Source organism: Macrobrachium nipponense, chromosome 6, assembly GCF_015104395.2.
Source record: "Macrobrachium nipponense isolate FS-2020 chromosome 6, ASM1510439v2, whole genome shotgun sequence".
Lineage (NCBI taxonomy): Eukaryota > Metazoa > Arthropoda > Malacostraca > Decapoda > Palaemonidae > Macrobrachium > Macrobrachium nipponense.
Genome location: NC_061108.1, coordinates 41630817 through 41702599, shown reverse-complemented (window position 1 = coordinate 41702599; position 71783 = coordinate 41630817). Strand labels below are relative to the sequence as shown.

The 71783-nt window shown below is 39.9% G+C and overlaps 2 protein-coding genes across 2 annotated transcripts; both read right to left on the bottom strand.

The window, feature by feature from the left end:
* Positions 1 to 11356: 11356 nt before the first annotated feature.
* LOC135216506 (transmembrane protease serine 9-like) lies at positions 11357 to 49181 on the bottom strand. The gene is made up of 10 exons (XM_064251878.1): positions 49011 to 49181; positions 48658 to 48786; positions 47484 to 47778; positions 22827 to 23116; positions 22345 to 22477; positions 18035 to 18227; positions 16569 to 16686; positions 15819 to 15963; positions 12678 to 12814; positions 11357 to 11946 (listed from the first exon to the last, which is right to left on the bottom strand). The coding sequence occupies exons 1-10, from the start codon at positions 49179 to 49181 to the stop codon at positions 11773 to 11775; spliced, it is 1785 nt and encodes a 594-aa protein (XP_064107948.1). The 3' UTR covers positions 11357 to 11772.
* A 3021-nt stretch (positions 49182 to 52202) lies between these two features.
* Positions 52203 to 53231, bottom strand: LOC135216505 (uncharacterized). Its single transcript, XM_064251877.1, has one exon. It carries the CDS (start codon positions 53229 to 53231, stop codon positions 52203 to 52205), a length of 1029 nt encoding a protein of 342 aa, XP_064107947.1.
* Positions 53232 to 71783: the final 18552 nt, after the last annotated feature.

Genomic DNA, 71783 nt, shown 5'->3' with positions numbered 1-71783 from the left:
CCATGTTTAATCAAAATTTGACAATTCGTCAGGGTTAGACAGCAATCTCACTCGCTAAGCCTCTCAACTGCCTACCTTAATCTGTGTTATGACTTTACTGCCGAAAAACTCCTCTTCCCAGAGAGAATCCATATTTCTACGGGCTGCTCTATGAGCAAGAGCCCTTGCTGGCATAAGGCCAGCTTAATCTTCAACAACGACAGAATCCTTCCTTCCTGGGCGACCACTTGAATTGCCTGCGGGAGATTGGACAGGATAAAAGATGAGTTTAACCAGACCTCTGAGCCTACAAAAGGCTCTTCTCAGGCTGGTTCCCAGGAGTTAACCTGAGAGAGAGAGAAAGAAAACTATACTTTATTTAAAAAATCGACTTTGCTTAGGAAAATGATAATTTTGTTAAGTGAGGAATCGCTGCCTTCAGCGAGAATTCCTGACATTGTTGGATCTCGAAAATAAATGCGTCTCTGCTGAATCAAATTAAGGTATTCAACGAGCAAGTGCTGGAAAGTCATGGGAACTTGGCATCCATTACATTTCACTGGGTCAGAATTTGGGGTTGTCAATAGATGACCATGAGAAAATCTAGTATGACCTATGCGGACTCTTGCTAAGATGACTTCTTTAGATCTTGCATTTTGAGACGACGAAACCCCTGGGAACACCTCAGATTTTATATTTTTCCAGCTTGTTTGATATTGGTAACTAATGGGAATCGCCCTCGAAGAAGCAGTACACCTGAATTGCCCGGGGCGGCAAACGCCAGCAGAAACAGAGGTTATATTAAGCCAATCGGGGTTAGCGAGGAGAGAAGCACACAGACTACTGATCTAGAGACGCCGCTGTGCGCTACCTTGATTGTCATTGAGCAACTGTTCACCTCTTTGTCTGGCCGACTACCTACCATCCAAAGCGATGCCTTAAAGTGCCATGTGTAGAAGTCCCACTTGTCTGAGAACCCATTGACTCTGCAACCACGGATCTTCGCTTAAGGAATCAAGGTATTCTTATCTCATTTCGTTTCCTTTTCCCCTTGCATTGTTGGTAGAAACCATTTATCAGTGTTCAAGAATGACTTTAGCTCAGTAATCGTTTTCCTTTCTCTCTGCATTTCAGAAAGGGTGTGAGTAGAACCTTCTGTTTCCGCTGGGACCTTACTTCCATCAATCAAGCTGTTCCCGAGTATGAAGTCGTCATATTTCATTCCCTGTTGGGTGGCACACTTAATCTTTTCAGTTGTATAATTTAGCTTGAAAGGTGCCAAGAGCCAGCGTATACGGCTCTCTGGAATTCATTCTTCTGATTGATGTAAATACATTATATATTCAAATATTTTAGACCCAGAATGTCTCTCTTTAGTTCTTCCATTACTTTCAATACAATTATCCTAAAATTCATTCTTGCACTTACCTGCTGGTCCCGAGTTAGATGTGTCATTTTCAAAGGTAAGAAATTGCAGATCAACCAAAACACACACACACACACATATACATACATACATATATATATATATATATATATATATATATATATATATATATATATATGTGTGTGTGTGTGCGTGCGTGTGTGTGTGTATCATATGTGTCTTACGTATGGTTCATCATTATTTTTATCCGCCAACATCACGCTTATAAAACCAGGTGTACCACACATAAAAATGAAAGGGTTATATAGTCCCATGCCTCACCGAATTCAAAAGGATTAAGTTGCCTTTTTCAGCTCCATTCCGTAACGGGAGAAACGTGAGGTGCTTCCTCCTCAGATTCTCGCAGGGGAAGACAGTGTTTTATAACTTGAAACATTGTATGCTTGTGATTTGATCGAAATGTTTATTAAAACTGGAAGTTTTGATCAGAAGATTTTATTTGGCACTTTTGAATTATGCTCGAAGAAAATACATACACATATATGCCAATATAGTCCATAGGAGAAAAGAGAGAATAAAAGACTCTAGTAGTTCGATAATTTCGCCTTCCACCAGGCCTCTTCAAGAGCCTAGCTTTATTTTAACTAAACAGAATGAGCGTATACAAAAATTCATAAACACTTTCCCACTGGAAAAATAAAATTAACATAACAATTGTCAAAGTAAAAATGAGGTTGTTTACATAATAAACAAACGGTCATATTAGCAATTCGAACAAGTTAAAAGAGAGACCTATTCAACGATTTGGTGATTGATCATTTAAACCTTTCTCTGAATTTGTACTGTTGGGGAATAATATAAAGGAACAAAGGGTCCAATTTATATATGCCCTGACTGATATTGAAGTTCTTTAGTTTGCTAAAACATATGCATGCTGTTTCTAACAGTGCTGTTAATTTACATGTACAAAATTGTGTCTGTCCTATCTTTGGAACAAAACAGAGACATTATTCAAGGAAAAAGATATGATTGCAAAAAATTTGTTAGAAGCAGCTTGCATATGTTTTAGCAAACAAAAGAACTTCAATATCAGTCAGGTCATATATAAATTGGACCCTTTGTTCCTTCATATTGTTTCCCAACAGTACAAATTCAGAGAAAGGTTTAAATGACCAATCACCAAATTGCTGAATAGGTCCGTCTTTTAACTTGTTTGAATTGTTGATTTGACCATTTGTGTATGATCTGAACAGCCTCATTTTTACTTTGACAATTGTTATGTTACTTTTATTTTTCCAGTGGAAAAGTGTTTATGAATTTTTTTTATATACTCGTTCTGTTTAGTTAAAATAAAGCTCTTGATGAGGCCTGGTGAAAGGCGAAATTATCGAGCTACCAGTCTTTTATTCTCTCTTTTCTCCTGTGGACTCTATTGGCATATCTGATCTTCGTGTTATGAAGATTATATTTGCACACACACACACACACACACACATATATATATATATATATTATATATATATATATATATTATAATGTATATATATGATATGTATATATAGATATATTATATAGTATATATTATATATATATATATATAATTTTGTTCTGAACTGCTTGTTCACTCCTGGAAAATGTAATCTGACACAAAAACAATTGGCCTTGAATGGAGGAACGAGAGATCATAACAAAGAAAAGAGAAAAACTATGGCAGAAGGCCGATATTACTGAGGAAGGAGGAATTTACATAAATGCTGGACTTTAGTTTTAAATGCACTTTGTTTACATTAATTTACATAGGTCCAGGAACTAATAAGGTGGTTGATTGTCAATCCACCGGAAACACGTGGCTGGGACAATCAGACATGGAGTTCAGAATTTTGCACAAACAGGTTATTGAAATGCAAGGCTTACTCCAAAGGCTTCCCAATGTCTCACACAATCAGGCACGGTGTTTGTCTAGAAAGAGATTGTATCCTAGGATAAGTACTGAGGCGAGGGAACATGTGGGCGAATGTTACACACTACTTTCTTTCAATCAAAAAATTTACAAACTGCTCAGAGGGGACGGGAGTTCACAGAAGGAACTATTACTTTGCTTGAATTAAGTAGGGGATGTTTACTAGTATCATAAGGGGAGTAATCACAGCATTGAACCAAGATTGGGAGAGTGAGAAGCTAAACAACGGAGGGGGTAAAGTCGCTTTGGAAGAATGAAAATGAAATACAGACAAAAGGCAAAACAATTCCCTGGCTGAACTGGAATTTATTCTCACAGTACCTGGAAATCCTGGGCTTGGTAGTCTTCTTATCTGCTGATATTTCTGTGCACTATGGAAGTATAAAAATACTTGGGATTTCCCCAGGAGACAGGGGGAGCAGAGAGGGGTGAAGTGGTGTCTGCAGGGCGAGGTAACAGGAGCTTCTTAGCTCTCCTAGCTCTGAGGAGGTTCTTCTGAGGACAAACTGCTGGGTCCCTGCCCTTTTAAAACTTCTCCCAGTAAGCGCTGCCCCAATCAAGATTTCGCCTTGGGTGGGGCGGGGGGCGGGGAGGTGGGGGAAATTCAGGATTCAGGAGCCAATGGGAGCAAAGATAGTTTTTTCTAGAAATTGAGGCTTTCAGTTTGAAGGGGCACCTTATATAGACAAGGATGAATGAGTGTTATAAGAAATCTTAACAATCCTTGGTTCTGGCTTAAAATCTTGAACAGTGTTTGTGTGTGTGTGTGTGTTTATGTATATATATATATATATATATATATATATATATATATATATATATATATATATATAGACATATATAGCAAATCATTGTATAACAACTGAATTGTGGGTGAATTCCTTTTGCAGAAAACTTCTACAACAGTGGTTGTTCTAGAGAGTCGCATTTCTTGCCTAGAGATCTTTACCCTCCATCTCTCAAATACTTTCTAGGACTTATTCCTAATCCTTCCAACTAGTGCTACACTTTTCACCAACTTAGGTCTTCCGGACTCTGCGATCCATTTTTTCAACAGCACTGACATTTTAGCTCTTCAACTCTTCGTACGTCATATCTGTTGCAATTTCTTTTCATCACATCATAGTCAACATTTTCCTTTCATTCTCACTTAACTTCCACAATTCAGTTCTGTAAGAGTTATCTCTGCAATCCTTTCACGCATTCCAAACTTGGTTTCCATAACACCTATTACTTCCTTCCTTCACCTGTTCTTTGACACAATCGTCTCTCATCCTAACATCATCCATTATGATACAGGCCCAGTAACTCCCAGAGGCATCTACAGATCAACTACTTCATTTTTATACCCTCTATGTTGGCATTCACTGATCTCCACATATCCTTAAACCTTGGTTTTGCTCACATATACTCTCTTGAAAACTTTTTCAATTACATTCATTAGTTGGCGATTTTCTCCTCAATTACATTCACTAGTTGTTGACACTCTCCTCAATTACATTCACTAGTTGTTGATTTTCTCCTCAATTGCATTCACTAGTTGTTGATTTTCTCCTCAATTGCATTCACTAGTTGTTGATTTTCTCCTTAATTACATTCACTAGTTGTTGACTTTCTCCTCAATTACATTCACTAGTTGTTGACTTTCTCCTCTTAATCAATAATAGATACTACATTATCTGAATTCATTAACAATTACTTTCTCCATTTAGAACTCATTTTCATATCTTCCAACTTGGCATCTTCAACTGCTTTCCTTTCTCTGGCATCTTGCATCACCCCGTCCATAAAGAAGTTAAACTACCATGAACCCATAACAAACTCTTGTCTCAGGCTTCTTTTAAAATGAGCCAGTCACTCTCCAGTCTCCATATTCTAACAAAGGCTTTACCCCATCATAAGTGATTGTAAGGAAGACTTGAGTCACACACTCTCTTCCTTGCCGAAACCCACGCTGTTCATCCTTATCAATCCTTTTTTGATGTGCCTACTTTCTTAATCAAAATACTGTCAAACACTTTCTATAGTGTACTTAGATATGTTATTAATCTGTGATGCCAGCTACCTCCTTTACCACCTTGAACCGAATGTAGAGGAGAAATGATTCTCCTCACCTTTCCTTCGGAATTTTTCTCTTATCCAGGCATACCTTCCACACCCTGGTCAGACACTCATTCACCCTTTTACCACCATAGGTAAGCCCTTCACCAGTCAGATCATCATCTTCGAGTATCTTTCCCCCTTCTTAATTGCCCTCCGTACCTCTTTAACAAACACTTCCATAAGCATTCTCAAAATTACAGTAAAGTTTTCCATCGTGCCTCACTTCTATTCTCCCTAGGAAAGAAGAAGCCTCATTATGCTCACCTCGTCAATCCAAGAATCTTTTCACTTCAGAGATAATCTCTCCACAGTCATCATTGCTGTTATATGTTGCTTTGTTCCTACACGTAATACAAACCCTCGGTCCTTTACATAAGGAATTAATTTCAGCGCAGCTGGAAGATCGGTAGTAAGAGAATAACAACAAGGTAGTTGTTGTTTGCCTGATTCTATAAGATATTGCAAACATAAAACTTAGATAAGCCTGTTTGCCCCCCATTTACGCAACATGTTTGCGCAGGAGGGAGGGCCAGGGAATGGAGGTTTCTGCTCTGGTGTGGATGTTAATCCTCACGCCCTTTGCACTAAATGCTGATGGTATGAGTGTTATAAGGATAATCCCTGTGATATATGTATCTCTTGGTCAGCGGAGCAGTGGGTGAGATATGAGAGGAGGAAGCGATCACAGGGAAGTCGTCCAAGGCTTCTTCGGAGGGCTACATGCCCCCATCCACTCAGTTGGTGGCTAACCCTTCGTCTTCCTTTCTCCCTCTGCATAAGCTCCCCCGTCTCGCTCTTTCCCCTTCTGGGGAAATGTCTCCTTACACTTCTTCGTGCGATTCGTCAAGCATAGAGGAAGGGGGTAGGCACGCCGACCTGGAGATGTATTCGGGAACTCCTGCTCACTCCGGAGGGGATCCTTCCCCTTTGGGGCAAACAGGAGTTCTCTCTACAAACCCGACTTTTGCCCCATCAGGTACGTCTTGACTCTGCTGTCGGGAACTGCGGCAGGCGTGGGTGAAGCTGGGGTTGTCTGGCACTCCCTTCGCTAATGGATCATTTTTCGTCAGCCCCTATGACTTACGGGGTTGAGTCGAGGACTATAGCTATCATATCAATGCCCGTGTATGCGGCGCCACCTCATTTGGTATATACCCAGCACGTAACCTCGGTTACGCCTGCTGCAGTAGGTGAACAATCAGGTGAACAATCTTGTATCAGGACAAGAGAATTCTCTCAGGGCCAACAGATCGGACAAGTTACTTCACCCTCCTCTACCTCGTCAGTGGCACTTCTACTTGCCCTCGGAGAACCCACTGCCAACTAAGCAGGTTGATCCGGAGTTGGTGCGCCTGACTCCTGGCCTGCCTCTGCAGCACCTTCTGTCGGAGAACCAAAGGTTCTCCAACAGAAGGTGCTCCGTGAAACCAAAGGTTCACGGAGCAAGAGGCAGTGGCATTGGAGGCTACCACTGTGGCAGCCCTCCAGGCCATCTCCTGGCTGGATCTGTGGTCCCTCACAGTATCCAAGATCGTGGCTTCTTCGGGATGATAGTTCCTGGAGAAGACTCATCCTTCAGGAGACTGTCAGTCTGGCAATTTCTTACCAGGCCCACCAGACTGCCAACCTGTGGACCAACCTGGTTCTTAGGAGGAGGGACACTGTCCTAACTCGTATTACCAGGTTGGCTGGTCCAGAGTCGGCATTGGGACTTAGAAATTGACCGTTGCTGGGTTCCTCCTCTCTCTTCCCTAGAGAGATGGTGGACACTGTGGTGGACAAGCGGAGGGCTGAAGACAGCAACTGTCAAGGACATCTGGGCCATCTAGAGCAACTGCGACTAGGCCTCAGAGCCAAGCTAGTTCTTCCTCCGCCCCAAAGACTGTCTCTTCGTCGAAAAGGGCGCGAGGAAAGACCCAGCCTTCCTTCTTCACTTCAAGACGGGAGTAACAGCCCCCCTCTCAACCTTCCTTCTCTCGTGGGAAGGGAGGTAAGTGAAAAAGAAAGAAGGGGAAACTCTAGGACAGCATTCCCCCACAGCTGCTGCCATTGATGGGGCGGTACCTGGTGAGCCATTGGGCAACATGGCAGCGCTATGGAGTTGAGACCTGGGTAGTAGATGTCCTTTGGGCAGGATATCTTCTGCCTTTCGAGTCGAGGCCACCCCTCACCAATCGTCCAGTCCATCTTCAGACATATGTTCCTGGTTCTGCCAAGGATCTGACACTCAAGGAGGAAATGCTAACGATGCTGGGAAAAAGAGCTGTGCAAATCATCCGAGAACCTACACCGGGGTTCTACAGCCGCCTTTTCCTGGTGGAGTAGGCTACGGCGGGCTGGAGACTGGTGATAGATCTCTCTCCCTTGAACCGATTCGTTCGCCAGACTCGGTTCACAATGGAGACGGCTCTCTGTGCTCGCCTCCATCAGGGAGAATGATTTCATAATTTCGGTGGACCTGAAGGATGTGTATTTTCAGATACCCATCCATCAGTCCTCCAGGAAGTACCTTCACTTTATCCTCAAGGGGATGGTGTACCAATTCAGGGCACTTTGCTTCGGACTCTCAACTGCCCCACAGGTGTTCACGCGAGTGTTCACTCTGGTCTCAGCTTGGGCCCACTCGGTTGGGATACGTCTTTTGAGGTATCTCGACGATTGGTTAGTCTTGGCGAGTTCTCTCTCGCAGTTGCTACGGGACAGGGATCGTCTCCTCGACTTTTGTCGCAATCTGGGGATCGTGATAAATTTTGATAAGTCGGATCTTGTTCCCAAGCAAAGGATAAAGTACCTGGGCATGCTGATTGACACAGTAGCAGCACGAGTCTTCCCCTCAGACTTGAGGATCAGAAAGTTCAGGAAGGCAGTTCAACTGTTTCTGTCTCAACAGGAACAGCCAGCTCGACTTTGGCAGGTTGTGATCGGTCACCTGTCGTCTCTAGAGAAGTTAGTCCCTCACAGGCATCTTCACCTGCGGTCTTTGCAATGGAGACTAAAGGAGTGTTTGTTACAGGCTCGAGATCCTCAATCCCTCCTCATACCTCTCATGAAGGAAGTGAGGAAGGATTTAGCCTGGTGGCTGGACGACAGGAACCTCTTAATAGGAGTGGAGTTGCACTCCTCCTCTGGACACGCTTCTGTTCTCAGACGCATCGAACGAGGGTTGGGGTGCACACCTGGAGGAGTTGCTGACTGCAGGTGTGTGGGATCATCATGACAAGCACCTTCACATCAACATCCTTGAAGTCAAGGCGTTTTTAGCCCTCCAAGAGTTTCGGGATCAAGTGATGGGACACTCCATAGTGTTGATGAGCGACAACACCACAGTAGTGGCATATGTCAACAAACAAAGGGGCCTAGTGTCCCTCCCGTTGCATCAGTTGACAGTGCAGGTGCACGAGTGGGATGCGGTTCACTCGGTAGAGCTGTCAGCCAGATACATTCCAGGCAAGAGGAATGTAGTGGCAGACAAGCTCAGCCGCCAGAATCAGGTGATTGGGATAGAATGGTCTCTTCACCTAGATGTGGCAGAAAGGCTGTTCAACCTGTGGGGGCGCCCGGTAGTGGATCTGTTCACCATCCTGCACAACAGAAAACTTCTGGTTTTCTTTTCCGTTGTGCTGGACCCATGGGCAACTGCAGAGGATGCGTTCCAATATCCATGGGACAACCTCGAAGTTTATGCCTTTCCCCCGTTCTGTCTGATTCGCAAGGTGATCAGCAGTGCTGATCACCAGCAATCTTTGGGTGATTCTGGTGGCTCCCAAATGGTCTCAGGCCGTTTGGTATCCTGATCTGTTGGCTCTTCTCTCCGAGGCACCACGAGAGATTCCACCGTGGCACAACCTTCTGTGTCAGCCACATGTAGAACGACTCGGCAGTATGGTCCGTGTCCTCACGGCTGGTGATTATCCACCATCTCTTGGAAGCGAGAGGCTTTTCTCGCTGAGTAGCAACAGAGATGGCAGGATACCTCAGACAGTCCTCTGCAGCAGTATACCAGGGAAAGTGGTCCATCTCTGCTCAGAGCCACTCTTCAACAGATCGCGGATTTCCTAGTCTTTCTTTGCCGAGAGAAGCTCCTCTCTGTTTCTGCAGTTAAGGGCTATAGGTCTGCCTTGGCCTTAATACTGAAGCTGCGAGGAGTGGATATCTCCTCTTCTATGGAGATTTCCCTCCTTATGAGGAGCTTTGAGAGGTCTTGCCCACCCAGGGAGTGGGATGTGACCCTCGTCTTAAGAAGCTTGACTTGTGAACCCTACGAACCACTCTGAGAGTCATCAGACAGGGATCTGACCCTCAAGACCGTCTTTCTGCTGGCCCTGGCCTCAGCGAAGAGATTAGGTGAACTTCATGGTCTCTCTTATGATGTGAAACACTCGAGGGAATGGGGATCTATTATGCTCGATTTTGTCCCGGATTTCGTAGCGAATACTCAGAATACTTCGGTCCCTGATGATAGATTTGAGTCCTTTATGACCCTCCCTAGAGGACTTCAGTGGTAATGATGCAGACAAGATGCTACTTTGTCCTGTTAGAGTGCTACGACGCTATCTGAAGAGAACTCGTCATCTCCAGCCTGAGTGTCGATGCCTTTTTGTTGGCACCGGGGTGACCAAGAAAGAGGTGTCCAAGAACACTATCTCTTTCTGGCTTCGTGAGGTGATCAGGAAAGTGTACTTCTCTAAAGGGATGTTCGACGCTGGTGCCTTTCGTCAAAGAGCCCACGAAATCAGAGGTATTGATCCTACCCTTGCATTCCGCAAGGACCTGTCAGTTTCACAGGTGTTGAAGGCAGGGGTGTGGTCCAACCAGACCACCTTCACCTCCTTCTACCTTCAGGATATTGCCCATAGGTCCTTGGATACCTTTTCCTTGGGACCCGTGGTGGCCACTCAACAAGTTGTGTAGCTTACCCAGCTCCTCTAACTGGACAGGGTTGCATCTCGCCTTTGTGTAACCGTATGAATGGGTGTGAATGAGAGTGTGACTGGCATCTCTTCCTCCTTCATTCTACTCTCCTCCTATGGGCAGAGAGCTGCGGTCGTCACATGCTAGAAAGGGTGGTCGATGCAGGTAAGCTATATTACTGAGGTCCATTCTGTCCCTTTCATTAGGGTATAGAAGCATATATCCGTCTCTTCCCTAAAGGGGGGAAGTAGTACTGTATATTTGTCATCTTGCTTCCATCTATAAGTTCTAGTTTTGCTATTCATAAGAGGCTATGCTTGCCTCCCTCTTCTGAATTGGTCCAGAGGTCTGACCATTGGTCTTGCAGTTCTCACACTCTGATCAATTGGACAGAGGCTAGATTTCCCCCTTTGCTCTTACGACCAGGGTGGAAATCTTATTTGGGCAAACACCAATTTGTTCACATGATTCAGATTCCTCCCACCAATCAGTGAGTCCTCCTTATGTAAAGGACCGAGGGTTTGTATTACATGTAGGAACAAATTACGATTTTTTAAAGTAAATTGTATTTTTCCTAACTATACAAACCTGAGGTCCTTTACATGTAAACCCACCTCATGCCACCCCTTAATCTGTTCCTGGACCTAAAGCAAAGTGGAATGTTTACGTCCAGTCGGGCAGGACTCCCAACTATCGTACAAGTAGTTACTGCCTAACTACCTTGTTGTCATTCTCTTACGACCTATCTTCCAGCTGCGCTGAATGTAATGGAACTCAGGTTTGTATAGTTAGGAAAAATACAATTTATTATAAAAAATTGTGATTTTATGCACTTTTTGTATCTGGGCTGTCTGTGGGCATTTTGATGTTATTGTTATTTAGTATGACAATATGAACGAAAACTTTGTCCCATAGTTTTGTTAATGGGACAGTTTTTTAATTATTTTGTCAAATTTTCGTTTGCTATTCTCGGTTGTAAAGCAGGCTCTAATACACTCATACATTGAAAGTCCTCAGCTCTTCAACCATTTATTTGGGGCATAAAGTAAGGCAGTGGAACATTCATTGTTGAAATTAGTTGAAACTTTTAATTATATGTTCAAGAGAGAACTCCTTGAAAGTAGTGAAAAGATGACATTATCTTACAAATGTGGTGCTTTCCTTTTGATATTTGAATTTTAGTTTACATACTAAAGGGAGTGAAAGCAAATTTATATTTTGCCTCTCATCAATTTTTCATAACAAAAGAGTACCTACTGTTATGGATGAACGTTCTAGAGGGACGGCTGAATAGTAGACTATCTGCAGATTTCGGTGTGGAAAACTAAATTGAAATAAAATGTGACCAAAATCTAGATCAAGAGGAAAACACGCACCAGTAGAATCGCAACGAGTCACATTCGTAAAACCATCAAAAGCTTATTGGCAATGATTAACAGGTTGTCGCAGAACCTGTGTTGTTATCGATCCAAGTCCTGTAGGCCGGCACACGAGTGTAAACTCCGGGTTTTGCTGGATTCGCACATCCTTCGCCGTAGCTCACAATGCCAATTTGCACCCAGCGGTTTGGGCACACTTTCACCACGAGGGGTCCTCCACTGTCACCCTGTCAAAGAAAAAAAAAAAAAAAATTGTTTATTCCATAATGTAGCATTAAAAATGGATGTGAAATTCATCCCATTCCTATTTAAGTATAACGAGTTCATTCTTTTCGTTCAGTAAAATGTCGCTTTCCAGCTCCCTAACTCGAGAATGCTTTTGCCTATTTCTTAGTGGGAAATAAAATATAGATAACATGAACCACAGCTAAGATAAGGGAGGTTTTCACCAAAGGCAACTGCTCGTGGTAAAAGTCCAAAAGAGGTCATCTCGTGATGGGAGCTGTAAACAACGAGTTTTGTATTGCTAGATTTCATTTATAAGTACCAATGATTCTGTATTAGACTAGAATCATTTCAAAGAGAGTGCAATCAAAATTGAACCGTCCATTTCATTCACTGATTGTATGATTGTTTATAAATCTTAGTTTGAACAATTTAATATTTTGGTATGAATTTACTACATCAAATCTTTGACTGGCTTTAAAGGAAATGACCAAATTGATAACACTTTGTGAATGGAAAGTTAGAATTTCTGAAGACCGAGGACCACGCCAGCAGAAAAACTTAGTAAGAAATACTGAAAATGTCAGGGAAATATAAATCACTATCCATGAAAAAAATCTTGCCAATAATGAGCCAATATTTGTTCCCAATGAAGGAATTATTGACCAATATTAAATTTGCGTGAAAAGCACACTAAAAGTCTGCACACTGCTAGAACATCTCGTACACAAACCTGGCAAGAATCTTTGTAGGGAGTCAGCGCGCACAGAACAGTAGCTGTGTTAGTGGGAAGGCCAGTTAGGCTTTGGCACTGAGTAGTCGATATGATGTCGAGGGCCACCTCCTGCAGGTCGTCCGGAGTACTTCCCTCTGAACATTGGAAAATGCACGGAAAACTGGGATTAGGCAACGTTGTTTCAAGTTCGTTATAGGAACATATTCTCTATTTTTCTAGATAAAGTTCTGTCTGTGAATAGCATTATTACATGAAGAGATAGAAACTCTCACACATGCATGTGTATATTCATACATACATACATACACACACACACACATATATATATATATATATATATATATATATATATATATATATATATATATATATACACACACACACTCACAATACAGAAAACGTGAACCAAGTGTTGATTACACCTTTCGAAGGTGGTGTAGGGTGACCATCTCTTTCTGTCTATAATGTGTGTATGCGTGAGTGCATGTATGTATGTATGTATCTCTAATTCATTGTCCCATGCAAAACGATAAGACTGGTATGTAATTTCTTGGTATATTAAGTGCAGGTTAATTGTCTCTATGCAAAATATCACCTAACATTTTCTTCCTACTCTGGAATAAGTGTGGCAAAAATAAATGTTTATGACCTACCTATCTTATGCCTCCTCTTATTCCAGGTTTCTTTTTCTCCTATTGCTAACGTTCCCCTTCTCTCAACTATTTGTTTCCTTGTTTCTTATACACGTGGGCTGAGCTCTAAGGCAGCCGTGTGCCTAGTTTAGCTAACCGTGGCTTCGCAAGATTTGGAATTCACTTACGAAATGAAGCATCGGCCCTCAAAAGTTAACCCTCGAGGTCCAACACTTTCTCTAGCTGACCTTTACTCATCAGTTATCTCAAACGGTGCCCAGAAAGGACAGTGATGTCTTGTACGTCATCATTACTTCTAAGATGGTTTCCTCCAACCAATGGTCCCACTCCCGCCTGCAACAACCATTGCCCCTATGTGTTATGTTTTGCTCAGATGATGGCCGTTACTTCGTAACTCCAGTTATCTAGGATATGCTGAAGCATATACGTAGGACCTTGCCTCCAGTAAGCCTACCACTTCCAATCAGCCATCAGTTTGTGCTACCGAGTCATCTGATTTTTTTTCTTTTAATAGATGCCCACTATTACTTTTGACTTTTCATTATGTTTATTTCATACGCTCCCGACAGTCATTTTACAATCAACTGTAATTATGTTCCCGTTCAACGGCCAACTTTACGAGGCTTTCAGCTAGCAGCTGGTTGTTGTAAATGAGCTAAATGTCATGGATGGAAGTCTTGAGGCAATACTTGGTTGCCTCTCACACACAGTTCATGCATTTAGACACTCTTTGTTAGGTCTCAACTTCATTGTGGAGTCTATGATGTGTGAATAGTAAATCCTTATTATTATTTTTTTTCATAATCTTTAACTTCGCTAGTTTTTCTTTTGAGTCAAGAAGTAACTCTTCTTATCTTAAACTACAGTATCTGGAAAGAGTAAAATTGATTTTTTAAAAAGGAAATTGTGCAGTGAAAAGTCAAAGGCCCCTTGTTGTTAAATAAATAAAAAAATAAGTGGGGGCGAGCTGAAAGTCACACGTTTTTACGAGAATTTCCCCCTTTTTAGCAAAAGTAAGGTGACATATTTATGGTTTTCTAATTTGTTGGCTGAATTGCTAAGTATGTTCTCGCTGAGTTTGAGGTATGTCATTTTCACTCGCTTTGGGGTAAGGTGTTGTGTCGCCAGTGTACTTAACACAGTGTACTGTAGGTATAACTAAAGGGTGTTTCCTGTGTCCCTTCGGCCCCTACCCGCTCCCGCTTTTAGCCTTGGACCTCCATTCCCACTTCCTTTCTTCGATCTTGCTGTCCAACCTCTCTAACTGTTACCTTTTAGCCCCAGAGTGGGCGTCCTCCCAGTTCCACCTTTAGATCCTCGTCCCTCATCTCCTTTACTTTGACCCCGATCCACACACTGCCAAGAGGAATCTGACCTCAACTCCGATAAACATATGTGAGAACTACTCTAGATCATAGCTCAAGAACATCGCCAGAATTGTTGTTAGTGAGCGAGTGACGGGAAACGGAGAATGTGACCAGCATGGAAATTTGACTTCCTTTTCCTCTTGGCTGTTGTTCATTCTGACTCTGTTGACTTTCTTTCAGTTTTAGTCTTGAGATGACTTTGTCTGTCAGTCCGATTCCAGATCTTATGATTTAAGGTTAAAGTTAGTTATGATCGTGCGTCTGGCAACGCTGTAGTACAGGCCAACTCCAAGCCGTGTCCGAAAGTTTCATGGGCTGCCGCTCATACAGCATTATACCGAGACTACCAAAAGATAGATCTATTTTCGGTGGCCTTGATTATACGCTGTACAGAACGCTCGATTACGCCGAAGAAACTTTTGCGCATTGTTTACTTTTTTTTTTTTCTAGTCTTGAGTAGTTTCTTGCCGGGATTTTGAAGGAGTTCGGCGGATACAGAATCTAAGAATATCAGCGAGAAAGAAGCTTACATTCCGTGCGCGTTGTACTGACTTAGAACTGGTAATCGTGACCCCTGGATTTCGTTAGAAATGACAAAATATTTGTCATCTTTCTAGCTGGCAGAATGGCGGTGGCAAATTCATTGACTCCTGGAGATCAGGCAGCCTTTTGTTCAGAGGTTGCGTTGGGAAGCAATAATGACATTATGGTAAGTAAGCGTTGATGGTTATGTAAATATCCGGAATGATCAATCATAATTGAAGTCTGGCATCATTTCTGGAAAGGGAAGTTCTTTTCTCGCGATTGTTACTATCTGAATTTGAATATATTCTAGACTATCGGTATGTAGTGTAATGGTTGTTCATTCTTTAATCCTTATCTTCTAGCTAATTTCATGCGCATTTCACCGTGCGTTCTCTTTTTCCTAGAGTTTGTTTGCACCCTTTTCTAGTTATGTCGTTTTAATACAACAGGTAATGGCCTTTTTGGTCTGAATTCGTTAAAATTATAGGAGATAAGGAGCAAGAATTCATTGGTGGTGACGTCAGACCTTGAGGCTGAGACCGTGGCCACCGCTGAGACACCCTAATACCTAACTCCCTCTGGGGAAGACTTACGGAAGGCCAGGGCTCCCCATCCGGTCACGACGGCTTTCCCTCCGACGGTGATGTCGGATTCCTCGGCCAGGCAGATGGGCTGGATTTTGGGATCACTTTCGTAGTTGAGGTCACTAGGAAGCTCGATGAGAGCTATGTCGTCATCCTGCAAAAGAGGCATTATTATTAATTTAATGAGAATGACATAAGGTCGCAGTTTCTGTGACTGGTGAAGGCCAATCCAGTGTCTGGTTTGTTTTAATATTTCCCTGGTACAATATCTGGCCGCCAGTATATACCTACTACTATATCCTACATTTTTATTTCTGTTAGGCCAAGCAGCCACTATTAAAAATAAAATCTACTCTTACTGACCAACGAGACGAATTAAGGAGCCCATTCCTGATATAGTTGTTATTCTCTTCGCAGAAGGATTTGTAGTACTATATACTGCAAACCATCAGCATTGAGTTTCATACTGGATTTTATGTAGCATTTCTAAAGCATTCAACTAAGCCATAAAAAAAATCAGTGAATCATAGACAATCATCGGGAGACTGGATTGAGGAATGTAAGAAATCCCTTCATCATTTCCAAAGAATAGGATAAAATAGGTGAAGAATATCAAATATAATATGAGTTGACAAAACTAAAACAAGATTGCAAGTGAAGCCACGGTATTTTCTTTTAATAAATAAATGATTCCGAAAGCGATGATCCTTTTCGGCGATGAAACAGGAGGAGCGAGTACCTACCTATCGTATTTCTTACCTCCCTCGATGGGTTGTAGTTTTCGTGAAGAATAAATCTGGTGGCGGTGACGTAAGTGAGTGAGTTCTGATTGTTGCCGCCGTATCCGACCTGGATGGCGTTCTGCGCCGCCTTGTTCCTGACGGGAGGTTTTGGAATTTAGGGTTTTCTAGTCCACTGCAGCCTTCCCCTCATTCAGATAAGTGATTGATCATGGAAAAACTCCCTGGAGTTTGCTGAGAAACTTAAGAAATGTCTCAAATGCGTGTCAAATTCTATTTATTTTACTAATATTTTTATGGTTTCCGAACGGGGGTCCACTTGTTCGAGAAGCCAGTTAGTCGATCGCTATCCCTAGAGGCAGTGAATAAGTTTTCTTTTTATTTCGTTAACCATTGAGCCGTTTCCTCTAACAGTGGAGGCTCCATGGAAAAGAAAAAAAACAATGGTTGTTTTTTCTTTTTCATGGAGCCTTCACTGTTAGAGGAAACGGCTTATTAGTTAAAGAAATAAATAAAAAAACATAGGTACATTGCCTAAGCGCAGCCAATATAATATATCATATATATAGTATATGAATATATATATAATATATATATATAGATATAAAAAAAACATAGGTACATTGCCTAAGCGCAGCAATATATATATATATATATATATATATATATATATATATATATATATATATATATATATATATATATATATATATATATATATTATATATATATATATATATATATATACCCTATTTTGCATATGCTAGTTTCTATGTGAATAGATTTACAGACTGATCAAACAATCTAAAATCTAGCTTGAGGACCGAGAGCAGAAAAAAAAATTAATGCCATGGTGTTTACGAATCTTACCCAGGAGCAGGTATGTCTTGATAAATTTCCTTTTTCGCCTGAGGCAAACTTTGGAAACTTTGAACGTGGCAAAACATTCAGTAGGTTATTTTACGGTAAAATGAACAATCAAAGAATAGTAATCAAATGTGACTGAAACTCAAACGAAGTAGAAATACTTTAATGAACAGCCCTATCAGGAACATGAAGATAAAGAGGAACTAAAAGCTAAATCTTTTTTCTATAGATCTGTCTGGAGAGGAATTCGAGAACAGAAACTTAGCATTTCCTTTGAGAGAGTGGAAAGATCACCGTAACGAGTAGTAGAACCATTTTTTAATGTAACAATTTTGGTTATTATTACATAAGAATTTGGAATTAGTAGCCTTACTGCTGGGCAGATTAGCCCTAGACAATAAGAGAAATGAGAATCCATAACATTGTTCGAATCCGAACCCTATTTAGCGTCATCTTTTCAAGCGTCTTCGTCTAATCCTGTAATTCTATAATGTCATTATAATCTGCATCGTCTCTACCATTCAGTGAAAATGAGAGCACAATAACAATATAGTAACTGTGGGTTAACGTGAAGTGGAGTTTAACCGTGGGCGTTCCAGAGCAGTAGGTACTACTTACCCACTTTGGTCAAAGAAGCAATGAGCAGCTGTGAGGATCCATCTCTTCTTGATGATGGACCCTCCGCACTGGTATGTGTTGCCAAGAATGGTTGGCACAATAATGACTTGATAAGGGTACTCGTTTGCGGAGGCAGCTGTCCCGTTAACGATCCTTACACCAGTTACGTCGATCGACGCCACGCCACAGTCCGCTAATATTAAAGAAATATATATATATATATATATATATATATATATATATATATATATATATATATATATATATATATATATTATATATATATGATCATGCTGGTAAAGTAAGATATATGTAAACTGCCAGGTAATATATTGTTGTTATGACATCCATTTTGAAGAAATATTGGCATTCACAAATTTGCCGTCGCTGGGGCTCGTTTCATATTCAAGGACAATCATTAGTTAAATAATTGAAATGCCACTGATGACTTTATGGTTATCACGACATAAAGACTATGCCAGTCAGTCATTTAATTTATCATGGGAATCTGATCAGAATTTTGTTTGCATCTAATTCTGTTCATATCCTCAGTTTATCTGCTGGCTTGACATGCTCAGGTAGTTCAACATCCTTCTAGAATATTCACTGTATTTAAGCTCGAGAACCACAGTTCAGTGTGGAAGTGTTGTCAGGTCTTGGTGTTGAAGCCTGAATTTATTGATAAGGTTAAAGTGTTTGTCTTGCTGTGGTGTTTGTGCAGCGTTTGTTTGTATTCGTCCTGTTTTGTGTTTTAGCTATGATTGTCTTGTTGCAGTGTCTGTTTATATTCGTCCAGTGTTGTGTTTTAGCTAAGATTTTCTGCTGCTGTGGATTTTTGTCCATTGTATGTGTGTGGTAGCTATTGTTCTCATCAAGTGTCAGCTGCAGTTGTGGAGACTGAACCTACTTTACTTGGCTAGAAATAGTTAAGGTAAATTCTCAGTACATTTATACTTAAACCACATAAACAAATAAGACAAACCTGTTTGGTTGGCCTTTCGTACCTCTCTAGCTTTCTGGGGATTTCTGATTGGCGAAAGTGATGAATTAATGAGGGCAAGAGGTCATTATATATACTACAGGGATAACTAATGGATCTGTGAATGAAATATACACATGGAGACACCCTAACTAAACTTGCACGCTGTCCTTGGTCGAGGGAGTATTTGAAAGGCTGTTGAATGTGGAAGATGAAGGAAAAACCGATCTGTGCTTGTGGAAAGGGAAGGCGCCTGGTAAGAGTTTGATGGAGGAAGTAAGGCAGATGAGGTCTTAGGAGGGTATGTGGATTAAGTGATGTTATGAAACAGGTATTGAGAGTGTTACGGGAAAAATCTTTATGGATGTAGAAAAGCGAATGATAGAAATCAACGAGAGAAAATGTGTAAGATGTTATATTTCGTATGGAAAAGAAGGCAAGCAGCTAAGAATGGTTAATAGGTGTAATGATACAAGCGAAGCGTCTGGCAGACAGCAGATGGGAGTCTGCTGTAGAAGTGGACCAGAAGTAAGGTCATGTACAGTCTCTGTGTCCAATATCTTTATGGATGGAATAATGTGTGAAGTCAGAGGTACCAATTTATGGGAGAAGACAATGCGTAGTAAATGGAGTTTTGAATAGTTGGAGTTTGCAGATCATATGATACTGATAAAAAGACTAGAAAATAGTGGGAGACTTAGAAAATGTTTGAAAAAAGAGCAAGTTGAGAGTAAATGTGAGGAAGAATAATGTTGTTAGGGTAAATGGAAACCAGGCAAATAGCCGTTATGATTGTTTTCATTGATGGTGGAAGACTGGAAGGGGTTGACTGTACATGTTTTTGGAAGTAAGTATAACAAATGGTAAGATGAGAGAGGAGATCAGTCAGAAAGGGGAAGAATGGAAGGTGTAAGGCGTTTTCATAAAAGATTAAGAAAAGACTTTGAACATCTATGGAAGTCTAGGTGGGATTGTACGAAGGGATTCTGGAGTCAATTCGCTTCATGGAAGTGAAGTGTGGATGCTGAATGCGAATGTGGTGACGAAATTAAAGGTGTTGAACTGAACTGTGCGTAATAGCACATGGTATGGAAGAAGAACTGGAAAGGTGAGAAATGTGGAGGTACAAAGAAGAAGTGACAAAATAGTTTATATGAAAGGACGGATAAATTCATTTTTTGAGATGATTTAGCAATGTGGAAAGAATGAATGAGGATAGAACAGTGAAGGGAATATACTACCTGAAGTTTCGGGCAGGGGGAGGAGAGAGAGACCCAGAAAAGGCTGGATAGATAGTCTATTTAAAAGAAGTATTGGAAAGGCAAGAGTACAAGACAAAGGTGATGGTGCAGCCCACAGTGTAGATCATCCAAGATTCAGCAGTTAGGGTTCGAATTAGGCAGTGACTATTCTGTTGTTTTTCTTTGGATTCCACTCATTAGGAGAACAGTTTACTGAGATAAAACTTTGAATGGATGGAAAGGCTAGAGTTGAATATACTGAAACAGGAGGATTTTTTATGGGTATACAAATTTCATAGAAAAGCTGGGAACAAAGCAAAATGCTGTTGGGTGTGCTGAAAATATTTGAAATAAATCTGAGCAAATACTTTTCAGTGAGAAAAAGTTACAATTAAAGGAAATGAATGAAGAAAGAAGAGATTATAAGCAAATAGATCCAAGAATAAGCCATGGAAAGGGAGATATATTGTAGATAAAATAGTTCTGAGTTGATGGAGTGCAGTTGAAGAATAGTTGAATATTGAGGATAGCAAAAAGGTAGCTCTGGATATTACAATAGTGGAAGAGGTTGGTATTAAATTGAAAATAGTAACTGCTACAGATGGAACTAAGGCATAACATGAGAATCATTGAAAGGCACCAAGAGTTGGCGTAACTGCGAGAGGAGTGTGGAGAATCAGTGGTGAGAAAGTGATATAGCAACTAATCACGAGGTGTAAGGTCGGTTTGGGTGGAAGGACTCATTACTCTCTCATAACAGATCACAGGTGACAAATATCATTTAAAGAACTGTTGGAGCATAACATCACCAAAGAAGGAGTCTGGTAGAATTTAAATCGAAATGGCAAGGTAAGACAGATAACAGGAGTAATATGCAGTGTGGTTTTAGACAAGGGGGAAGTTTGCAATCCTAGTCTTTGTTAAGAAGAAGTTGTATGAGAAGTTTGAAATTATGTGGAAAAGGCTGGTTTTGTACTATGTAGATGAAGATGGTGGGGTGGGGGGTGGGGTTGGTAAATAGAGAATAAATATAATTTTTTTTATAAGCCAATAAGTTTTATAATGAAAGCAATGCATGTGAAGGAATATCTACGTGGGGGAGATTTGTTTTGGTATTTGTAATGGTAATTGCTTTATAGCAAAGAAAGATAAAGGAATGGACAACGCATTTTCGAGAAGTTCTGCAACACGGAGGCATTTGTGCATGTGTTGGAGGCGCATGTTCCCATGATGGTTCTAGAATCGGCAGGAGTGTTGTCGAACGCAACAGGCGCCGAAGTGTCGTGAGAAACGCAGCGAAATATGATGCAATATTCCGTCGAGAGTCTTCTAAGAAGTTCTAGTAATCTCGGGAGTCTGTGACGCTCGCCGTAGGCCCCGCCTTCAGAATGCCGTATAAATAAGACGGACGAAGTAGGAGAAGGCAGATCATCAGTTAGTCACACAGAGAGATCCTCAGTAAGAGCCACAGATCAGATTATCAGTGAGAGATCAGCAGCAGAGATCGTCAGAGAGAGATAAGAGAAGAAGGAACCAGGACGAAGGATCAGAGGAAAAGTCGTTCGAGAGTTGGTCAAGTCGTCTTCAGGAGTGGACGACCGAGTTATTTCGACATTGAGCGAGACTTCAGAAAAGAGACGTTCTGCTAGAGGTTTTGTGGAATATTCCTTTCCTGGTATGCAATATAGCATCCACCACACATCTTACAGTCAGTTCTATTACCTCTCCTTTATAAAGTGCAACATTTGTCATCTTGTCCCTTACTTTGAAAGCTTTCCTTCATATAGGCAAATTGGATATATCCTGATTGGTTGACCACTAACTCCATCACATAAGCTGTTAGCACCTTCCCATTCTCTGTAAGTTGCTCTTTGACATCCTCAGTAGACGCATCCACGAGGATTCTCAAATTCAGTTCCAGCTCTTTTATTCACCACATTCAATAACAGAAATCTAATTGCAATTTTCATAATGAAAATTATACTGTTATCCTTGGTAGCTGCAGAATGAAAAATGTATAAATGTATAACTTTGCAAAGTTATGACTAAACACTGTCTGGAAGCAATAAAGGTAGGTTAGAATTACTTACGGCAGTAAGCTCTTGTAATACTACAAGTTGCTGTCGACGTTGTTGTTGGATTTGCAGTTGTTGGTGGTGTAGTTGGAGGTACAGTTGGTGGGCTAGTTGGAGGAACTGTCGAGTTGGAGGAACTGTTGGTGGGCTAGTTGGAGGAACTGTCGAAGTTGGAGGAACTGTTGGTGGGCTAGTTGGAGGAACTGTCGAAGTTGGAGGAACTGTTGGTGGGCTAGTTGGAGGAACTGTCGAAGTTGGAGGAACTGTTGGTGGGCTAGTTGGAGGAACTATCGAAGTTGGAGGAACTGTTGGTGGGTTAGTTGGAGGAACTGTTGAAGTTGGAGGAACTGTTGGTGGGTTAGTTGGAGGAACTGTTGAAGTTGGAGGAACTGTTGGAGGGTTGGTTGGAGGAACTGTTGGTGGGTTAGTTGGTGGGTTGGTTGGAGGAACTGTTGTGAGTTAGTTGGAGGAACTGTCGGTGGGTTGGTTGGCGGAACTGTTGGAGGGTTAGTTGGAGAAACAGTTGGTGGGTTGGTTGGTGGAACTGTTGGAGGGTTAGTTGGAGGAACTGTTGGTGGGTTGGTTGGCGGAACTGTTGGAGGGTTGGTTGGAGGAACTGTTGGAGGGTTGGTTGGAGGAACTGTTGGTGGGTTGGTTGGCGGAACTGTTGGTGGGTTGGTTGGAGGCACTGGTGGAGCATCAGTTGGAGGAACTGGTGGAGCATCAGTTGGAGGAACTGGTGGAGCATCAGTTGGAGGAACTGGTGGAGCATCAGTTGGAGGCAAATCTGTATCAAGAGGTAAAGCAATCAGCAACAAATGTGAAAATATTCCTTCTGATTATGACCAAAATTAGCATGATATAGTATTCTCAATATAGATTGATTGATGTTACACTGACAAGAACTACCACTAAATATTTGGGTGATCCTAGTTTTCTTTATTTTTACTAGCATACAATATAATGCACATCTTGAAGACGTCGTGTATTCTACCTATTTACACTATTTGCCTCATTGTCTCTGGATACTGCTCAACTGACCAGCAACTTTTGAAATGATCTCAAGATTACTGCAGAGATAACATGTTAGTTTGGTGGTGTGCGTTAGTCTACCAACGACAATCATATTAAAACTGCCTAAATTCTATTGATCTTGACACTTTTCAACTTTTATAACTTTAAGAGCACACTGACCATCATGTTTGAGCTTCGAAATAGTTGGGAAGATTCATGACCAAGTATGTCCGAATACAGTGTAGTTAATCAAAATGAATGAAATTTAACAAATTGTGGTATAAATTGACAAGTCAGTATTAATGATGAGCCATGAAGGCTACAAGATTAATGACTGATACAGGTACCAGGTACCAAACACAAGGTGCTATTTCTAGAATGAAAAACTTGACATTACATGCGTTCGTTTTTGCACAATAAAAATATGATTCCGAAGCTACAATAAAGGACTGAAGATGGCAAACGTTCTCTGCTAATGTAAACTCACAGGATACGACGAGGACCGTTTTCTGATGTAGTGGAACGTTGAAATTTGCCGACGAATTTGGAAACACGTTTTGTAGCCGAGCGGTTTGCTCAGAAACCGAGAGTCGCTTCCTTCACCGTCACCCATAAGTGCAGAGTGCTTCCCTTTTTGCTTCCTCTGTGCATCAACGTTGAAGTTAGATACTTACCTACTCTAGATTGTGGAGCCATCACTTACCTCTTGTCTTCCTATTCCTCTCTTCATATTTGAATGTGTATTTTTGTGTTTGTGCTAATTACATGTTCTTAAAGAGATGTGAGCAAAGCGTCTTTCGTAGAATCTTCAACGTCTAATCTGAAAAGAAAAATGATAAGTAAAGTCCATGTGCATGCATGTAGTGCAATGGCCAAACATCACTGTGACAGGAGTGGGAATACCAATAGACCTTGCTTTGTAGGAGTTGTACAACAGGCGATCTGAAAGAAGTCTGACTTACCTTCCCCCCGCCCCCCATCATTATATGATACTGAACAAAAAGGGGCTTAACGCTCATCGCTGGTAAGTTTAATCGTACCTCGATCTGGAGGCTGCTATAATAGGTTCACATCAACCGTGCATCTGATGTCTAGACCAGTCGTCTCTTACGACGCTCCTGATTGGCTGTTGTAAGCCAATCACAAGGCTGGAAACTCTGTCTCTCGAGAGAGTTCACATAGGCAGGATGTATGTTCACCTCTCCTGAGGGATACGTCTTTCAAAAGTATCCCTCAGGAAAGGTGGATCATACATCCTGCCTATGTGAACTCTCGAGAGGGACTGAGAGTTTCCAGCCCTGTGATTGGCTTATCAGCAGCCAATCAGGAGCGTCGTAAGGGACTGGCCTAGACATCAGATGACCGGTTGATGTAAATCTACTATAGTCATCCCTAGAGTGCTTCTCATAGTGGTTGTTCAATTGGTTCATACATTTCCAGAAGTACATTAGTCTTAAATATTTTTCTAGTGCCTCATGTTCATTCAAACATCTCTACATTTCTTGCCAGTGTTAAGATCCCTTCGCTTCTATCTAGTTTGAAGAGAATATTTCATGATTTGTAATTCTCCCTTTCATGAAGTTTAGTTACTGTCTTCTGCTATCGACTTTTCTAAAATTTCTTTTAATTTCTGTATGATTCTTAAAACTTGACATAACTTCTCTCTCTTCATAAATCGGTATAAGCTTGCTCTTTCTGCATTCCTTAAAGTAGTTTCCTTTCTGTAATTTTCTTCATGTCGGGAATGATAAAGAAGAACCACTCAAAAGAATATTTGAAATATATCTTGATAAAAAATGTCAGTCTCGTTGACTCCCAAACTACTCCTTTAGGAGTCCTGAACTCTATAGCCAACATCCACACAATGGATTTCATGTTTAAATGCCACATAATTATAGTCTAAAAGAAATAGCTTCAGGCTGACCAGTCGTGTTGTACTTTGAACACCACATCAACCATAAGCAGCAAAATGAGGCAGAGAGATACTTGGCGCGCGGAGTATTAATTAAGCATCTCAGCTGGTACCGCGTAATCGTATTCTGGGAAGCCGTAAGTGGCGAAGTCTGTTGAGAGGGTAATCATGCCTACATCTGTGCTGGAGTTTTAGTCTTGTTTGCTCTCTGGGGCTTCTCTGATGATTTTCTGCCTTCATCACTAAATTACTTAAGAGATTAAAAACAGTTTGGGGAGGACGGTGGTACTTCAGCAAGGTTGATGGTTCGGCCACTGGGCCACTGGCTTCCTGAAAAATGTATCGGACCGCGAACAATGAGATCTTGCGTGATGTTCACAGACAGCAGTGAGCACTGGGCAGTCACAGCACAAGTGCTTTGGGGCTTATGGCAGAGGAATTTCGATATCAGGTATTATATATTTTTCATAACCCCTATGCACTTTATCGGAAAACTTCCGTAAACTCCACGTCCAAAAATACTTCATGGTTGTTACTCATATATTTCAGAGAATCTTTATTTTCTCTATACGCGAAGTGAGAGTCATTAGATATTGGTCAGCGTTGGAACTTATAAGCTCCTGATACCGTGTGTACATTTCTTACAAATGGGATGATGATATGGTCAACTGAAATGAGAGATAGTTCGACATCGTGGATGAAAGGGCGAACCCGGAGGTATGGGTAGGCTCAACGCCATCTTGATTCGCGTTGGTAGGCTACTGGTTTGAAACCTATAAGAAAACCTTCCTTGAGTCAAATGAGGGTTGTGTGGAAAATTTTGTCTAGATTGGCAGTTCGGATTTCTGTAGAGCACAAGTTTACATACATACAAGTTGACAAGTTTAGTTTAACTCGTTTGTATATATATATATATATATGATATATATATATATATATATATATATATATATATATATATATATATATATACAAGGATGACAACTTACATTTTCTCTCAGAAGTCGATCATGTTTCTGTTCCGGTACTACACATTATGATATAAGTATTACCTGAACCACTTTCATAGAGTAATAAATGAAGGCAAAGGTGCTAGAACTTTGGATTTAGTTTCACCGGACATAAAATGTGTTACTGCCAGCGGACTAGTTGAACTCGGGCAGTCACTTGGAGAAACAGTAGTTTTACTTTCCTTGGTATGAGATTGCATAATTTCTCTCTCAACAAGCTTTATGATGTATTTTATTTGCGATAGTCAGGAAGTGAACTTTTCATTTTCATTAGGTTAGAGGAGGCTCGTTGGATTAGGTACGTAAGCCACATATAAAAGAGGATTTTGTTAGCTTGTTTAGAACTGCGCAGTTTCTATTCTCAAAATTTTCCAAATTTCATTTTCTTAAGAGAAGCAAGAACAGGGCCATCTATTTTAGTAAATAAGAAGGAGTCCATTTTTTTATTTTCTTTTTGGGCGAACAAAAAATCCATTGTTAAATGTTTATTTCTATTCACTGTCAATAAAATCAGTGTCAGCTCTGTTACGACAAATTGACTGTCATTAATTTTACTAACACAATGTTGTGATCGTCCCGAAAGGTCAACTAAACGGCCATACATGGTGGTCGAACCAAATGGGTTTGAACTGAATTGAATATAGAAATTAGGCCAAAGGCCCAGCACTGGGAGATATAAGGTTATTCAACGCTGAAATGGAAAATGACACTAAAAAGTTTGAAAGGTGTAACAGGAGGAAAACCTAAAAGCAGTTGCACTGAATCAAGTGATAGAAGGCGGAAAGTGAGATGGAAGAAAGGGCATATGAAAGGAGGTACAGTAAAAGGAACGAAAGTGGTTGCAGCTAGGGGCCGAAGGCACGCTACAAAGAACCTTAGTAATGCATACAGTGCACCTCATGAGGTCCACTGACGGCACTACCCCGCGACGGGGGAACCAAATAGGGATAGTTCAGTAGTTTTGTAAACCCTCACACTTTCGAATCTGGTAAAATAAAACGGCGTAATTTGAAAAACCGATATTATCACGTAAAAGAGCCAAGTGATGTGGCATCCTTTTGCGATAAACTTTTCATTATGGATATTTTCTCCTGGCTCAACATAGTGAGCATCCCGAGGCTGGCTGCTCATTAATATTGCCCACTGTACGAGGAGCTGTCATGGAGAGTAATAGGAAACAACAGAAACTAATATTCAGACTTACTTGGCGCTCATCATCGATGACGAGCAGAGTCCCCAACAGAGAAGAGACAGCCTGAAGAAAACGGCGCCACTCGCTCACCATCAGCTGTCGAGGAGACCGACCAACACATGGCCGAAGTCTGTCGCCTTCTGTTCTGAGTTCTGACGACAGATGAATTGGTGGCGGCTAACAGCTCCAGCGCTGAAGTAGTACAGCTGCGCTCTAACAGCGTAAAGTGTTCGGAAGTTATATATATATATATCTACATTAATAATGCCACCTGACAATGTTTTTCAAGTGATCGGGGACGCCGTGGTCATAAACAAAAGGTATACAATGGCCTAAGGATATAATTCATGCTGGTTTCATATCCACTGTGTTATTATTATTAGAGCACAACTAACAGGTTTTTCACTTCCGTATTGTTCCCTCTTTGTAAACACTCGGCATTTCTAATGGTAATTTTATACATAAGAGTTTATTTCATATTTAAATAAACTAAGTAAGCTACAAAATGGTGCTTGGAACTATGATGTCTGGAAAGATTTAATGGCTTCTGTGACGGATTAGTTAAGTTTTTATTCAAAACTTGCAGCCTTCTTCCAAGAGGAATTCTCTTTGGGGAGTTTCATCCTTCTGAATCCCAACAATTGCAACTCAAGAATGTGGTTGCCAGATCCACGGGTTATTCCAGCTTTCCTAATGGCTAGATTCCAGCATAATCGGTCGGTTTCATATACAAATAGTAAACAGACCCATATATATAGATATATATTATATATATATATATAGTATATATATATAGATAATAGTATATATATATATTGTAATATATATGTGTGTGTTGTGTTGTTATATAGATATAATATATATATTATAGTATATATAATTAATATATATATGTATATATATATATATATATATATATATATATGTGTGTGTGTGATATATATATATATATATATATATATATATATATATATATATACTATGTATATGAGTTTTATCACATCACCTTGATTCATAATTATATACGCATTAAGCTACAAATGTCCTTTAATATCTAAGTCGCTCTACCTCGGAATTAATATATTTTCATATAACGAGCCCGTGAGCCGACGACTTTCTTATCAACTAAAAAAATTCCCCTTCGGTTAACATATATGAAAATATATTAATTCCGAGTTAGAGCGAATTAGATATTAAAGGACATTTGTAGCTTGATGCCTATTGGAACAACGAACAAGTACTTTCGTAGATTATTGTACCACTTTGCTCACTTAGTATAATCTTTCTGATATAAATATTAGTGTAAATGCAGTTAATTTAGCTTCCTCCCAAAGTTTATCTTCATATTAACCAATGTGAAGTCGGCTTTCTGCCCAAATGATTCTGCTACAGATAAGGCTAATGTCAGATACAACAATCCAGTAATCATTCCGTTATGCAGTTAATTGCAGATTTATTTGTATATAAAACTGTAAACTATGCCTGTACTCAGTGTGAACTTGATAATGTAGAATAAACTACAACAGTACTTGCTCCAAATCCCGGTTTTCACTCGCCCTCTTACGTGGATTTTATGATTAATTATATATATATATATATATATATATATATAATGTGTGTGTATATATATCAATTGGACTTTCACCTCTTATTCCTCTTCATAGGTAATCCCATTAATTCCTGATGTCTTTTCATTCTCCAGCCTCTTATTTGTCCTGATGTTCTCAGTTGTCACTTCCATGAGCTTTTCTCTTTCCGAAGCCTAGACAAATAGGAAAGGTTGCAGCCAGGAAGGCCGTCTGTCCATAAGATATTTGCCAAAATAGACTCTGAAATGAGCTGGTCAAAAGTCTCATCAAAAATAGCTACTCAATCTAAGGATTAAACTGAGAAGGAGAGGAAGCTTCCTCCAAGTTTCTACTACCTTTCTGCGCTTAGATATTTCAGGTTCACCTCTCTTATACCTCGTATTCAACTACTATGGTCCTCATAATACATTCCATCAGTGCAGAACTGCGTTGTCCTCGACAACAACTCTGCACAGCACATGCATCATTTATTCCAAGATCCGATGGATAATAAAAGATAATCTCTATATTTACTTCATCAGAAAATAACTTTTTTTATGTCTTAATTTACTTGCGCTAATTTACCTCAGTATTTTCATGACTTGACTCAAGTTTTCGCTCACAGTTGCTTCTTGACTACTAGGCCTCTCTGTTATCATGTGTTATAGATTCTCCCTTCAGTCAGATCACTGAGCGACAAAGAGTCCGCTTTTGTTTCTTCATTAAGCCTCTCATTTCCTCATAGCATTCTTACCGCTCTTATTCCCTTTCACTACCGTCCCATACCCACAGGCACTGCCTACTAATTCCATGTCCCCACCCAGGAAATTTGCGTAAACTCATATGCCTTCTAATTCCGCGCCTTTCTCCCTAGCCAAATATCTTTTGATCATAACTGTCCTCGGTAACTTATCCTCCACACTCAACACCGTAACATAATCAGCATTACATGTTTTCTTATCAACGTATCAGACTTGTAAGTGCACCTTATCGCGCAGCACCTCTCATTATCGGATCTTATTAAGGGTAGTGGTTAATAGGTCGGGAATTTTTCTTGTTTAATTGTATACCACATACAGTTTGGGGCCCCCGCCCCTCTGAAATTTCTCACAGAACCGTTTCCTAACAATTACTGGAAACGTCCTTTTCCTCATATAAACTCACACTGCTATTTCCCTGATAACCCATCTGTTAGGGACAAAGAGCAGAACCAGTACAGACTGGTTTTGTCTGCAGGTAATTTCAAAACACCTGGTACATGGTAGAAGAAATTTATACTAATTATTTCATTTTTTTACAAATCTTGATTTTGGAGAACAATTGACTTGCATTTTTCTTTTATGGAAAATGACAAACGTATCGTTTCATTGCCATTTGGACCAGGCTAACAACACTTCAGAAATTTATAAGTTGTTAAAAAAAAAGATGAATAGATCACGTTTATACATCCATAGACAGGTCATATTTCTATCACAACTCATAAAACCATATACAGTAGACAGTTATACCCTTTTACGGTACATTATTAGACTAAACAATTTTTTTAGCCATTAATAGCAGGAATGTTATCTCTGATGAAGGAAAGTTGCACTGTTATCCTATTCAAATAACATTTTTTTTTATGATGTGACCAGTATACGTAGAACTTGTTGCGTGAGTGACATGGGCTTTAATAAACACATCCCTCGGTATTGTTAGAAGAGTGACTTTCACATCGTATAATAATTCATAAATACCATATTAATATCCCCATATTTACAGCTGTAAGCAGTGCGAGTATATTTTTAATCTCTGTTGCATGTTACTTCGTTGATATTTCCATAAACTGTGCTTTTTTCGCCGCTCCTGATAACGTCTGTCTCATCATCAATTATTCATAGTGACGTGTGCAAAATGCTCTAACTGCATGTGAGCTTCCAAGCTTTACTACCGAACCTAGGTTTAGCTGCCAGGTTCGGCAGTCTCTCACAAAGCGTCCTCACAGCCATGTACCTCTAGATGTAACTCGCGTCGCCCACTGGGTGATCAGGTTTTGATGACTCGGTTGTTATTGTTATGATTTAGATGACTTTGTGCCAGCACGGGCTCTTGCTCCTAGGGCAACCCGTGACCACTCGGGCGACCGATCCCTTATAACCACTATGTAGCTCGCATGTTATATTAAAACGTTTGTCTGTTGCACTCCTCTTGTTTCCCATATATAGGTTGCTCCATTACATTTGTTATCAATATTCAGTGAGTTTAATTCATGACGTTATAGGTCTACAATATTCGTATATGTTCGTTTAAGCCTCTCAGGATCATTAGAGCTTTTGTATTTGCTACTTTTCTTCTAATTTTTCATCAATCTTTGCATTTCTCATGCCCGCGTATACAAACAATAGTCTTTTTTTTTTATTGAATTGCCATTTTATATCCAATACTTTTTTCTGAAGTTGAAGTTGAATATAGAATTTAGGCCAGAGACCAAGCACTGGGACCCATGAGGTCATTCAGCGCTGAAATGGAAACTGACAGTAAAAGGTTTGAAATGTGTAACAGGTGGAAAACCTCGCAGTTGCACTATGAAGTCAGAATAGGAAAGGAGGTATAGTAAAAGGAACGAAGGCACCCTGCAAAGAACCTTAAGTAATGCCTACAGTGCACTGCATGAGGTCCACTGACGGCACTACCCCCCTACAGGGTAGTACTTCTTTGCATTTCGTACTTACTTTTTCTATGGTGCGTTCTACTTAAATAACCCCATCAATGCTCCACCTTTCTGTTCCTTCATTGAAATTGATTTTGTCTACCTTAGTTAGTTTTGATTTAGCTGGCTTTGTGCCAGCACGGGCTCTTGCTCCTAGAGCAGCCCCTCTGCCGTGTCTCTGTTATCCATATCACGTTCATCAGCGGCTTTTGTTTTCGCTGAGTTTGTTTTCCATTTTCGCGCATTTTTCCTTCGTCGATTTGTGTATTGACAAGTACCATTTTCCTTGTTGCTTTCTCCTGCCCATTATGTGCTAAAATGCTCGTTCCTTTTCCGCCATTTATGTATAGTGCACTCGCTCTGCCATTTTCCCGGCCGCCCCCTGCGTTATTTTTCTTCCTCTTTCTCTATTCCAGTCTCCACTGCCATTTGTACCCTTCCCTCCGTCTCTGATTCCCCATATTGACTTTCGTCCTGTATTAATGCCTCATTTTTACACTCTGTTTTAGAAGCGCATTATTTTTTTATTATGTACCAGCCCTTCAGCTTGTTTCCTTTGAGCGCTTCCTTTAGTTTTATTTTTCTCTCTCTCTTTCTTGTTAAATCCGCAATTGTTACTATTTTCCTCTTGACTGGATTTATTTCGTTTATCACGTTCTTTGCATTTTTTACAGTTTCCCAATCATCATTTTCACTTTTTTTGTCTTAATAGCGAAGGTCTGAGCCTTTCGCTATTATATCTCTCCTGTAACTTCTGTATTCTTCTAGCCTACTCATATTCCTATTTAACTCTGGTTGGCATTCTTGACGGAACCACATCGCTCCTTGTTTTGACACTTCTCAGATAAGTGGGCATGTCGCATTTGATAGCCTGTTTCCTTTTTAACCTTTGTTTCACAGCCTCCGCAGGTTTTGTTTCCTTTTGTTTGACTCATTTTATTTTATTTATTTATTTGTGTGTGTGTTTGTAAACCGCTACGCTCTGTTTTCTTCCCACAGTGAATAATACTTTGTTTTTACGCTAACACTAATGGCGTTTCACTCTTACCAGTGTTTTATGATCTCTCTCGCAACGGTCTTGCACGAAAGAATATCATGGGATAGCCTCAGGAGAAGCAACAAACAAGGATGCTCTCAATCTCCACCTTACTACTTTCTCGTCGACTGAACCATCTGTCTGATTCAGGAGAACATAAATACAAAACGGAACAAACCAAGAGGGTCAATGATGCCCTCCAAGGCTGTCCAAGATACCCTTTTCACTTTGTATCATCCAAGATACCCTTTTCATCTTGTAGTACAAACTGACTGGATGTACGAGGAAAGAAGGGGGCATGTGAGGACCTGCACAGCTTCTCAATTTCAGGGTAGCAGTGTCTGCTCATGCAATGTCGGGGTCTCAACTTGCTGAACACAGTAAGATGCAAACCAGCTAAGCTCCCACAACTGAGTCAGTTCCTTTCCTTTGTGTGCTTTCCTCTTGGGAGGCGAGCCCTGTAGTAAGTCCTCTGGGCTCTGCTACTGAATCCAAGGTGAACTACCAGGTTTGGCAGGCAATCCACGTGCTCATAGTCATGGACATCACACGAAATGGGGTCGCGGCGGTAGTATACCCAACTGACCTCGTTGTGACTCATCTCCACTGTATGGCATATCAACAGTGAGCTTGATCCGGGAAATGAATCAGTTGACTCCTGAACATCTGTGATCGCTTTTACTCTGCACCTCAAGAGTATTTATTAGCCCACGTCTGCTTTCTGCTGCGCTACATTTCCTCACTATCTGCTGAATTCCTCTTTGGTGACTTATTGTTCTTTGCTAGTGACGTAACCCTCAGAAAATGTGCCCTGGTTCATTTATTTTGTATATTACTTCGACCTGATCCTGAGCCGACATCATTGCCGCTAACACTCCTGTTTGTGATTTCATTAGTACCAGGTGTTTTACATCTCCCAAATTCACTCATAAGCACATGATTGATCTGTTGGTATTTCAATCAAATTATCCCCTCTAATCTCCTGCTCGTCACCTCACAAAAATGTTCTGCTCACCATTGTCTTCTGTTATTATTGACTCGTCTCTCCTTCCATTAATATATTATCAGCCTGTTTGTCCAAATGCTCTATCTTATCTCCTTTTGATCTTGGTTTAATTTTATTATCTAGACTTGAGTACTTCACACGCATTCACTTTGTGTTCTTTATCTCCTCCCTGAAATTTGTCTGCATGTATCTTTTCCTTTCATTTATTCTTACTTGTGTCCCAAGTCTTTTCTGATATCGAAGGGTTCCATCTTGTTCCTTAACCTAGAACTTGATGTTAAAGCGCTCCTCATGCATTGTCTTCTCCATCCCAGGTGTGGTTTCTAGAACTGCAAATGTATTCGAGATTCAGTCGCAAAAGTCTCTTGATTTTCACCTTGAAGTAGCTTTTTTATGTTTAACCTTGTTATTCCATCAAGTTGTTTGTTCAGTGCTTTTAATTTCAGCGTGTAGTGTGGCAATAAGACGTTAGTGATTATGTCAACAACTGCATTATAGCTCCTGACATTCATCAGTGTTCTTCTTTCTCTTTATGTGTATTGGTTTCTGTGTACTTAGCGGCGTCATTTTTTAAACGGTATCTCCAGTTACCAAGTATTAGCAGCACTGAACTACTGAACTGCAACCCATTTTCGTATAAAGCCTCTCCCAGGCCTCTTTTGCCCCTTACATACATTTTGATACATTCATTTCCTATATTTATTATAAGTTCCTTGTTGGACGAGTGGTTTTCCCGCTCGCCTACAAATCTGGTGTTCCGAAGTTCGATTCTCAGCTCTGCCAACGCGGAATCAGAGGAATTTATTTTTGGTAATAGAAATTAATTCCTCCATATAATGTGGTTCGGATCCCAAAACAAACTGTAGGTCCCGTTACTAGGTAACCAATTGGTTCCTAGCCACGTAAAGATATCTAATCTTCGGGCCAACCTAGGAGAGCTGTTAAGATATACTTCTACCAAATACATAATTTCTATCACCAGTACCAATTCTCACTTCTCTCTTGGGTATTTTCTCTAAACAACTCATCCCTTATTTCTTCGAAGAGTTCATCCTTTGGTGAATAGTAGGTACTCAATGATAGGCTACCCTTATTGCATCATTTTGATTTCACGTTTTCTTCATCCGATATTAAGATCATTATTCCTCCTCCGTCACTCACAGTTAGTTCCATCTGCTCTTCCTGAACTCTCTCTTTCCCCAGTCTTTTGCACTGATTCGCAAACAGGCAAGAAGTCCAGTCCATATGTCTTGAATTCATTGTCAACCTGTTCCATCTTTCCAATTTGATTCAGGGTTCTCATGTTCAATTGACCCGATTTGAAGTTTTACTAAATATGAACCGGGAGATTCTTAACAACTCCATATGCCCAGAACTGGGGACTTTCTAAATTGTCCCATCTGTTCTTGTGGCACATTCCAGGAGGATTCACTGGCTAAATACACTAAAGCACAGCCATTTCCTTATAGTGAGCATTCCAAGTGTGCTCATATGAGTAAAGCCACAGCTTCCAGTTGTGGATCTAGCCTATATCATCTCTTCTTTTTGTATTTCCTTTTATCTCCTCTTACGTCATCCTAATGAACGCCTTAAAATTCTTTGGAAGCTTGAATTTCAAGTCAATGGCCCCCGTTGCCTTGTTCCATATGAATGGTTTTCAACTTTCATCTTCTTGATAACACTAATAATAATAATAATAAAAATAATAATAATTATATAATAATAATAATTAAGAAGCGTCAACTTACAAGGCAGTGGGCTCAGACCCTAATGTGGATACCACCAGTTCTCTCTCTCTTTATATATATATATATATATATATATATATATATATATATATATACTATATATATATATTATATACATATATATATATATATATATATATATATATATATATATATATATATATTATTATGATATATATAAATATAATATATATATACAATATATATATATTATATATATATGTATATATATATATAATGTGTGTGTGTGGAGTCGTATCTCGTACTCCGTCAAATATTTGCTGAGATTTGGACATTTCTAATTCATGCTCACGAATTGCAGTACTACCACGTGGGGTTTTATTGGGAATGATAATTATACTCGAATGTTGTAGATATGCTTTGACGGCTGAGTACGCTGTCCAGTTACAGGGAGTTTCTTCTATTATTTGATTTGCTTTAATTATTCTGTATTCCTAAAGTGTTATTTTATACAAGATATGCCACGATCATCAAATCTCAGACCGACAAACGCCAACGATTGGGGTACGATAAGAAAGAGAAAGAAATTTGAGCTTGTGAGGACTGGAATCAGGCAAGGAGAAAGCTCGAACTAACTTTATTGAACAGAGATGGCTGTATATGTGGCAGCAGTGCGGACAGAAACTTAGTATCCGTCACGCACGCACATACAAAAGGGGACGAGCCCTGCTGCGATTGTCATCCTTTGCAGCTGAAAATATACATATATCATCGTGCAGAGAGTACATTTTTACATGATATATATCGGCGGATAGGTCGTGAAATGTTCTACATTTTAGTATATGGTATAAAAAGTATATACAGAGGAAGGACGGACATTTGGCGAAATGCCGTTCTTACAAATACTCACCGCCAAGACAATAATTAAATAATAATCGTTGGCTGATGGTCAGCGGAATCTTGCGGGGGGTTGGAGTAGTCCGCGGGTTCGAGATTCCATCCATCAAGGGACGTCTTCTGGGTCCTCGTTGTCTGGTGAGTCGGGAAGCAGGATGCCGCCCCTGGTTGTGGGTCTAGGGGGTTCGACTGCTTTCCTTAGGCGGCCTCGGCGACGTCTGGGGGCGCTGTCGGATTCCGGCGAGGCTGTGTTCTGAGGCAGTGTCCAGCGAGGGCCTTCTGTGGGGTCGTCTTCGTCGGGAACGATGGCGGGCTTCAGTTTATCTATCGAGACCCAGTCCTCGCGGCCGCTGATCAAGACGAGGAACACCTTCTCCTCTCAACAGATGTGGTCCTTGGTAGGGTCTCGATAGGGGCGGGTAGGTGGCGTCGTTCTTTATGAAGATATACTTGCAGGAGTCCAAGGCCCTCGGTCAGAACTGCTTCCTCCTGTCGGTGTAGGTCTCTTGGCAGGGAACGAATTTCTGGGCAGCTGCCCGTATTCTTGCCAGTGGGATGTCGGGGTCGTCGCTGTTAGTGGGGAAGAATTCACCTGGCACTTTCAGGATCTCGCCATAAACCTTCTCTGTGGCTTTGAGGCGGTGCGGAGGCCGAGGAGGACCCATGATAGCTGTGCCTTCCAGTCGTGGCCTGTGCAGCATGCCATCAGGGAGGCCTTGAGGGAGAGGTGGGTCCTTTCCACCATGCCGTTGGCTGTGGTGTTGTAGGCCGTGGTTGTATGGTGCTTGGTCCTCATCAGGTGTGTCAAGGAGGTCCAGAGTTCTGAGGTGAAGGCAGTTTCCCGGTCTGTAGTGATGTCATCTGGCACTCCGAAGCAGCTGATCCAGCTGGATAGGATGGCTTCGGCACAGACGTCTGCAGTGGCTTCTGACATTGATGTGTGTGTGCCCAAATCTCCGCCTGGGTTGAGGGAAGGTGCCTATTCCCGATTCGGTGTGCCTTCCTTTCCTGTCTTGTTGCTCTGGCACGCGATGCTGTTCCTGGCCCACTCCCAGGAGACCATATTGGTGCAGTGCCAAGTGAACCTTTCTGTTATGAGTCTGGTTGTCGTGTGGGGCGACGGGTACGAGAGACCATGGATCACGTCGAATACCTGCTTCCTCCGGGAGGCGGGTATCAGGGGGCGTGGGCGGCCGGGGCTGGTGACGCAGAGGAGCATCATCTTGGAAGGGCCCAAGGGAATGTCCTCCCATCGGAGGGTAGTGGTGACAGTCTGTTAGGTTGGCACTTCGGGGTCGAAGGCTTGCTCATGCGCTAGGTCCCCGTAGTCCATGTCGAGGTGCAGAGGGGTTCCTTCCGCCGGGGATGTACTCGATGGAGCACTCGAATTAGGAGATGGCTGTGAGGTGACGTTGCTGTCTTGTGGACCAAGCATCGCCCACCTTGACGAAGGCATGGACCAGCAGTTGGTGGTCCGACATTATGGTGAATGGGATGCCTTCCAGGAGGTACTTAAGTGGCGGACGGCCTGTTAGACAGTGAGGAGCTCGCGGTCAAAGGTGCTGTAGCAGATCTCGGCGGGTTACAGCTTCCTGCTGAAGAAGGCTAGTGGCGTGGTGACCCCATTGACCAGCTGTTCCAGCATGGTGCTGCATGCGGTGTTGCTGGCATCGGTGGTGAGTGTCAGGGGCGTGTCGGGATCCTGGTGAGCCAGGGTTGTGGCTCTGCTGAGGGACGACTTGGTGTGGTCGAAGGCACGCTATTGGGCTTCCCCCCACATCAGCTTCTTTGGTTTGCTCTTCAAGACCTAGGTCAAAGGACACATGGTGCGGGCAATGAATCTTCCGCCGTAATTCACCATCCCAATGAACTCTTGAAGGGCCTTGACTGTTGTCGGCATCAGGAACTTATCCACTGCAGCCACCTTCGATGCCATGGAACATACTCCTGCTGGGGTGATCTCGTGGCTGAGGAAATCCACCTTCTCTGCGCCGAAGGTGCATGTGTCAAAATGGACGACAAGCCCGTTCTCCTCCCAGCACTTGCGGACGGCCCGGACATGGTTCAGGTGCTCCTCCGGTGATCTGGAAAATATGAGGATGTCATCCATATAGCAGACTGTCTGTAAGGTGCTGAGGACGTGCTGTTGTGAGTCCGCTAATGGCGTTGTGGTCGACCGTGGCTAGGAGCACCAGAGAACCTAGACTGAGCGCCGTATGGATCTGTTAAAGGTTTTCTGGGGCAGGAGGCCTGAGCCACTACCGTTCAAATCTGGGAGGTCATCAGTTGTGAGGACTGGAATCAGACAAGGAGAAAGCTCGAACTAACTTTATTGAATCGAGACAACTGTATATGAGGCAGCAGTGTGGACGGAAACGTAGTATCCGTCATGCACGCACATACAAAAGGGGACGAGCCCTGCTGTGATTGTGTTTCTTTGCAGCTGAAAATATACATATATTTTTGTGCAGAGTACATTTATATATATATATATATATATTGTGACGTTTATAGATCGTTTCGTCTACCCCGAAATTAATTAATTAGTTTGATTTGGAAAACGGCAGCCATTCCCTCCAAATATCAGCTGATTTTTAGTAAACGCGGGAAACCAAAAACCCGCCAGCCAGAGGTAGGGGGGTTCCTAAGTTGTGGGAATATAGTCTTTTGTCAGCTTTAGGGACGTATCTCGAAGGGAAGGATGTAGGCAGATTGGTACTTCTTAGACCTATACCTTAAGCTCTTTTTCCTGTGAACCCTCTGCTGGCTGTATGTTCTGTTTCCAGGATTTGCCTTGCTCGTGGGGGGTTAAGTCGACCCCAACACCCATGGAAAACACCTGGATTCTGCCTCAGTCGTCTCCAGACGCGACCTTCGGACGGATGTCCGACCACCTGCCTTCCTTGTAGGCCTACCCAGGGCGTCAGTGGCGCGCCAATAGACCCAGTCCTAAGACAAAGCCAGGCCACGTTTTTCTACAAAGATCCACTGAACACGACATCCAGGTACGTCTTGGGAAACAGCATATTGCCAGTCCCTTACCTCTTATTATCTATTTGATCCTCATTTTCCCAATTCAATTTCCAAACCAAAAGGAACTCATCCTTTTGTTCCCTCTCACTGCCTCATGCTTCCCCTTGTGTGATCGTCCCCAGACAAATGAAGTCATTGCATACCTCAGTGATACATTAAAAAGTTCCTTTTCCCCAGTGTTAGAGAACTAAACAAATGAAATTGGGCAATAAATCCTTTTTCTTTTATCTTGTTTAATCTGGGATTCTTTTTCCAGATTCCCTGAGTCACGTGTCACGTCTCTCTGCCCGCAAGTGTTGCATTACCCAAGTTTATGAAACCAGCTTGTAAGAATTCCATTTTGAGCCAGCTATTATCCATTTGTGAGAGATTATAAGTCCCAACGTGTGGACGCTGCATTTACTTTTCTCCAGGCCAGTACGGGCCTTTTGTAAATAAATAGCTGTAAAGTAACTAGTTGAGTTTCTGGCGACCTTTTCCTCTAAAGAAATTATCACTAACTATCAGTTTTACGGTAAGTTCAATTAATTTCATCTTGTCCCCCCTCCATTATTCTGTTTACGTATCGAGTCTCTCAAGGCCGCTCATACGTAAAAATATATATATATGTATATATATATATGTATGTATATATATATATATATATATATATATGTATATATATATATAATCTATATATATATATATATATATTATAATATATAATATATATATATATAGATATATATATATATATATATATATATCAGCGGATAGGCCGTGAAATGCTCTACATTTTAGTATATGGTATAAAAAGTATATATAGAGGAAGGATGGACATTGGCGAAATGCCGTCCTTACAAGTTTTCAACGAAAGGGAAGAAAAAAAATAAAAATGTTGAGATTGACATTTAATCTTAAAAACAACTCAGATTAAAAGATATAAGATTTTCAGGCGCACGTTTCTTCCTATAGAATTCTAAAACAAGAGCATTACCAACGAACCAAACGTATTGAGACCAGGAACGAATAAAAAAATATTACAAATACTCTGGTAGATAATCACTGAAATGAACAAAGTAATGCCCCCAGGTATAAGATACTCGAACTGTTATCAGAGATGTTTCTAGTCGGCACGAGTCTTGAGTTCGGTATGGTCATCCAGTCTTGGATAAAGAAGTAAAAAGAAAAAAAATCGAAAACGTAATAAAACTGGTCTAAAAAGAAGAAGAAGAAAGACAACAGTAGCTTATCGGAACAATCCAGAAAAACAAGGCAGTAAATCATGTGAAAGTGACTCGATCAACAGGTGATGCGGAGGCTCGAGCCTTTATATGTTCGATTTTCATGTGTGATTGTGAATTTCATAGGTGCATTAAACACTGATTGCTCGCAGTAAAATTACCCAAGGTGTGTTGAACACTTAAGATATGCTATCTAGTTGGGAGAACTCGAGGCAAATACGTCGTTTGTAAACGAAATGTTAACTGGAGGGCTACGACACCCACACCAGTAACAGTTGAAACCCTGGTGTTGTTGGGAGATTAGGTTAACAGGTGTAGGGAGCATAAGGCTGTGTATGTGCCCTATTGTAACCTTGTCAATGGAACTCTCCTCGTGAAAGGTAAATAACTAAAATCAAGTCCTTTTGATTATGATAGTTTTCTCAATCACCGCTAATCCAGGCAGTCTTCTGAAGTGCAAATGCTTTCCCAGATTCTTGAAATTTGCTGTCAACAATCAGTTCCAAACAATTCTAAACAGTCGCTTCCTTCCCCTTCCTGTATTCAGGTTAAGGATTCCTGCTTCCCTTGGCACTTCACTGTTTACTTTTGGTTCTTGGGCATTCCTTTTCTAAATGTATGTCATAGTTTATTTAAGGTATCGTATGGAGATATCCATATATGCTTGTTTTACAGATTGAAAATGTCCGGATAAGCACTGAGACACGTCTAGATATAATTGTTATTATTATTATTATCATTATGTAGTTTCCTCATTCTTTCAGACAACCAAAAAACATCTGTTTGTCGAATAAGCTTCAAACAGCATACCAGTGTGAAGGTCAAAATATAATCCATACTTTCTCTTCCTTGTCTATACTAATACAATGTTAATCCTTATTCACTTTTTCTGTCTGTTTTACGTTCTCGGTTAAAATCTACAGGTACCATAGGACCTCTTGCATCTTTTCTAATTCCCAGGAGCTCATTTCCACTATTTGACTCTTGCTTAGAGGCTCAAGCTGCGTTTTCCTTCTTCCAAGTGCCGTTTCCATAAGTGCTTATTCTCCTGTAGTGTTCCTAAGCATCTTTTTTAGACAGCTCTCTTCCTTTCTTGTTTATATATTTTTATTTTCAATTTCCTGTAGCAGAGATTGCCGACTTCTGCCGATTGATGCCGTCAGTAAAATCTTTTAATACTTTTAAAACATGGCCATTGGTAGCCTTCTTGTTAATAAAAACATTGCCATCCACGCGTCGCGAGACTGTTTCCTGACATTCCTTATCAGTGTTGTTTTCCTGCCGTATTGCGCTCACTTTGCTGTTATCCAGTCAAAATGTTGTCCCCTGCCTCTGATGTTATTTCTTTGTATAACCCCTTGTTGGCGTGATAATCACTTGCTTTACATTTTCATTTCATTGCCTACCTCTTGAATGCTACAATCTGTTAGACTTGTCGCAACTTTTGTGCATCTCTTATGATCTTCTGTTGACTGAGTCTAACCTGTTACGTTTAGATATGACCACTGATCATTTTTCCCATTTTAATCGTTCGCTCTTCGACTTCATGCGTCATTGTTCCGTCGCTGTTTATCATAGTTTCGTTGCCAAATTGTTCCCTGAACTTGCGATTACTCTTCTTTTGGATTTTAGTGTTTCATTTATCTCCTGCTGAGTAGTCTTCTGACCTTAACACCTATAGCGTTGTTAGATATCAGCTCAGTAATTTCTCATGCTCGCTTTTCCTCTTGAGTATTCCACCCTTCCAGTCTATATCGTTTTGCATTATTATTTTTCACATTCCCATAACAGGAAGGCAACTGCCATGTTTGAGGAGTATTCAGAGATTTTACTGACGGCATCAATCCGCAGAAGTCGGCAAAGTTTGCCACAGAAAATAAATAATGAAAGAGATGTAATAATATCAATAAAAAAGTTCAAGAGCTGTGTAAAAGAGACACGTAGAGACAGTCATGGAGAATGAGCACTTGAGGAAATGGTAGTAGTACTCAGAAAAAGGAGAACGCAGCGTAAGCAGAAGCAAGAGGCAAATAATTATCTGCTGAAACTAGAAACGATTTAAACTGAGAATGCAAGACAGGAGGCGGAAATATAAATAAGGTATAACACTTTAGCTATGGATGAGGAGGAGTAGCCTATATATGGATGAAGCGTTTTCACGAAACAGTTATGTGATAAGGTTGACGGCAACGGAAAAAAGCTTTTATGGTAAAGGTGACGTCAACATTTTCCATCATTTCCCCGTCTCTCTCTCTCTCTTTTTTTAATAGAAATTTTCTTCTGTTATACATGATCAGTGTTATGAGTGGTCGTTGTTATCGTCATTGTTTTTGCTGTACCTACTGGCACGGAGTGCACATGTTATAATTGTAGAGAAGAAGACCGGTCAACAAAACCTGTATTTTCTCTCTCGTTTATCCTTGTCCTGACAGCTTTGCCGATCCATCATCAGAGACAATAGCGTTAATTTTTTTTTTCGGTTGGTTTCCGTGAAAATAAACCCAGACATTTATTCAACAAATCATTTTGGTCACGTAAACCCGGAAATAATTATTTATTAGGCTGTATCCGACTATGAGAGGGACACCTGTCCAGGATATGTTACAGTTGTTGGTGAATCACACACCCACGCATCGAACGTCCATATCTACAGGTACACCGATTGTTGGTTAACTTTCAGTATACGCACGTCTAGCGCATGGATGATTAAGTTTATGACCGATATATTATCTTGTTTACCTACATGGTAGGAGGCTTCTGTGAGACCTGCTTCAAGAAATATTTCCAATGCCTGGTTTATATAAACCGTATTTTTTATTGAGTAAAGCATGCGCATATAGGCTACACATACGTATACACATATTACCGTTTTAAGTCAATGGGGTTTCACCAAGTTATTTTTCTGGATAAGATTTTGGTCATGGTCTCTATAATATACCTTCTGTCTTTAATGTAAACAACTTTTCGGGAGCCGTCTCTTCGCCTTGCCGAGATTTCTTCAGGACTGGAAAGCAATAAGGGGTCTTTCCTAGACAGTGACCCCCAAGGGTTTTTAACCCTGTATGTACTATTCACCCTTGCGGCGTGTTTAGTACAAGGCCATTGGGGTTGGCTGCCAAAACATAAACAAAAGACTGTAAATATCATAAAGATCATGATCCCATGGAAATATCTTCAATAGTTATTGTTGTTGTTGAAGATTAAGCTGGCCTTCTGCCAGCACAGGCTCTTACTCATAGCAGCCTGTAGGAATCCACAATAGAAACTGGGGATCGTTTTATTCACAAGATGTTTAAGCTCAAATACAATAGAAACGGGGGTCGTTTTATTCACAAGATGCGGACGGTTAAGCTTAAATATGCGAGTGATGCTTACCAAGAGAAAACAACAAAATCTAGGCAGAATGATAACACTGAAAGAGTAACAATGAAATGGACAATGACAAGAAGAAAGACAAGGTCAGTGCTGGTGAGATGAAGCGCCGATTCTGAAAGGAGGCGAGGCAGTGTCAAAGGCAAAGTAGATGAAGACAAACTGTTAACCTCCAGCAGAAAATCCAAGAAGCAGAGCCACTCTGGCCACTGCACCTCGATGAAAGAGGCCAAATGGAAAAAGGGGCAGTCCACAGAAATCAGCCGGAATGAGACGGCTAAAATGAACAACATGGAGGGAGGAAACTGAGACAGCACACTTGCATATATTATAGTGGAAAAGCCTATCCAGTAACAAAATATATGTAAATATTGTGGTAGAAGGAAATAGGAGGAATAATCATTTTTAAAAAAATGCAGAAAAGTGAAAGTGGGAAAATTGAGCAAAAACAAATTAACAATAATACCTATGAGAAGCAAAATACAAATACACGCAGAAAAAAATCTGCTACAAATGACAGAAATAAAGAGATTATTAAATACTGAATAAATTCATACGAGAAGAGAAACGAAAGGACCCAAGCAAAATAGAATAATGCTGATAAAATAACGATAAAAACAGTAGAATAAATGCGAAAAGGTGTCGGCGGTATCAGTGATGCCTTTTGAGACCTGAAAAACAGACGAACGATGGAACAAAGATGCGCAGGAAGGAAGCTGTGGCGGCGAGAAAGGAAACTGGGCGAGCGAACAGAGAAGAAGAGGAAGTGCAGCCAATCAGGACCAAGAGAAGCTGAAAAGGGCGGCGGAGAACTACCGGGGGAATGTACAAATAGCTGGTGCGCCAGATGAGAAGCGGGCCGATGAAATAAAGGACCCTGAATAGAACCCACCGGTCACGTTATTACCAGATACGTGATTGTGGGGATAATGCTGCCTCGTTCTGATTTATCAGTTCCGGATTTTATTCTTACTGTGGGAAATTTGTTTCACTCAGTGGGAAGATTGAAGGAATATACTCTACAGTGTTCTCTGGTAATACAGTAAATTGTATGAAACGGGCTGTTAAGTGCACAATTCTTCCATGTGCTTAACGTGTTTTCAGACTTGCGTCAGAAAATCCAAAGGATTAATAATTGCTTTGTAAGTTTAAGTGGGCTAGTTGAATTCAGGTAAGAGTAATTTAGGTAAATGCAATTAATCTAATGAGGACTATGAATAAATTAAACCACGGCCGTAAAATTCCCAGGGCAGTTCAGTTTGGTCTTGGAATTCAATTAAGTTTCGACCCGGTTAAAGTAGAATTAAGGTAAACTAATCCCAAATAGTAATGCTAAGTAAACAGACAGACCTAATTAACTAAGTTTTCTACTACGCCCATGTAATTATATAAACCCCTGTAAAATTGTTCAATCTGAGTCCATGCCTAATTAATTCTCACAAACTCCAATATTACAATAGCCTAACTACGTAAAAGGGCTCAAAATTTAGTTAAGATAAAGAAAACAGTGCATTACATCTTAAATAAGTAAGTTAAACGTTAATAGACGAAACCGCTTCCTAACGAATGACCGTTGGCTCAAATCAGCCGTCCAATCACGGCGGCCTAGCCATTGTGGAAAATTGGTATGTTGACCTACCTTTAAGTTAGCCCAGTTTGGACACACACCTCTTAATTCACTCCTTAACTAAAAATCAAATCCTATGTATTTAATCAGAAAACCCAGCGACCTCTAATTATATTCGTGGAAATTAATGGGTACGGTGATAAAAAATGTTATTTTACTTACCGACTCTTTCCGAAATTCCGACGACAGTTTAGTATGAATGGCCGTTTCAAAGTTTGGTTGCAGATAAGGATTCGGGTAGGATATGGGTTAGGATAGGTACAAACAGGAGAGGAGACCATACAAACCAATTATCTTAAGGGTTATTAATTTCTAAAACCCTACACTACGTAAATTAAACTCAAGACGAAGTTTACGAAACAAGTTGTCATCCGTCTACCATGCTGTCTGTTTGAACAAAGCTAAAAAACCCGCGCTCAGCCTATAGCTACAAAAAAAAAAAAAAAAAAAAAAAAAAAAGCCTATGCCAGGACAATGGTTCTTATCACTCCCTAAATCAATTAAATCATTTCTTAACTAATTTGAAGGGACAGTTAAATCTATTTATTAAATCTAATTATCCAATATTTTAAATGCAATATAAATTAATGAGATTATTCAAAATATAATATTAAATTAAAATTTCTGCAGAGCTTATACTAAAGAAAATGGGGTATAGTTATTTGTAGCTCTTAGCAGTGACTTTGTTAAAGTTAGAAAATGGATATGTACAATATAAATTTACAACATAACACAAAACACAGTTTTGTGATAGGTTAAACAGCTTCATCATTAATTAACTGCTGTAAGAATCGCCTCAAGTTGGTGGCGGCTCTTCTCTTTGGTCTCTCTTCTTCTGCTTGATAGCCTTCAGAATTTTGACTGCCTCCTAAATTTTTCTTTGCAGCATCTACAGTATACACCTCCTCTGGATTACAGACCTCCAGCGGGTAAAGTTTGTCAACTGACCTAGTTGTCTCTCCATTGCCGGTCTGTAGCTTCACAACTCTGACCAGTCCATCAGAGCTGGGCATCAGCTGAATGACCCTTGCCAATTTCCACATGCAACGAGGGGTGTCGTTTTGTACTAACACCACATCTCCTACTTTAATCTCTTAGGGACTGCAAGTATTCCTTCTCCCACTGATCTTGGAGTACATGTATTACCTGAGATACAAACTTGAATCTCTCATTACATTGTTTGTGGTCAAGCTCAAGATCTGGGTCATTCAGATAGTCCCGGTCTATGGTAGTGGGTAACGAGGTTTAACCGGTAGCCATACAACAGGTGAGAAGGGGTAAGGGCATCGATGGTATCTGGAGATGTAGCATCCACATAAGTAAGAAGTCTATTGCGCAAGGCAGGTCCTTCCAGACGGTTACATAGGTGACAGTTTGTTTTCATCTTCTTGACACACTATCTCAGTCTTGGTATCCAGAATTCTTCTCTCACCTTGCAAATTGTGTCTTGAATGCCTGCATGAAGAACCTTTTCATGAGCTTGAATGACTATAAGTCCAGTCAGAGGAGAATTTGGAGGTAAAAACATAGGAAATTTACTGCTATATGGAAGGTGGTCCGCATTTTGTAGTCTCCCAGTGCATCTCAAAAGTCCGCTCTCATCCAGGAACAAGTCTAGGCATTTAACTCTGGTTGGAATTTTGTGGGAATTCTTGTTGAGGTATGACATCTCCTCTGGGAAGTACTGACTCTGTGTGAAGCCAATAAGAATTCGTAATGCTTCTGAGTTCAGTACTTCGACATTTTCAGAGTTTACGGGTCCCGAGTTCTTAGTTTTACGATTCCCAATGGTATGTTTAAGGAGCCTAGTGAACTTAATTACTAACTTAGTGACATTTTAAAGTTTAGGAAGGGAAGCGAACCTACGGATATCTATGGGACAAGTAGCTTCTTCACTGACAACTGTAGTTAAAATTTCTTCAGGTGTTTCAGGTGGGTGGCATGTAAATACTTCTGTCTGCTCTGGCCACATCTCTGGGTTTGGGAGCCAACTTGGGCCATGGAACCAAATTTGACTTTTCTTAAACTGCCGCATGGAAATTCCTCTAGAGACAAGGTCTGCTGGGTCGTCTTCACCAGGTACATAGAGGTACCTCACTTTAGTGACCTGACTTATCTCATTCACCCTGTTGCGGACATAGACGTTTTTAGATTTGTTGTTCTGAATCCAGAGTAGGGCAACTTTACTGTCAGATCATATGGAGAAAACCAGGTTTGCACCTTTGTGTTGGTCCATCAAATAGGCTGCAGCCCCATAGGCCCTTTCACTAGCATCACAGAATATGTGAACAGTGGCGGACTGGGTCTAAAAATTGTGGTTGCCAGGTGACAAAAGAGGGGGCCCACTCCAACCCTCAGCCATAATACTATAATAGAGTTCACATAACAAATACATAAAATATTTGAAAATGCACATGTGGAAACACAGAAGACAAATTATTGGAACGTTTATTTTTTACTAATAAGTGTAAATCACCTAGACATAATGTAAAGTAATACCAAATATAGATACATAATTGCTTAGTTGAATTTCTAACCAAAAGTTTAATGACATGTAAAGTAGTGTTATTTGAAATGTTTGCAAACTAAAAATGTTAATCCAATAAAACCTGTAAAGAAAATCAAGAAGATACATATAGCCTGCATTCTTTATACGTTTTCTACTTAAGTTTTCTTTCAAATAATTTAGACATATATAGCATTTATCATTGATCATACATATGTCAAATTTTATCACCCCTTTATTTAGTCTAGCCCATCAAAAGACTAGATTTATATGGTTTTGATTACTTACTTTCATAATTGTGAATTACACAAAATAAAAGTATACTAAGTATACTTTCAATACAGAAGTATAACATGCATATACCAATTTATCAAGAATTTTGAAATAATATTCGGATATATCTATAGCATACTTGTACTATACAATTTGTATATAGACAGCTAAAAACTACAAAAACCTATTACATGCAGTCCACTATATTAGGAGTAATCTCTTAAGTTCACTGGAGGATTGTGCAAAACTGTTAATAGTTACTTCATTATCCAGCTCATCTAAAATTTCCTTTTCAATGGATGGTAACATGTAAGATTCCAAGTTTTCCTCAGACATTGAATTTCTTAACCTTGTCTTTATAATCTTCAGTTTTGAAAATGCCCTCTCGAACTTTACATGGGTAACAGATAATGAGCAAATTATTTTATATAGTTCATAAAGGTTATCATATGCCTTGTCATGAAGTCTGTTGGAAGCTAGAATTTTCAGTATACAAGATGGGCAAGTAGTGTACATTTTACTGTTGGTGCAACTGCTGCCCACATTTTCACCATCATGAAGCAATAACTTTAAAACATCAAAGATTGAAGCAAAAGGAACAGTTCCAATTTCACTTGATCTCTGATGATTTGTGGAAACAACTTGATAATTCCTCTCACTGCTTCATCTTTAAGACTTTTCTCAGCAATTGTTTTAAAATTTGTAGAGTCCAAGCAAGATAAATCTTTGTACAACTGTTTGTGTTGTACAAAGCGGGATTCCAGTGACTGAACAATACGATCCATTATTAAATTAAACACATTTATTCTAAAACCAACCAGGGGATCTGAGGAGCTTCCTTAATCACTAGCAAGTTCATCTGCCATTTTTATCTTCTTCTTTCTCTTAACTGGCAATGCATCTTCCAAAGCATCAATTTGAAATGTTATCTGTTCATTCAAATTCATCTGCGAAATTTCCTCAGTACATTTAATTACAAATTCAAAAGCCTTGCTGTAGATATAATCAAATGTTCTTGTCTGTTCCTTCAACTTTGTTGTAACTGTATCAACCAAACTCCATGCAGTAAACATATCTAATCCATTGGTATGCAGGTATTTTGATAAAGGGGCTGTAGTTTCAAATATATACAAATAAGTAAATGCAGTCAATATGGTTTCAAACTTTTCAAGACTTTGAAGAAAAACGTTGCTTTATACTTTGTTTTTGCATCAAACTTGTCTGATTCTTGAATCATTGTTAAACATACCAATAAATCCACACAAGTAATCACAGAAGCATCATCAAAGCATCTAGATACAGTTGTTGCTGCATTTGATTTCCCTGACCATCTAGTCTCACCTATTAGCTTTAATCGTTTCATTTTTTCTTGTCTCAGATGTTTTCCTACCACTTCCATCCATACAGCCATTCGCTGGTATGATGCTTTCACAAATGTAGCTAAATTCTGAAGCAAATTGAAAAAGGAAACTGCAGGCACACAACATTTTTTAGTCTCAGTTATCACTAGATTCTAAACATGGGCATACCACCATACATGAACATGTTGATCTGCCACAACAGCAATTCTACTTTGTAAAAAGTTGTACTGCCCATGGTAGCTTGCAGAGCCATCTGAGCTATCAGATACGCATTTTTCTGGGTAAATTTTATGACGTTGTCACGTTTTGATTAATAGATCGAAAAGTCCCTGTCCTGTTCCATCATTACTTGGTACAACTGAAAGTAGTCGCTCATAGATATTACCTTTAAGCACATATCGAATTATAATACTAAACCAATCAATGGATGAAATATCTTGCGTTGAATCAACCTGTATAGAATAGTATTTTGTTGATTAACTTCTTGCCCAATTTTTTCTTGAATCATATTTTTCATAATGTTGATTAAATAGTTTATAGTTGTTTTACTCAGGTATGTAACAAGTCCACCACGACCTTTACTGTGAACCTTTCCTTGTTGTTCTAATCGTTTAATTCTTTGCTCAGAGTTGCTTTGCACCGAAAAAACATTAGCTGCCATAGTACTGTCATATTTTGCCATTAACTGCACTATAGCTAGATAATTACCATGATTCAAAATATCGTTATCTAAAGTGTAGGCCGATTCATTTCTGTGACCTCGGAAAGGAAGTGCTTGTTTGCTGAACATCTTTATGATATCTTTAATTCTCATAACAATACTTCTCTGCTTCAATACTTCTTCTCTCCTTTTATTCAGCGAAATAAGAAATATGTGCTTAGGCCCTGGAAGCTTATAGCTACGTCATGTTTCAATATCAACAGTGCACTTATTTTGCCATGGACCGTAGTACAGTAAGGATCGGCTTATCACAAATTATAATTTTGAATTTTCATTTCCTTGACATTTTTTCATCATCTTCGCAAGATCTATCAGATGCTGATAGACCAAAAGGACAGGTTAAAAAAAAATCAGTGCAACTCACTTCTTAAGGAAGTCAGTCAAGGTAATAACACTTCAGTCACTAGTCAAATACATTACTGCTACAGAACAGACTGTGTCCGTGGACGACGGCTGAGGCTTGTTGAGCCGCTGCAGTCCTACCACTGCACAGTTGCTGCAAGGAATAGTCATTTTCAATGGCCACAATGCACTTTAGATAAGGGATCGTCCCCGTGTGTCAATGCGTGTATTAATATGCGTAATATATACTTAGTTAAGTTATATAAAGTAAAAGATATCAACAGATGGCAACCTAAATGACCCTAACGAAAATCGTGATATTTTAATCTTGACAACAGTGACTGATTGTGTTCCGTACCTGTACCGTGCTGTGCGATACTTGTGAGTTTTTGTTCTTCTCTCTCTCACACAATACATATATAGTTCTCACATACACATATATATCACACATACACACACAACCACCGTGTGTGTGTGAGAGAGAGAGAGAGAGAGAGATTTGATTGATTAAAAGGAATTTTTACCCAGCTCTTTGAAAGAGAAAGCTGCATATATAGTATACACACACACACACACATATATATATATATATATATATATATATATATATATATATATATATATATATATATAATTCACAATTATATTAATATATATGTTTTGTCTTCTAAAAATAGCCATTTCTTTTCTTATATTCGAGTTTGAAGATATTTCTTATTGACATATAGAAACATTTATATTTCACAAAATGATTTTACTTACCATGCTGCATATACTAGTAACAAATAAATCTTTACTTTCCCTCACTGTCATGCAAATCGCATCTGTTGTGTGGGATGGACAATAACCAGTAATATTCTAAGCCAGGGGCCTCATGGAGCCCAACTAGTCATAAGTCGCCATATACATAATATATATAATAAATATATATATATAATATATATATATATATAGATATATATATATTATATATGTGGTGTGTGTGTGTGTGTGTGTGTGTGTGTATATAGTTATGTGTGTGTGTATATATATATATATATATATATAGATAATCTATATATATATATATATATATATGTATATATATATATATATATATATGTATATATATATATATATATATCTATATAGGTATATATATATGTATTATATATATATATATATATATATATATATATATATAAACCTTAACCTTACATTTAGAAAGGAATTTGTTCAGTACTGAAATTTTCCATTGGTCTCATGTGTAAAGGGCCCATGTGTAAGGGGCCCACTTGCCATCGGGCAACCTGGCAACCTGGCAACCTGGCCAGTCCGCCTCTGTTGGCTGTGAAGCGTGGGAATTCCTGGTATGATATGTTCTCAAGGTCTTTCTTGATCTTCTACCACTGTTCTTGAAGTTCTGGTGGCAAAACATAAGGGTCAAATACTTTTGAAAGGTTGCTCAAAAGTAGCCGTTTGGTAAGCGGAGTTTCCTCAAAGGTAAGGGGTTTTATGCTTAAGTGGTCAGTCTTGTAGTTCCAATGAAGCCCTAGAACTTTGACAAGATCTGAGCCTTCTGTTGTTCCATCACCTTCTTGTGTTACCATTTCGTTGAAGGTTGGATCATTACTGATCCATTCTATTAAAAGCATTCTGGCATCTGACAGAACTTCCTTTGCAACCTTGTAAAGGCTGTAGAGGCTGACTGTTGTAGATAAGGAACCAATTAAGTTGTCCACAAAAAATTTGGTCATGAGGAAACTAACTTCAGGTGAAGTGGGGTAGGTTTCAAAGTGATGTTGCAAGGTTGACTGGAGTAGAAAAGGTGAGCAGGTGGCTCCAAAGAGAACTGATCTAAACCTATAGGCTTGAAGTTCCTTTTCATTGTTAGGATCTTTTAGCCAGATGAAACGTGTATAATCACGATCTATAGGTTGGAGACCTACCCGTAAGAAGGCTTTGCTGATGTCTGCCGATACTGCAAATGGGTCGAGACGAAATTTCAACAACAAGTTGGTTAGATGACTAGTCAAGGATGGGCCAGAGTATAAGCAATCATTCAGACTAGGGGCCTGCTTGTCCATCCGGGCACTTGCATCAAATACAATACGAATGGGCGTTGTAGTTGAATCCTTAATCACAGGTAAATGGAGTAAATAGTGTATGTTGTTCAACTTAAGGTCTTCTTGTACTGTTTCAATGAAGCCGAGAGACAGTTGTTCTTTGATGATCTGGTCATAAATTTCCAGATATTTATTAGTTTGTTTCAGCTTGTGAATAGTGCTGTTCAGTCTTTTCCTCGAGAGTGCTAAGTTGGTAGGGAGTTGTTTCTTATAGTCTTTCCATGGGAGAGATACCTCATATAGTCCCTCAACCATATTGATGGAATTCTTGAATTCTTCCAGTGCAAATTTATCCTCAGGTGACATATCTTGATCAACAATTCCGACTGATTCTAGGGTCCAAAGCTGTTGGAGGGGTCTTCAGCAAATTTGCTATCAGACATCTCAAGTGGTATCTCTAGAGCAGTTTTGGAAGGCTCATCAACTGCCAGTCTCATTACAGTTACAGAATGAGTACTGATAGGGGTGTCATTACTAGGCAGTTTACCAGCGACCAGATATCCTAAGGAGGACTCAATCAGGTTCACTCCGTTTGCTTGTGGAGAATGGATGAAGTCAAAGTAGTGATCTATGCCAACAAGCAGTTTCACCTGGTCAATCTGACTACTTGACAAGTTAGGGTCAGCTAGGGTGACATTCCTGCTCTTCAGTTCAGAGACTATCTTACAGAGTCCACGAGGCCTAGAGCTCTGAGGTAGTTTAGGTAGGTATGACAATAGCCTTTAAAGTTACAAGGCTGTCATCGTTTACCCTGACAGGTAGAGTGACCATACTATATTCTCTAGGTTCTTTGGTATCCCAGATCCCACTGATGCTCAGTTGAACAGGATTGTCTCGTTCCAGTTTACACTCTTCCACTGCCTCTTGTGTGATGAAGGTGCATTACGCCCCAGAATCAAACAGTGATCTAAGTTCCTTGGTGTTGCCCACACCACTTTCATTAAAGCGGTAGGGAGAATTCCTCTTGTTTGTGACTTTAAGTCTTTGTCACTGTCATTGTCTCCACAATAGTTCACAGCAGAGACTTCAGTTGCGGAATCAAGGCACAATGCTGAATTGTGTAGTCCAGTTTAACATGACAGACATTTGATGAACTTTACAAGACAATCTGTTGTCTTATGGTCAGGTGAAGTGCATTTCACGCAACGATTTTGTGCGGTAAGTCTTGAAATGCATTCTTGCATGGTCTTGTAATTGTCACGCTGGTAGGCTTTATGTTCTGGTCTATCACAGAATACACAACTTTGAATTCTAGCTGTCTTATTAGGCTGACCCGAAGTGACAGAAATATTCAGATGATTCGTGACATCATGTTTCTTGGGGGTGTAAGAACTAACCTGGGTTTTGGTCTGATTACCTGGTCTAATAGAACTTTTTTTAGACTTAGGTTTTCTATGGGAGTAATCCTTGTTCTTATCCCTGGGTTCAAAATCCAAAGGACAAGGTCAGGATTATCTTTCCTAGCCCCTCTCTAATATCTAGTAGTGAGGGGTAGTCCTGTCCACACTTGTTTTAGATTTACTCTTTCACCTTGCCAGGTAGTTTTTGGAAAACTAAAGGACCAAGTACCCAGGTACAGTGATCCGAATTGGGTTTGTTTCTTTCTATGCCTCTAACATATTTTTCAAGTTTAGCCTGGAAGCCACGTAGTGAATCCAGATCTGCAAAGGCTTAGGCAGGCCTGCTACTTGACAAATTAGAGATGAGGTTATTTTCTCTGGATCAGCATAAGTTTTCTTCAACATGTCAATGGTGTCTAGATAGTTTTCATTCGTGACAAGGATATTTTTAATCAGAGCTAGTGCTTCACCCTTCAAACATCCCTTCAGGTAATTAAATTTGTCAACAGCTCTCGAGTCTGGACGAGAGTGAACGTTAGACTCGAAAACATCCCAAAAGAGGGGGCCATTCTCCATCGATCCCTTCAAATTCTGGTAGTGATAAAGACGGCAACTTAACCTTATGCAATGGCCTAAACTCTGTTGCAATACTCTGGGGTTTGGTTTCCATGCAAATGATTTTTAGTTTCTCCAAAACTTCAGTGCTTTGCATGATGACTTGGTTGGCATGACACCGCTTTGCAGTGAGTTGTGTTCTATCAGGGTCTTGCTCAGAGAACCCTTCTTCTCCAAGTTGAACTAAGTGCTTAAAGTTGAGTTCTTCATACTTCTTTATTTGAGACTCTAGCCTGAGACGATATGCCTCCAAGGTCGAGGACTCAACATCACTTGCCCTTTGAATTATGTCAGCAGCGCTTGTGCATAGATCCTTGCAGATTTCCTCATAAAGTTGGAGGGAATATGGTAATTATGTCACAGACATTTTATGAGTTTAAAAGGGTAACAAAGCATAAAAAATCCCAGGACAACAACACAACCTTAAAACATTCCGCTGGGGATGCCAGTCTTCCTTTGTGGGAAATTTGTTTCACTCAATGGGAAGATTGAAGGAATATACTCTACAAAATTACGAGGGTAATTCCTTCCACTGAGTGTTCTCTGGTAATACAGTAAATTGTATGAAACGGGCTGTTAAGTGCACAATTCTTCCGTGTGCTTAACGTATTTTCAGACTTGTGTCAGAAAATCCAAAGGATTAATAATTGCTTTGTAAGTTTAAGTGGGCTAGTTGAATTCAGGTAAGAGTAATTTAGGTAAATGCAATTAATCTAATGAGGACTATGAATAAATTAAACCACGGCCGTAAAATTCCCAGGGCAGTTCAGTTTGGTCTTGGAATTCAATTAAGTATCGACCCGGTTAAAGTAAAATTAAGGTAAACTAATCCCAAATAGTAATGCTAAGTAAACAGACAGACCTAATTGACTAAATTTTCTACTATGCTCATGTAATTATATAAACCCCTGTAAAATTGTTCAATCTGATTCTATGCCTAATTAATTCTCACAAACACCAAAATTACAATAGCCTAACTATGTAAAAGGGCTCAAAATTTAGTTAAGGTAAAGAAAACAGTGCATTACGTCTTAAATAAGTAAGTTAAACGTTAATAGACAAAACTGCTTCCTAACACAATGACCGTTGGCTCAAATCAGCCGTCCATTCACAGCGGCCTAGCCTATGTGGAAAATTGGTATGTTGACCTACCTTTAAGTTAGCCCAGTTTGGACACACACCTCTTAAATCACTCCTTAACTAAAAAACAAATCTTATATATTTAATCAGCAAACCCAGCGACCTCTAATTGTATTCGTGGAAATAAATGGGTATGGTGATAAGAAATGTTATTTTACTTACCGACTCTTTCCGAAATTCCGACGACAGTTTAGTATGAATGGCCGTTTCAAAGTTTGGTTGCAGATAAGGATTTGGGTAGGATATGGGTTAGGATAGGTACAAACAGGAGAGGATACCATACAAACCAATTATCTTAAGGGTTATTAATTTCTAAAACCCTACACTACGTAAATTAAACTCAAGATGAAGTTTACGAAACAAGTTGTTGTCCGTCTACCATGCTGTCTGTTTGAACAAGGCCTAAAAAACCCGCGCTCGGCTTATAGCTACAAAAAAAAAAAAAAAAAAAAAAAAAAAAAAGCCTATGCCAGGACAATGGTTCTTATCACTCCCTAAATCAATTAAATCATTTCTTAACTAATTTGAAGGGACAGTTAAATCTATTTATTAAATCTATCTATCAAATATTTTAAATGCTATGTAAAATTAATCAGATTATTCAAAATGTAATATTAAAATTTCTGTAGAGCTTATACCAAAGAAAATGGGGTATAGTTATTTGTAGCTCTTAGCAGTGATTTTGTTAAAGTTAGAAAATGGATATGTACAATATAAATTTACAACACCTACGACAGGTTCCTGGTTCCTAAGTGCTCACTCCACAAACACAATTACGGGCACACTACACTGTTTATGAGGTGCAAAGCTTTATTCCCTTAATTTTTTACTTTACTCATTATTAAGTTTAACTTTACTTTATGTTACTTAAAAATGTTTAAAAAAAATTAATCCCCCAAAATTACAGATATTTCTAAATTAGATATAACAATATTTCTACTTTACTTTTAACCCAATTCCCTCTCATTTCATTTCTTGATAACTGAGGCAGTGCCGGGCTACCCAGCTTTGACATCGATCGCTTTTCAGGTTAAGGACATTCTTAATTTTGGCGGCTTTCCTTATACTATATTCTCCCAGTTTTCTGTCAGGGGATATTGTGAGGTCTGAGCAATACGAGGAGAGCGAGCGAACTAACTTTATTCGGTTGTTGTTTGAGATTAAGCTGGCCTTGTGCCAGCACGGGCTCTTGCTCACAGAGCAGCCCGTAGAAATTTTTTCGGCAAATGAGGCGGACGGAAGTGGGGTGTCCGTCACGCACGCACGAACAAACAAACAAAAATGGACAGAACCCCGCTGTGAATGTGTTTCTTCACAGACGAAAATACATGAATAATTTCACATAGAGGGAACGGATTCCCGACGCATGTACATCAAAAGAAAGTGTGTAAAATGCTCTACATTTTAGTTCCTGGAAGAAAAGAGAGGACATATGGGTATAGAGATTTTTATATCAGGATCTGTTCCACACTTGATTGTCTATTGATTATTTTTAATATATATATATATATATATATATGTGTGTGTGTGTGTGTGTGTGTGTGTGTGTGTGTGTGTGTGTATTCCACCAGATACTGGAAATTTATTATTTCTGAGAAGGACCGACTGTGTTATCGCCACCAGAACTCCCACTGCTCTTTGCACGCCCAAGACTAAGAGAGAACAAAATTTGTCAGAGTAATCCCAGTATATAGTCGGGTGTAATTGGGTATTCAATGCCCATACGCTAGTATACCCGGATTTCGGAGTATATACGAGGGATACTATGTTTCTGGCTTTTGAGACAAAGCATAGCTCTTCACCAAAAGCTCCTATGGTCTGTGCAATGGTGATCATATATATAGATATATATATCTATAATATATATATGTCTGTATGTATTATATATATACATGTATTTATATAATTATATATATATATATATATTTGGGGTTCCTTGAAATGAGAAAAATTGTCTCAGGGGTTCCTCAGAGTGCCAAAGGTTGGAACCCCTGTGCTAGAGTATGGGGAGAGATGATGCAGAGGACTGCCTCCGTAGGCAAATGAAATCAAAGCCCAGAAGGGTCTCAGGAGAATTTAACAGCTCATGAAATAAAAGGTTGTAGTATGGAACTAAAAAACAGTGTCTTCATAGCAAGCGTCGTGAGGAAACCATTTGAAGTGATGACTTGTAAACAGTAAATGAGAATAAGAAAGAGTCGCCTGGCATATATATAACATGTATGGCGGCCGTGGCACAGAAAAGAGAGCTGCCACCACAGTTACTTTGGGAGCGATCTTCGGCAGGAATTGTGTGCTACACCCTGCCTGAGAGATTATTATAAGGAAATAGGATAGGTAGTGTGGTATAGAGAACCTAAGATATTGTGAAAACTGTATGGGAAAGAGAAGGCATTGATAGGAAGACCCGAGAGAATGACATAGCGAAAGCAATGAGGGTATTAATATTCGAGTAAGACCGGGAGCAACAATGAGCCTTATTGGTGAACCCAATAAGTCGAAAGCGGCGTCTTACGTAAGCGCGGATCCCCTTGATGTAAGCAGAGTCAATTCTGGTTGTAAGTGCATCACGTTTTTCACGAAAGCACCTTCCTCCCCTTCTTTCGATTTTTTATTTTTTTTATTTACGTCAAAAGTGTCGCGAAAAATTAGTGCACGAATTTTCCGAGACTCCTCCTCCCTCCCTCCATCTTTTCCCCGCTTGTAACGTAAGACGAATTGGCGACTGCAGTGAAATGGTTCCTTTTTGTATGCCTATATTTATTAGTCATCGCCTCTCCTCCCTCATAGCTCAATCACTAAATTCTTGTTATTTTATAAATTATATGAAAAACGAAAGAATGTTTCCTTCTTAAATAAAATTAATTAGACTAAAGTGACTAACCCGATCCACTCAGGTATAAAACCTAGCCGCACTCCAAGCTCGCTCTCTCTGTTAATTAACGCAGTTCAAATAACAACCTTGTACGTGGTGTAGGGGTGAGCTTGGCCGTGAGGGAGGTGCGAATGACCATATTATGTACATGAAGTAAGTAATTGTTCTTTGTCTTGGCCATCGTTGGGCTAATCGATCAGAATCATTGTTGTCATTGATTAATGAACCTTCAAGCAAATGTTTTTTGCTGGGTTTATGAAGTATTTCAATTTAAGTGATTTTTGTGTGTTTTGAATGGTCGCATGGCCACGTTAAATTCATCTAAATTTGGGGTGCTGTGCCACCCAAATTATAGTATAACTGCTTTGTTTCACTGTTAACATTGGTAAATTTTAGTTTTGTAAAAAATTGTAAAAGTCCTCCGTGTTTACCATTCGAGTTGTCCTTGTGCACGGGCTGGAACTTGTCCCCTATCGTAGGGCAATCAGCCCATAACATCGGGCATGACCCTAGTACTGTACAAGTCGCCATATCATTCGCGACAAAAAGAGCGGCTGAAATTTGTCATAAGCGCGTTAGTCAGACTCGACCGTCTGTTGGTCCCTGCTATGCTACCAGTGCTACTAGCGCCTGAAACAACTTAAAAGACCTTGAAAAATAATGTACAACAGAAAGTCCTGAAACTGCCTCAAAACATAAGAAATTGACGTGTACTATGAGATTCAGGGTTTCTGTAACACGGTTTTTTGGACTTTGCTCCTTGTCAAAGCATCGGATTTAGCTGAAAGTTGACATATGTATAACCACACACAATTTTGTCAGCATTATCAATAACCTAAACCCGATAGTTTTAATTTTTATAGAGTAAAAATGATCTAGCCGACGCCATGGCCAATGATTACGAGCCAAGAGTCGAAAAACATTCATTATGTAAGCAAGGTAAACAAACACCTTTTGACTAAATGTTGCCCCGCCCATCCACCAGACAGAAATTCCATCGGCTCTGAAACACAAAGACTTTATGAATGGCGGAACGATACATAGATGTTGGTGGGGTATCAGTGCTAGCGTAGTAATACTACTGTAGCATTAGTGCCGCAACAGTATAGCAGTAATATACATGAATTAAACGTTTAGACCAACTGCTGGGATCCTTGAGGATCATTTAGCACTTCTTACAACTACTCGAGAAATTAGTTTTATAGCCAGAAGTTAAATTTTCTAATCCAACAATGCCCATGGTAGCCTTCAGTGTTATCCTGAATTATAACGAGGCAAAAGTGGGTGGAGCCTCATGAAGTCACCATTCTGACGATAATTATTGGTGAAGGTTTAAAGCCAATATACGGTACCGGCTATTTTTTTCAGTAAATAGGTAGATAGCCAATAAATAAAAATTGCTTGACATTGGATATAGCAGTTATCAAATCAAGCTTGTCTACTATGTTTTTGGTAATTACCAACTATTCCCTACATCTTGTCAATCTGATTGTGACCTATAAAGTAGACTGTAATTTCTTTGGAAACTTATTTTGGGAGTTAGACTAATAATCGAAGTGTTTTTGTATTTATTAACATATTTTGTTGGTTTGTTCATTATGACAATTATCAGTGGAGAGGTTCCAGAGTTCATAAAGGTGTACTGCTTAGCTTGTATTTAAATTTGTAGTCATTGTTGCCAGAGGTTTTAGCCTTCGTTACGTATAGCCAATCATCCGTCGAGAAAGAGGGAAGAAATGATGTCATAAGTTACGTAACGAGTGCGTTCGAAACCTTTTCTCTGAGTAAGTTGGCCCGTCTTCAAAAAGGTCACTTTTACATTATAAGTACCAAATTTATTCAACCTACGTAGTGCAGAATACACTCAAAATTTATGTGTTGATATAATATGTATTCTGAATAAGCGTTATATTTATGAAATGCATAGATAAAAAGTTATTGCGAAAAAACCGTGTTACAGAGGCCCTGAATCTCATAGTAGGTAATTTCTCAATGTTATTCACATTTGCCATGCAGGATTATGACGAATTAATACTCAAATATCGGAGCTGGCTGCACAAGTCAATGCATTATTTCAGTTAATGTGGTCAATGTCATTTCGCTTGCACAGGCCAACGCCAATTAAAAATAAAAAAGCAAGATGCGTCTGTATTTAGGCTGCACATAGAAAAAAAAAGACACAAAATGATTCAAGATCTTCATAATGAAATATACTTTATGTATCTTTTATTGGAGATCTCAAATGCTTATGCACAACTCCAAGAACTCAATTCTGTGGTGCCATGATTCATGCATGAAACTCGACATCACTGAACAGAGTCAAATCCGCACTGGTAATCATTTGGGCTGTTAACTAGTGTGACGTCATTCCCCATCGATAACTAGCCAATCACAATCGTGCAGTGGGCGGGACTTAGCTGCAAAGCTAGGTGGACTCTACTATATAGTTGTATTCCTTCCATAATTGTTATACTGGTTCCCTGAAATACAAAAAAGTTCATTTAAAACAGCAATCTTGTAGCAATCTTGTACCAAACAGCATGCAGCCCTTAGCCTAGGCCAGGGGTTCCCAAACTGCTGTTAGCCTTTTTCTTGGGGTCATGGAGGATCCAAGATTTTGAGGAAATTTTGTATGATATTTAGGGATTTTTGTTAATTTGTTTATATTTAGGTTTTGTCCTTGTTAATAAACTAATAAGCATTTTTGTTTGGTGTTACTGCTCTCTCTGCTGTGATTGATCTTTAATTTAATGTTTAAAATGTATCTGCGCCATTCGAAATTAGTACATCTTCAGAAGGCTTATAAAGGTGGGGGTCATGGTAGTTTGGTACCTACTGAGGGGGTCACGTACTGGAAAAGTTTGGGAACCACTGGCCTAGGCTATGCTGTACTCATGCCTTACTTAACTTTTACACAGCACAGTTAGGGTGACTTAATTAACACGCATAACATGCGAGGAATTTAACTCAAGAATTGACATTTTCATAAACTTCTGGAAGAATATTAATTTTTGCATCTTAGCTTATGGTTATTGGTACAATTGCAACCTCATGTAAGCTCAACATGGTGCAACTTGCATAACAGTAGAGTGAAGTGGGTGAACACCGACCAAACGCTCTGGTACAAAAACTATTTCAAATTTCGCGCGAAAACTCACCATCAACAGCAGACATCTCAGTGAACAACACAAAAGCAACAAGTTTACGCCATCACATGTGTTTATCAGGTAAGAAAATTTATTTTTGGTATGTCTGATGTAATTTTTCAAGCTTCTCATATAGTGTCTCACATCCGCGAATATGGTGTGATTGTTACTATACTCTGTTTTTTTTTCATCTGTCCACCGCCTGTGGTGTTTTTGTATGGTAACACTGCGTCCCGGGCTTTAAATAGTTACGCTGTGTGTAAGTTTTAGGTAAATAAAAGGATATCTGGGTGTACATTTGCAACTGAAAAGTGTTTTAATAATTTACTATATGCGAATTACATCGTTAATATTCGAAATAGGATATTATATTAATCGTTGAATGTAAGCTAATGTAACTATCTAAAGCCCGGGACGCAGTGTTACCATACAAACACACCACAGGTGGATGGACAGATGAAGAAAAACAGAGTATAGTTAAGTTCCATTATGATTTAGCCATATTGACATGTTATCGAGTGAAATAAAGCGGGTCCTTTCGAAGTGGCTGCCACGGCATTGTTTAAAAGGAAAAATAAACATGGTGCAGCGGACTACCGACCGTAAACATGCAGGAAAACATTGTCTGAAGTTATCAATATTTTGAAATTTTGAATATTTTTGGAATACATAACAGAAAGTGGAAGTTTTTTTTTTTTTTGTGTAAATTTGTGTTAATTATGATGCAATATCAGTGTCATTATGCTTAAAACAGGAAATTTTTATTGGGTGGGTTTGCAAGGACAACGTCCTTTCGATGTTTTTATAATTATTTCAACAACTTGCCATTTCCAATTTATATCACTTTATGTAGAATTCTCTAGCCTTTCTGCCAATGTAAAAATGTACACAGACTGCATCTGCATCTATTCTTATGAATGTGTATGTAAAGAAACACAAGTCGCCGATCTTTGCACGCATACCTCTGTCGCCCAGACTCGGGTACTACATATCCGTCCGCACCTGTCAATGTAGACCATGCTCTCAGGCAATAAAGCATTATAGGGGCTGCTCTAAGAGCAACAGCCCGTGCTGGCACAAGGCCAGCTTAATCTTAAACAACAACAATAAAGCATCAGTACCCAGATACCTGTCTCTCTCTCTTGTCCTCACAGGTTCAACTGTACCTGTTCATATGTCTAATGTCATTAAGTCTTTCTGATCTAACCTACTGCCTTCTTGGAAGCCTTATCATCAGTGTCATGCTAAAAAACAGGACATTTTTTTTTCGAGGGTTCCCCCTCCCCCTGGTCGGTGTTTCCCCACGTTAGGAGAACACTGACAGTGTTTGCAGAAATTTTTATAGGGCTAAATATGACACTTGTTCTCTGAGTTAAGGATTTATGAGTATACCGTAGGTGGGCAATGTTGTGTAGTTTGTTTTGGGCACAGTGGGCACTCAACAGGAACAAAATGGAATTTTCTTGCAATATTTTTTACTAATAGGTCGGTATTCCCCAACTCACCCAATAACAATTGTTGGTAATTGGCAGTTAATTCAAGGTAAGAATACAAAAGAACACTATTGAGTGTTATGAAAATATGTAAATGATGAACTAAGACATGTGCATTCATTTTACAAGGGAGAAATAAGGTATTTCAAATGAAAATACAGGAAGCTACATTCCTTTCCCTTCTAGCGTTACCGTAGGCGTCTCCTGGAGCAGTGCAATTTGAGCTTACGCAACTACGCACTTGGTTATATTTATGCACTTACGTACGCCCACTCGATCATAGGCAACCTCATCTTCGAGTAGTTAACTTAACATCTTGATAAATAAAAACCAATTTGTTTTTCCAGTCCACCAATCATGAAAGGTATTGCCATTAATTACAATGAAAGTTCTCCAACAGTAGGTACCTACTACACTGCCAGAGTCGAGTCAGAGTGATAGAGAACGAAACTAAATACAGTTTTTAGGATCGCAATGGGAAGAAGGAAGAAAGAGGAAAACCAAAGAAAAGAACATAAGGAAAAAGATGACCAACTACAGAAGGGAAAAGGGAGCACTGAAAGAAGTAGGTGGCCAGGTGACTAGATTTTCACCTTCCCACCAGGAACCGGGAACCCATAGTTGGGGGAAGCTGTTATTCTGAGGCCTTTTCAAACATACATTCTTGTTAATGGATATTTAACTCTTTCTTGTGCCTTGAACCGTGAACTATGATTTATTCCCTGGCCTTATGTGAAACCCATTACGCAGGTTTCATGGCACCCAATTTTCCCAGAATGATTTTAGTTTTCTGTAAAAGACAACGACTGGGATGACTTTGTCTGTCTGTCGGCCCTCAGATCTTAAAAACTACTGAGGCTAGTGTCAAAATGACACAGTTAATTTACATTTCCATTAAAAGAAGTGTTAATTTCATTATCATTGATTTTACTGAAGATTTATTGTGAGTAACTAATTAATCATTACTAATTATTATTTTTCAATTGTAAATAATACTTCCCTCCCCCCTCAAATTTCGCAAATGGGACAAGATTTTCCCTCTACTTAATCCCCACCTTGGCATCTGGCCCGTCTGGGTTTTGTGGGGATGTGATGTCCCGGCTTCTTAGCACAAATGGCCCTTTGAGGGGACGTTCGTGGTGCACGATAATGGCGAGCAATGCCATTCCTTATTCGTTATATATTATGTATTCACTTCCTGTCCCTATCTTCACGAAGACATCAAACTACCTGAGTATCTTATATAATTTAGTTTTCATGTTTGGCTAAATGGGGTACAGTACTATTCAGCGCCGCCAATTCCGCGACGCTGTTTCAGCGCCAGGACATTTCAGCGCCGCCAATTCCGCGACACTGTCTAAGCGCGGAAAAAAGACGCTTTTTTGGAAAATCATTCATTAGTCATATTATTGCATAACCAGCTTTTACCCTTGTTCCATCGTTCTTATGTCTGTTTAGGAATTGTTGGAGTATTACCATATCTTCATGAAAAATCATCGAGAGTAATTATTGCGTAATTATGCTTTTACACTTGTTTCATTGTTATCGTTCTTACTGTTTGTTTAGTTCTTGTTAAAGTTTTATTTCCAGACGTCTTGTAAAAATCATAATCCTTTTAGTATTTTTTAGTAATTTGTTAGCCATGAGCCAAACAATACAAAGCCAGAGAGGACGAGTGAAATTCAGTTATGAAGGGTATAATATATATATATATATGTGTGTGTGTGTGTATATATATATATATACATATATATATATATATATATATCTATATATATATATAAATATATTAATATATATATTAAATATATAATATATATTATTAGATTCGATACAGATAGTAAGACACAAGCAGGTATTAAATTTTGGCGTTGCCATGAAGACAGGAGGTGTCGAGCAAGAATTCATACATTACAAGAAGCAGTCCTCAAGAAAATCCTCCATCTGCAGCTATAGTAGAAGTTGAAAAAGCAAAAACATACACGTCAGCGAGCTGAGAATACGCACGAGGCAGCATGTACCATTATCAACAAATCACTGAAAAATCTGCCTCGAGCTGCAGTTATCCAGCTACCAAATAGGCAAGCAATACGTAAAAGCTATTGGTCGCAAAAGGAACGCAGTTAACCATCTTCCCGAAAACCCCATCGTATCGGATTATGGCAGCAGAAATGAGGTGGAATATTTGCAAGGTATTGCGCACAATATATTAAACTAAGTTTTTCTGAATGTTTATTTTAGTCGATTTTTAACTGTTTTCTTGAAGATTTTACATGAGTTAAATGTATTCTCTTAGAATCAGTGTGTAATTTTTTTATGTAAAATATTTTTATTCAAAGAATAAATAAGCGTTTCATCTTTCTTTTTGTTATAATACTATACTTTCCACTTGAACATTTTTTTTTAAGTGTGAGTATTGCCTAAACTTTTACACTTGTTTCACTACTTTTTAAAGTAATTTTTTTTTAGCCTGGTATGGCGCTGATTTGGCGGCACTGAAACAGCGGACCATTGGCGGAGCTGAAGCCTGAATGGTCCCATCCCGGCCAAATGTTCTCGTCTTGTAGTGTTAGGCGAATACCAGCGAGGTTTAAGGCAAGAACAAATTGATTTCTTATTTTGTAATTTAATTCCATTGCCTAAAATTCCTACCTTTGCTGCCTTCTTAGAGAAAATTATGAGCTGTGGACCATTTTGAGCTATCGGACTGGACTTCAATCGGAGACTATAATTTCACCACAGTAATCATTTTTCTTCTGGTCCCTTCGAACTGGATCCATGATCGTCATGGCCTAACTTTTCCTGGTTCATGGTTCTTGTTTGCGTAAACCAGTCGGCGGTTATCGTTACGGCGGTGCACCCCACAGAAATGGTGCAGCATAACCGTGTTTACTAACATAACTTTTCAGTAACTTAACTTGGAAGTTAGACCAATTTTACCCTTTATTTTCGTCTCCAATTTTCAGACCTGATAATTTGATATAGCCTGCGCATTATATTCACGAAAATTGCAAAGAAATTTGTTAAATTGTTACTGTAAGGCGTATTTATTTGTTTTCTGGGTTATATTTGGAAGACAAAATTTGAGATTTTGGATGTTATTATTAAACAATTTGGAATTTTTGCCAACATTTGTTTTTAAGTTTACGTATTTAATTAGAGTATTACAATTTATTTAAGGTGGCCTAAGTGAGTTTTGAGCCAACCGAATTTGTCTTTTGTTGTTAGCTGCACATTTATTTGTGGAATTTGCCTAGGCTAGCCTAAGATTTTTTGTCAATTTTTTGGCCATTTGTAATAGCCTTTGCCTTTGGCTTGTAGCCCATTTTGACTGTATGGTCAGTCTTATGCTGTTGTAGCCTTTTGGTTTGGCTCGATTAGCCTCTTAGTTCTGGCTTTTGGTTTTTCCTAGATTTTGACTATTTCACAGCTAGCATTTTGGCTGTTGCTTACAAATATGACATTTATTTATGATCCATATTGAAGTTTTACAATTTGCTAGTGAATCATATTTCATTAAGCTGTATCAGGGCAACTTTTAAGATTACTGATCGCTCACTTAATTAGTGGGTACAAAGGAGTTACTAAAGCGCTATAGAGTGCTACAGCAGCTATTACTGTAGCTAGTCCAGCTTTGGTGACTGTAAAATCCAGTGGGGAAAAGTTACAAAAGCGATGGAACAAATATTTGGATGTATGGGATCAATATACGATGTATCTCCAAGAGAGTCTTTGAGCGATGAGGAGTTTGATGCACATGGAAAGAATCAAGCACATATGAAGTTTCGTATAATACAGACACCAATAAATTATTAGATGTTTAAGATCAACTACAGAGTGCAGCTCCAGGAATTTCCAATCCTGTTCCGACAACAGAGTGCTACCTTTAATTTACTTAAACTGAAAGAACATATTGCAAAATGGAAGGAAAGCAAAGTGATGTAAAATGTTATATATATATATATAAGGCACTGGACAAAATTTATAATAAGTGGAAATCAGGTCGATAACAAGTAACGTGAACAAGATTAGAGTGCGAAAAAAACAGTTAAGTGTCAATTGTTTATAGAAACTTGCAAACATTGGAACACGAGGCAAGCTTACGCATCGTAATATTGCCGGCCGCATTGGTGAGATTGCGAGCGCGCAAATGACCTGGATTAGTTCAGAAGCACATGACTGTGACGTCAGTGCATTAAATAGGACGTGTACATGGGAAATGGAAATGCACAGAATAAACTAGTGTGCGTGCATTCGTGTGTTCAGTAGCGTGCGTGCGTCCATACTTCTGTTAGAACAAATGAATGAGATGTAATCTCTAGTATGGGAATTAATGGGGCATTTAGACGACAAACGTAGGGGTCACAAGAGACGTTGGAGATCCATCGGAAAAGGTAAAGAACATTTGAACAGTGACATTTATTTCAGAGGAATGAGAAGGGAAGTGTGGTGCGACACTATTACAAATGATCAATAATCACTATGGTGCGATCAATTTAAAATTAATTCCCAAAAATCCGTTAACAACTGGTTCTTCTTTTAACCACCAGGATCGATTAAGCCCTTTTTTTGTCCTCTAACGTGGTGTATAAGTATACTTTCCCTAAGTGTAACTCTGGGACATATGTTCGGATCCACAAGGAGGTTACGGAGAGTCAGAATCGATTCCCATCAGGGAATTAGCTTTCGTACTGGTTGTAAGCTCTCCAATCCAGAACATTCTAATATCAGAGCTCATTCCAAAATCTGTAAAACTTACATCGATAGAAGTAATTTTAGTATAATAGGCCAAACAGCTAATCCTCACGAATTGCCTATACTCGATTCATTGTTTATTAAACAACTAATCCCACAGTTAAATATCCAAACCTCCTCTACTCAACTTTACCAGCGTTAACTTTCTTTGTAAGCATTCTGTCTTTTGCTCTCTCGACATAAGGTTGGTCAGCAGCCTTTAGTTCTTTTGTGTGTGTGTTTTTTTTAGCTGTAATGTATTGAATTTTAATTTTCTTATGAAATTTTAAGCTTTTACAGTAACTTTTTTAGTAATTTATTCATTATTCAACACATCCCTGATGATGTAATAAAGAAATTATTACGAAACGTCGGAAATAAAGAAATATATTGTAATTAATTGGTTTCCCTGGTCCACCCTTGCACTGATGTGTCTTGCTAACCGGTTGTCGCCTAGCCCTGTTTTGTATATATATATATATATATATATATATATATATAATATATATATATATAGATAGATAGATAGATAGATAGATAAGATATATATATATATAATATATATATATATATATATATAATATATATATATATATATATATATATATATATATAATGCTTTGTCTGCAATAAGACTAATCATAATGATGTTTTTTGCTACAGCAATTTTGGAGGCCAGTTGCAAAGTGAGGTGAAATCAGATAGTACTGGAAAGTCAGATAAGCAAGTTAACAGTACAAGCATTGAAGTTAAGAGGGTAGCTTCAAGTACCAAGAGTACTACTGGGTCCAGATATTCTTCTGCTTTAGCTATGGCTCAGTTCAATTATGATAATTCCAAGTCAGAGTATGTCTGCTGCTTTTTCGATCATGGATTGCAGATTTCATGTATTACTTCCAAGTTAGCTAAAAGGCACTACAAATAAAGACTATTGAGAGTCAACAAAGGAGGGACAATTGTGATATTGTGACACCTCTAGTTTCTTTAGGTAGGAGGATTAAGGAGATAAGAGTTGTAATTGTTGATGAGTTACCAGGTAGTATTTCTCTACCTAGCATGCATAAGGTTTATCGAATGCTGCAGGGTAAAGGGATTAAAACTGCAGATGAAATTTCATCCGTCATTGTTTCAGGAATTGAATTAATGATGGGCTGCGATTATTTTGCTGATTTTGTTGGTGGTGGTGTGAGGTATAAACAGAGAGGCTGGTATCTGGGTACTAATAATTTATTACAGATGAGCAGGGTTGACATAAACAGGTGCGGACGGATATGTAGTACCTGAGTTGGGGCTGAATATTGGGAAGATGTAGACCGCAAAGGAGCATTGAGTTGGAGGAGCCCATGGGCATGTCCTCCCACCTCAGTGTGATGAGGGGGCCGTGCAGTAGGCTGGTCCACAGAGAACTGAGCATGCAGATCAAAGATTTTTTTTTTTCTTTACCAACACTTATACATAAATAACTGCAGACGTAGTCTACGTACATACATGACAACGATATCAGGAGAAAGACCTGAGAATTCTCTACAGACTGATACAGAATAGAAAAATGACAAGTTGTTAATATACATGAAATATTGTAAAAGACATTGTCCTTACAAGTGCATCCCCCCGAGACAATAACTATGCAATAATGATTGGAAGACAAAATAGGTAAGGACATCTAGTTGCAGTAGCGTTTCGGGGGCAGGAGTCGTCCCCGTGTCCTTGAGACTAGTTGTTTAGGAACGTCCTCAGCCTCTGCGTCTTTCGGAGTGTCGGGAGACAGGATGCCTCCCTGAGCACTGGTCCTGGGGTGTTTGACTGCCACCCTTGGGTGTCCGCGGCCCCATCTGGGTGGCTCAGAGACTTTGGGAGTGGTCTTGTTTTGCGAGGGCACTCTGGGACATCTGCCAGTTTCTCCCCTGGTGTCGTCGTTGTCCATCAGGAAGGCAGGCTTCAGCCTGTTGATGGAGACCCAGTCTTCGTGGCCATGGGTCAGGATGAGATACACCTTCTCTATGATGCCTCACCGTTGGCCCTTGGAGTGGTGCAAAGACTGAGTAGGACCCAGGGCAGCTGTGATCTCCAACTCTCATCAGTGCAGTATGCCATCAGGGCAGCCTGTAGTGAGCGGTGGGTCCCTTCCACCTTGCTGGTGGCCGCGGGGTTGTAGGCGGTGATGCCGTGGAGAGTTGTCCCCATTAGGCGAGCCAGGGTAGCCCACAGGTCCGGCAGGAAAGCTGGGGCACGGTCTGTGGTAATGTCATCTGGCACACCGAAGTGGCTGATCCAGTTTGAGAGGAGGGCTTCTGCTCAGGCGTTGGTGTTGGCTTCTGTCATTGGAGTTGCCTCGGGCCATCTGGTGAATCAGTCGATGATCATCAAAAGGTACCTGGTGTCTCCTGACGGAGGTAGCAGACCCACAATGTTTACATGGTTGTGACTGAAACGTCATTTGCGTTGAAGGAACACACCTACACCTGATTTGGTGTGTTGGCTGCCCTTGCTCCTCTGTTAGGGTACGCACCGCTTGGCCCATTCCCGTGATTCTTTCTTGATTCCGTGCCATACAAACTTCTTTGTCATCAGCCGCGTTGTTATTCGATACAACAGGTGGGATAGGCTGTGGATGACATCAAATACTTACTTTCTTTGTGAGGCTGAAAGTAGCCGGCGGGGGCAGCTCGTGCTGGTGTCGCAAAGGAGCATTGAGTTGGAGGAGCCCATGGGCATGTCCTCCCACCTCAGTGTGATGAGGGGGCCGTGAAGTAGGCTGGCACTTCCGGGTTGGCAGCCTGTTCTCCTGCCAGGTCCATGTAGTCGATCCCAAGGTGGATGGCGTTAATTTCGATCCTCAACAGGGCGTCAGCCACAGGATTTCTCTTGCCGGGACATAGTGGATAGTGCAGCCGAGCTCCACGATGGCTGCAAAGTGCCGTTGTTGCCTTGCTGACCATGCGTCACCCACCTTGGTGAAGGCGTAGACCAGTGGCTGGTGGTTCGTCATGATGGCAAAAGGAGTGACTTCCAAGAGGTACCTGAAGTGGCGCACTGCATCGCTCCTGTGTTGATCAGCATCCTGTGGCCAGAGATGGTGTCACAGATGTGGAATCCCACAGGGTGGGATTTCGAAGGGTCACGGCCGTGTGGGTCTGTTAATGACTCTGACTACGGTCGACGTGTGTTGTAAATAGTGGGGTCAAACCATTCGAAAGACGCCAGAACACACCTGAGGAAGGTGTGCCATAGTAAGTCCGTTAGTGGCATCGGTGTCGACTGTGGAAAGGAGCCTTCAGAGACCTAGACTTTTATGCCATGTGGTTCTGTTAAAGGTTCTCTGAAGGTGAGCGGCCGTAGTGAGTCTGTTAATGGCAGGAGCCAAAACCGCTGACTTACCGTCCAATTCGGGAGGTCACCAGTTGTGAGGCCTAGACAGAGAGGCAGGTATCTTGCTAATGTTGATTTATTACAGATGACCGAGGTTGACATAGACGGGTGCAGACGGGTATGTAGTACCTGAGTCGGATCTACAG

Coding starts and splice junctions, on each gene's coding strand:
- LOC135216505 (XM_064251877.1), bottom strand. CDS start 53,231: ATGTCACCTGAGGATAAATTTGCACTGGAAGAATTCAAGAATTCCATC.
- LOC135216506 (XM_064251878.1), bottom strand. CDS start 49,181: ATGGATCGTATTGTTCAGTCACTGGAATCCCGCTTTGTACAACACAAA. Junction 48,787..49,010: donor CACAAATCATCAGAGATCAA/GTGAAATTGGAA, acceptor ACCCATGTAAAG/TTCGAGAGGGCATTTTCAAA. Junction 12,815..15,818: donor ATGGGGAGCCCTGGCCTTCC/GTAAGTCTTCCC, acceptor TCCAATGTTCAG/AGGGAAGTACTCCGGACGAC.